We start from the raw sequence: 65956 nt of genomic DNA, 5'->3' as shown, positions 1-65956 counted from the left end.
TAAGATCATCGTGGAGGGAGGGTCTGGTTTTGAGCAGGTCATCATGGTGAGCGAAAACACAGTGTTCTTTCTAATATCCTCTTGTGTAAACAGTTGTGCTCCATCAGATAGAAGGCTGCGTTTTAAGTTGTAACCCTGACCATCTTTGTTCAAGCGAAGCTTTTATGAGTTAGTGAGTTACAGATTTTGGTGCCGGCAGTGGCGGCAGCTAAATTCTTCGCGACGAACCCGGCGCAGGGGAGTCGACAGAAATGCGGGAGTACACCAATTCAGCCCTCGAAGGTGCACGGGTCCCACGCGTACTTGTATGCTTCGTTTGCCAAAAACTCCCATGGTCCCTTCCGCATCCGCCTAAGATGACTCGAAGGCGAAAGCCATCTTCTGTTTTTTTTCCTCTCGGTCGATTGAATTGTACCCACCGTCCCTGAAAGCTTTCTGCGCCCGGCGCTGTATCATACTGCCTCCTGGGTCGGAGCCAGGGCAAAAACAGAAAGAGACACACCATCAGATGTGCAAATAAAGCCTTACTTTAATGAAACACTGTGCGCATAGTCTTTGCAAAACCAAACTAAACAATACGTTTCGTTCGGAATACCTCAGCTTACAAGAGTTAAGCCTCATCCACTTTTTTGTTTTACCTTATATTATTCCCCTCCTCAGCTTTCTCCTGTTACATATGCTATCAGATACGCTGGTGCCGTCAGGTTAGCTTGAGGTTTAGCGCAAAGAAGTTATGCAGGACGACAGAAGACACGAAGACGACTGGTAGCTAACTGCAATTGCAGACAGCGTACGATGCCATTATCGAATGAGGAGGAAAGAGCCAGTCATAGTCGCTGTCCAACAACGCTACCTCTACCAAAGATATTGCCTCTGTCACAGCACAAATGGGTGATATAGCCTCCATCAGAGCACAAATGGCTGATAACCCTGTGAGGCAATTCGGAATACGACGGTACCTTTAAAACCTAGGTCGAAAATCCTCATATGGCACATTGCCTCGTATCCAGTAATTTCGTATGCACACATAGTAATCGTATGTGTTCTCGTATGATCATACGATATTATTGGACATGTGTCATACGCGTCATATGGGATTTTTCGATAGGGCAGCTGTGCGCTCTTTTCCCTTTTGCGCAATGGTACATACGCTGATGCCACATGCCGCAAACTAGCCCTTGATAATCCCTCTTGGCCGTCGAGTGTCTGGGCCCCTGCCCCTGCATCATTCTTTTGCATTAAAGCTCAAGATGTGAAGCAGCAGCTAGCGAGCTAGTGTACCTTATTCCGACAATAATTATGTGGAAACTTCAGGCTCATTATTGCCTTCACCGTGATGCTCAGTATAAAGCTCAAGGACGATAACCGTGGTATGTTATTTGTGCGAGTGAAAGCGTGCAAGCTCGCGCTGCCGAACATCGCGGCAACAGCGGAGAGGAAACGAGCCAGTCATCATTCGTCGCGCGAAAGCCCGACGGGCTAATGCCGGAGAGCGGGATGTATGGCTACGGCAGAAACTGAGTACTTTGAGCAGCCGGGCGCTGTCACTCGCGCCTCATCTTGACAAAGATCAGCGCGTGGCTCATACCTTTGTATGTGTTGTGTTTTGCTTTTCGGTTTGCGTGGGAGCAATAGACAGCAGCCAAGCCACATCGCTCGTTTCTGCGGCCGCATTTCCTTACACCAGCGCTTTGTTGAGTTACGCCAGGTCGGATGCTAAATGAGTTAGCTGCTAGCCTTACTTTGCAAAAAGTTCCAATTTGTTGCTATACTATTCATCTCTTTGCCCTTGCGGCGAAACTGTGACTTTTTTGGTTGAACATTTTTCTGGGTAATCCTGACGTCTTCGCGTTCGCTCTTCCAACGCAGAAACCAACGACACCTTTGTTCAAAAAGGTCCAACGTCACGTGGTATATACCCGGGGATCCTACGCTCCTGGCGCCGTACAGGATGATATTTTTAACCGCGTAGAAGGTGGAGGCCACGTGTTCCTACACGAGCGCTTCTTCCTGGACGCCTCGCTGGCAGCCCGCTACGCGAAGCGTGGCCATTGCAGATTCAGGCGAGCTCGCGAAGCCTTGTACCTGCAGCCCGTGGTCATGTTGATGAGAAAGAGTCTGAAGCCAGAAATCAAGCACTCCATAAACACGAAGTAAGTAATCACCGTGGGGAATATTGAAAGTGCCAGAAGGTTAGACGCATATCAGCAATTCCTGAAACAAATTTTGCATTGGTCATTCAAATATAAGTTGTAAATATGCGAAATGGGTCATGGCACACTTTCTTGTAGTGTCAATGAGAAAAAGTTATGCGTGGCTTTAACTGACTTAACGTCATAAACACCAATGTACAAAGGAGATGAGGGGCCAGCTACACTGACTTCACGTCTAGAAGTTTGATGACATCATCACAGACGTCACATCATCTGCGCGCGGCTGCGCATCGCCTTCTCCGCGCCTGACTCCGCCCTACCACCGGCGTCACAGCTCCTCCTCTCCCCTTACCTCCTCCTCCTCTCCGCTTGGCCGCCTGCATGTCACCAACCTCCAACTCGCCTCCCTCCTCCTCTCGTCTCCGCTATACTATGCTATATCATACCTCTTCCTTTCCCTCCTCCTCATAACCACGTCACTCCTTCTCCCTCTCATTTCTCTTTCCCACCGCTTGCTATACTATAATGCACATGGCTACACTACACTTTACTGTCTACTCTCCTTCTTTCCCGGTCCTACTTTCCTTCCTCCTTACCCTAGCATTCATCCTTCTCACCATCGATTCACTTTTCCACATTTGCTATAGTATACTATACATGGCTATGCTATGCTTTACCCTTTCCCCTCATGCATTCCCTCCTCCTCAACCTCACTTCCCTTACAACCCCCTTACGCAACACTAGGCATGGGTACGATATGCTAGGAGCTGCTTGGGATACCCGCCTAACCGCGTATGGTACGGACGATGTTAGCGAGTGGTTAGCTCCACAAAACACCCTGCAGTTTTCCCCACTTCATCACTGCTAATGCGAAAGCATTTAAAAATAGCGGAGTTAACTCGCACGTCGCATTCTCCCTATTTACAACGAAGATGTATTCGTCTACCTCGTGCCGTCTTCGTCGTCTTGGTAGTAGCCGTAGTAGTAGCAGCAGTAGTAGACGTCACGCAGGCCACGTGACCAGAGGCGCAGTGAATAAAGAATTTAAAAAAACGTAATGATGGTGATGGTGCTCGAAATAATGATGATGATGACTATCGGCACAAAATACCGGGAAACCGATTCGCACTTTCATTATTTCCATTAATTAGAGATATTACATGAGATACACCAAGTCGATGCACTGGGGCGTGTGAGAGGGTCATGTAGATAACAGGGAGCGCACACTTGGCAGGTTTATGGCTGCGCAGGCCGCAAATCACGTGACGCGAGAAGCTCGCTGAAACGCCATTGCCTGAGCCGGCAGGTCACGTAGTCTAGCTTTGCCGAGTCATGTGCAAGCACGCGTACTAAAGACGAAACTGTTTAAGCTGAAAGTTGGGCCGTTCGGTGTGCGCAAAAAAACCTCGCCGAGCGATGACGTCACCGTGCGTCGCCTAGCAACAGGTTGCAGGAAGGAAAAGCGGAGGGGAAGAAATAAACTAAACGAAATACAATTTCTTGGTGAGGCGGGATTTGAACCCGGGTGCTCACGCTCCGAAGGCGCCTTCGTAACCACTCGGCTACCAGGCATAAGAGCACTTTTTGTTGGCCGAGTTGGCGAACGTTCATAATTGCTTTTAAGGCGCAAGAGAACCCAATCACAAGAAAGGACACGGGACAGAGCACCAGGCACGCTGGCAGATTAAGCTTTCATTGGAATTATGTGATTGCCTTGCCATGGGTGAGAGAACGAGAAAAGATCGAGAGAAAGAAGGAAAGAGAAGTAGAGAGAGAGAGAGAGAGAGAAACACAGAGAAAGAAAGAGAAAGAAATAAGCACAGAGAGAAAGAGAGAGAAATAAATAGAGAGAGCCTCAACTTGTTTCTTTTGTTTTTTTTTTGTAGGCTTAGTTGCCCCTCTATGCTCATGTGGCTATATCTAGGCATAACTGGCTATCTCTAGATTAGGCTTGGGGTGTGTGCTAAGGAAGGCCGTCTAACTCAGCTGCCCGTCGGGCTTGGCATCACCAGTGCGAATACGAACCGATGTTAAAGACGATAGTCTTTCTTGGGGAACATAAACGCAGAAATTTTGGTCTGTCTGTCTTTCTGTTCGTCTGTCTGTCCCCCGATTCAGCGACCCGGCCAAAGTTGAACCACTTGCTTACCGCCCACCCATCTTGAGCTGGTACGGCTGTTTATACTTGTGAACGTTGTCGATCAAAAAGTAAATATCACGCATATCTGAGGCACAACATCACTAGGTAAGTATTAGGTGGTGTGTTCCTTTAATGGAAAATACATAGATACGTAATTCTAAAGACCCTAGTTTCTTAAGCTGCGCTGAAAATGCGACTGCGCTGAAAGTGCCTATGCGCGCCAAGGAACGCCCTCTGCCACGGAGGGAGGAAACCCTCTGCACAAGGTCATGTTTCCCGATGTATTGCCAGATGGCGTCCATATCTCACGCAGCGTAGAGTTACTGTATATGCTACCTTTCTGAAGGTAGCATATACAGTAACTCTAACGCAGCGCCTCCTCTATCGTCTTCACACGGCATTTGCAGCGGAGCAAGCAGATACGTGGCCAATTTTTTTTTTTAATTTAGTGGCGGATTTACGACACCACGTCATCTCGCTAGCCAATTACATACACTCACGCTCTTACAGCTTCGTTTTCCGATGTTTTTCACGTCATGTATCTGGCTGAATTTTTTTTCCAGCCTTAGGAGAGCACTTGAAATGGGCCTCAGCGAAAGACCAATCCAGCCATACCTATTCAACGCGTCCAGATGCTACGCCGAAGAGCCCGAGGAAGCCGCCGCATATCGTCTTGAAGACATGCAGGGGGCGTTCTTTGCCCTGGCCTTAGGTCTAGCCCTTTCATTCGGAGTGTTCTTGGCTGAGCTCGCAATGAACCACACCCCACCTTTCGAGCTGAAACGCCGACCCCTCCGACAAGCTAGAGATGGACGAATCGAAAACTCTTAAGCACACTGACAATTTGTCCCCGCCTGTTGTCGACCTATTTCTTTTAGCGCTTTCGGTCTTATGGGACTGCAGACCACCAACTAGCTCCACCTTCCATTCTTCCAATTTACATGAAGCCTTTAGAGTCCAAGCGAGTTACACATGCAAGAAGCACTAAAATTATGTATTGGGATGAACTAGCTTTAGAAAGCTTTTATCTGAAGAATTATGTTTCCTTTGCATTTTAATACACGCAGGCGTAGGTGTATGCGAAACGCACTGGGGGTCTGCTTTGCAACTTTGTCTTGAAGATTGTTGGTGGATTTCTCATCTCTAAAGTAATCACAATAAAAACGCTACATTGTGTTAGACAGTGCACAAGTTAGTTTTTGCATCTACACAGTGAAAATATAGGAAACACTATGTGGATAGTGATAGTTCCAAGTCGAAATAAAACTGCACAATATTGCCAAATAAATCATGAAGTAGCAGGCGCTACTTCATGATTAGCGCTAAATACAAATAACAGCGCATGCAGTAGGTTACTGAAGCATTTTTTATTTGTAAATTTATTAACTCGTGTATATCGATCACGCTGAGATGGGACGAATAGGGAGGTACTTCTTAGTCTCATTTTCTTAATGCTTTTGTCCGACCCACACTTAGGTGTCTTTCTGGCTTTTCGTTTTGATGCCTTTGGCTCATGTTCTTCCCTCGATTTATATTAATTGATAGTCCATATTGACAAGGATGCAATTGAAAGGACAACGCTTGTGCCTTCTATAACTTTCAGTGTTTTCGCGTTTCTTGTTTCGTTGATACCATAGAAGCTTTTCAAAGAACTCTTGAGAGAGCAATACAATGCTGAATAGAAAACGTCTGAAGTGTTCCGCGCGAAGCCAGACAAGCTGCGCACTTACGTGTTCATTCATAAAAGAAGAAAAGCTATGAAGCGTGGAAACTTGGGAAAGTTGGTAGGTCATAATTGAATATACGAACAGTTGTGTGTTGTTACCTTCCTCTGTCCTTGTCTGTTGCGCTGTTCTTATATTCAAGAAAAGCTACCCGTGCCTCGAATATTATTCTCCGTAATGGCGTTTCCCTTATTTGCAATATTGTGCATGCAGCCTTCATTGGGCGCCAGTGACTGGCACGGCAGTTGCTCTCATGCTTACATAAAAGATGCGTCGGCCCCATGCACTTTGTTTTTTTGCTAGTGCGTCTGTCGTGACTCACAGCCAAATCTCATCGTTGCCCTCTTGCAAGCGCAAAGCGTGGATTGTTTCACTGTGACGGCTTCGGCCAGTCAGTGTATGTTGATGAGGTATGTACCAATCAGCAGAAGCCATCAATATAAATTGTTTAGTTAGTCTTGAAACACGAAAACGTGTCATCGCGACTTCGATGTGACTAGCATGCAATCACGAGCTTGTCATCAGATACAAAATAAAATCAACAGTCGATTGCTAGCTCTTGATGCTATGCGTCTGTGTACTCTTGTGTATAGTTTTCGAATACTTTACGCTTGCATATTTAAGGAAATATTTAAAAGAAGGTAAGGCACGCCTATGTAACAACTGACCATCATTTCAAAACGTATATGGACAGAGAAACCAGGAGCTAAATGGTGCTATAATGTGGAAAGCACTCCCTTACTGCGTAAACACTAGCCAAAACTTTGGACATTACTTAGAAAACTTTTTTCATGATTGTTGACACGTTCTTTCTATTTGTGTGCCCTGTTGTCATAATATAGCCTTTGTTTATCCGGTATTTTTTTCTGGAAAAAAAGTTTATTAACGTGTGTTTAGGTTGTTTCGCACAATGCCTGTTTTATTATTGCACCCCAAACTAGCAGCCAAGGCTATAGTTCCAAACAATATTCTGTATTATGTGTATGCAATAAATCAAATAAACCAATAGAAAAACACAGGACAGAAGAAAAGAGTACAAGACGACATGAACTTGTGTACGCGCTAGCACACCTTGCGTTATCTTACGATCAATCCTTACAGCAAACTCAGCTTTCTGTTGTTTTAAGCAATTGTGTTGCAGGAAAACAAACAACCAATAAATAAACAATAAAATACACGCGGCTTGAATTCCTTCAGTATAAGCAAATAGTCTCGGTCGAAATACAGGGTACTGGCATTGAACCCTGCCAGCTGCCCCATTGCAATCGCTAAGGTAAACATGGAAAGCTTCGAGTCCCGCTCGCTCCATGTTGGAAGTAAAAAGTAAGCCCTCTCCAACTCCTCTTTCCCGTCGAGAACAAGTATTTCATTTTCTTCGTTCTTGTCGTGGTCGTCCTGTTGTAGCCATGAACGTGAAGTCAGCGTCAAAAGTTTAGAGACCACTATGTCTTGCGAAGTTCTTGAATATCCCCGAAATTTGTGACTTTATTGGGTCGAACTGCAGAGTACGTGTCGTTAGCGTGTTTCAGAACAGCGATTGCATTGAGAAAGCAATTGACTTTGAACGTCAACAAAATTTGAATACGTCTCGAGTTGTTGTGGCTTGTTATGTCTTGCAAGAAGTCTGACACCCGATTGTATCATCATCATCATCATCAGCCTGATTACGCCCACTGCAGAGCAAAGGCCTCTCGCATGTTTCGCCAATCAACCCGGTCCTGTCCTTGCTGCGGTCACGTTATCGCCGCAAATTTCTTAATCTCATCTGTCGCCCTAACTTTCTGCCTCCCCCTGGCATGCTTGCCTTCTCTTGTAATCCACTTTGTTGCTCTCGATTACCAGTGGTTATCTTGCCTACGAGCTACATGCCCTGACCATTCCTATTTCTTCTTGATTTCGACTAAGATGTTCTTAACACCCGTTTGTTCCCTGACCCACTCTGCTCTCGTCTTGTCCCTTAAGGTTACACCTATCACTTTCCTTTCCATTGCTCGCTGCGTCATCGTCAACTTAAGTTAGACCCTCTTCGTAAGCCTCGAGGTTTCTGCTCCGTAGGTAAGTACCAGAAAGATGCAGCTGCAATTCTCCACCGGAATAGAAAAAAAGAAGTTCGTGTATTAGTGGAATTGCATAAAGAGGCTTTGGGGTGCAGCCTCACTGCCGGTGAGCAGTGCCGGTAATGCACTCCCTCACCAGATTTTATAACTGAAATGATTTACCAAGTGTGCACCAGGCTTCCGCCTTCAAGTGTTACAGGCAACGCGCTGCCAACTTTTTATCGCATGTCCACATCATCACCGTATCAAGATGCCACGGCGAGGCCTTTGAGAATGCCAGACCATGTAACAAGTCCATGTCTTTGAACGGGGGAGCAAGTTAAGGGACTTCCCTATCGTCGGCTGATGTCTCGTGTTGGGGTCATGCAGATACCACGTGTTATACACATAAGCCGAGAAGTTGCACGTTTGGAACGCCAGCAGCGCTTGCCCATAAACAACAGCGTTGCCGAAGGGCTCATTCGTCTCTCCCAGCCAGCGAAGCGACAGCGAAATGCCAGCGTCGGGAGTTTGACACAGATCTACGGAAGAGAGAAGAGGAGGCGGAACGCGAGCGCCGATAGTTAGAGGCACTGTGCTCGGAGCAGCAAACAGTTGAAATACAGTAAAAAGGAGACCATAAAAGAGAAGATAGATATTCGCGAATGAAATCTAATATTCACAAGAAAAGAACAAAAAATATGAAACATCATATAATCACATGAAGATAGCAGAACCTCAAAGTGCAGAAAAGCACAAGATAAACACAAGGAAAACACGCGCGAATCTATGCTTAGCAGTTCATACAGCTTGGGGCGAAAGTGGCTTTGATTTTTTGGAGGGTGGGAAAGATAGCCAGCTTGCGGTGGCCTGCGAAAACATAGGTCCTCGGGTCACGTAAAGGACTCGAAAATATATGCTCACTTTATTCACGCAGAACTTATGACTACAAAAAAGAGAGAAAACACGAAAGAAACAAAGCACAACACACTGGGTAACAGCATTGTTTCGGTTTCGGAACCCACTACCAGCATGGTTTTACAGCACGGAACAGTCGTGGATCACACATGGGGGATGGAGACGACACCAAGTGCTGGGAATTGGGATGGAGATACATCCGAGTATCACACAGTCAAGTCGGGAACATTTCATTGTGTCGTTTCGAAGCTGCATTCAAGCTTCTCGGACACTGTTGTGTTATTTGTAATCTCTTTTACGTTTTATCTGAGCGAGCCACATATGATTGCGGCCCAGGAAGCCCTATTGCATGAACAATCGACATCTGAAAAAAAAAGCACTCGTTACACTGTAAGCAAGAGTTGACCTGATTATCTCTTCATATCTCGAACATCTTTGCTTTCACATGCGCTAGTTGAACAGAGTGATAATCGTGAAGTAAGCGTGTTTGAGGAGACCATGTGCATACTGATAAGCGTGCAGGAAAAGGGATAAAACTGTACAAAAGGTAGGTCTCGGTGGATCACTACAGAATTTCCGAAACGAGATATTTTTCGTTCCTTAGCAGGAAATTGCATTGAGATTGCGGTGCCAGAAAGGGTTGCTTGGCGTCTCTCGCCACTTCAGTGAGGGCAAGTTTCAAGGAGAGAAACACACTCCGGTTTTTTAGTTTATAAGTGAATAGAATGACGTTTGGAATGTGTATGTCACAGTCAGGGAGTAGCAGGCATGCAGGAAAGGAAGGCAATTTAGAGGAAAAGTTGTGCATATTTTTACAGAGTGGTGCGAACATGTAGCGGGGCAAAGACAGGAATGTCGCTAAAACTGAAAGCTTTGTTCAGGTTGACGTCATCTTGATGTAAAGCTGTGGTTCAACAAAGTGACGTTCGTGGAGCTTTAGAGAAGTCATTAAGCAGTAACGTATCCAGCCAAGGTGTCTGAAAATTTTGAAAATTTTGGTATTTCTGGATTTTAGGTCGCTGTAATACTAGTACTAGAAAGGAAGCAGATACCCCCACAGGTGTGGCCTGCTTCGTGAATCTCACCTTCATTGATTCAAATAAGTACGGCTATCGTTTTCAAGGCGGCCACATTGCCTGTTATGCAGTCAAGAAAAACAGCAGGCAATTCGCACACTTTTCACGGGAATAGTGAACACGCTGAACGGATGCGAACAATTCACGCAAGAAGTGCCTTACAGCACCCTGTCTGGCTACGGTCACATAAACACAAGCGTAGCATTTTCTTCGCAAGAGGAACAACCGACGACATCGAGATCACAGTGAATCACTAACTCGCAACAACGTTGTTAGGTAGTAAAGCCAACAACACACCCTCGGTTGACACCTTTGAGTGACATTCATAGAATTTCATATACCTTTTCAAACAGATGCGAACACAATACTTACGACATAGATAACACATACATAAGGATTACGGCCTATCGCGCCATAACGACGATCATGAACAAATATAATATATCAGGCTTTATCCGTACACTCGGCCACTTTACAGCCCCAGTTCAAGTCTTACCATTCCGCAGTAAAACAAGGTTCAGAGTCTGAAGTAGACTACCTGTTCCTTGGCGTCGGTAATCTGTGTAAGCGACCACACTACAAACAGAAAAATGGGTGGTTTGTTAAGCAGAAGCAAGTTTCATAGCCACAAAGGTGAAATTAAAATAAATGATGTTATCTCCAGTGTCTCTGACAGAATCTCAAAGAGACCATCAAAAGCTCATTAGATCGCTAAACTGGGAAAACTAAGTGAACGCGTAAATTCCTTGGCGCTAGAATTCTGTGTTAGCGACCCTCCAACCACGCAGAACAATGTGTGTTTTCTAGTTTAAACGTCATTTGGTGGTAATCATAAGGAAATTAAAAATAAACGGAGATGTCAGCTTCGTTGCCTTTTGGATAAGTATAGAAAGCCATTTTAATTTCTTCTTTACGAGCTTTAAAAGCTCCCAGTTGAAAATAATAAGAGAACTTGCCGTTATTACAAGGTTCTGCTGTAATGACTACACTATTTTGTTAGGGCGACATACCATTCTACTGTGCTGTTGTGCAACAGACATTTTGTTGTCGTGACATCAGAAGCGAATTCTGTGGCGTGTTTGATGTCACAAAAGACAGCTGTTGTACTACAAGCACATACCTCAGAAAAGTGTGTTGTCATTACAGGCATCGATATGCCACAACAGAAGTGTCTCAAATAACGTAAGGTATCTGTTATAACACTACAGAAACCGGATCGCACAAAAGACCCTCACAGAGCGTACCAACATACCACGGAGTAATAACAGCATGTCCCAAAATACGACAAGATATTAGAATGTTCTATTCGTCCTATTCTGTTGCAGTTTTCAACTGGGCTAGAACAATAAACTGACGGAACGAAGCCAACACAAGGGGCACCAAACAAAGAGTACCCTTTTCAGTTAGTTTGTCCCGCTTTTAACTTCGTGTCTTTTGTTCGCCCGGTACACACTCTAGACTGCTAGTTTCACGCAACCAACAAAGTACAACAGCGAGCGCCATTTGTGGAGACAACACAAAGCTGACTTTTTTGACATCCACACCGGAGATAAACGAAAACGACGAGGTTGTTATTTTGCCGGGCCGACGTGGAGACCGCTGTTAGCCTGGCTGGCCTGCTCACTTCTTGCCCAGGGACTGAAAGAGGCCGGCCCTCTGGCAACGACAGTTGGTGCCCCAGAGGTTGCAGCGGCAAGCCGACTGGTTGCAGCAGTCGTTGGGTCGGCCGTCGCAGGTTGCACCCCGTCGAATGCAGCTGCGCCTGAGCAACAGAAGAAAACATTCTTGAGAATTAGTCTCGGCTATGGTGTTGTTTTAATTTTCACTTTTTTTTCCATTAAAGTCAACAACAACAGCTATTACGTAGGGTTGGGCACAAGCGTTGGGAAAGCTAGAAATGATGGAAAGGCAAGGAGGTTAACCGGAATCGAAACTTCAGGTTTGCTACCCCACACTAGAGGAAATGGAAGGATTTAGCGCCCGACCTCTCGCTTTCTCCTCTTCTATTTGAAATCTTTGTTTTTGTTCGCGCTATCATGAATCCCATAGAGGTCGTACAATTTGCCCAGAAATAAGTTCTACTCAAAAGTATCTATCTAAAGTTTTGTATGCAAACGAATGCAAAGGAATCCAGTAAAAATGCGGTTTCTTTAATATTTCATTGGTACTTTACATTCTAAATACACAGGCAAAAAACAGGTCATAGCCAATTTATCTCATATAAGTACTACTAATTTTCTTTGAAGGCAGTCACGCTTAGGTTACTGTGCTTACCGTAATGAAGCCTGCAACAGAACTCAGTACGTGAAACGCCTCTTGTCTGACATGCGACAAACACGAATAATTTCTATCAAAAACTCCACTTGCAACCACTAATATTAGAGCCTTATCCGTTCTTTCCTGCGCTTTGAAGTTTTCAGCACACGGCAACTGTGGCAAATGTTAGGTTTGCTCGCGTTCTAATTTTTGGTCATTGCATTCCATCTAACATTTGAACAAGTTGAAGATAAAGTATCATACTTCTTCTTCGAAGACCATGTAACCGAGATACCTTTCAACACAACGCTCATAACCAATAACTCTAAGTATCATCAAGGCACTGAACAAAGAGGGTTCGGCAATTCATTTTCAGTGAGCTCTACCTTAAATCTATGAGCAACGATGCATTGTGCTCTCTTTCGTGTTTTTGTTTATTTGGAAAGGCACACTGAGGATCAAAGTTGATTTCTCTTTTGTCGGACGTTCGTAAACCATCCATCAAAGGGTTTGAAAGAAGCAGCGCTGGTTAGTGAGCGCAGACAAACTTGAACATAAGGTTGGCGCTTCAATCTTTTTCTTACTTCTATCACACTGATCATATCGAAAACGTTAAAGTGCTGTTAACTATCTTGTTGTTTACAACGTCGCAGTTTTCAACCCCCCCAAAAATTTTTTTATCATTAAATTGCACGAGCTAGGTTCCTGCACATTTTCCCAATAGGACCCAAACGCAATAGATCATTCAGGATAAGTGGGCATGTTCTTCGATACACTGTACTGAGAATCTTCCGGAAATTTACTTTCAGTCCGACTTTAGGTGAAATTTTATGGTTTCCGGCGTCTTAATTTCCTACTTTTGCACGAAATATAAAAAACCGCTTCGCATATTCATTTACTGTGTCGTGGAAAAAAACGCCAGTATTTCAAAGAAATTCTAAATAAAAAACAGATGTAACGCAAGGTGTGCAGATAGTATGTTTACGAAAAGGTGGCAATTCTCACCTTTCGCGCTGCATAATGAAACCTTATATAATATAAGTTGTTACAAAATACATGAGTTGTACATTCGCAAGAACACAACCCGAAAGTACAACAGCTACGCTACCGTCTCAGGGGGCAGTTAACCGCAACAAAATTACTTACTTATCAGCAGACATCAAGTAGTTCTCGAGTCGCTGTTTGTACTCATCTAAGAGCTGGTCATCTGTAAACGAAAACACAAACACACGAAATACAGTATGAGTACACATAATCTATACATGGCTCAGCTGTATGCTTTTTTTGCACTTAAACTTTCACCCACTCCTGCGAGTACCGATTTATACAGATAGCACTGAACGTACTCTTTCACTTAGGAGGAATTGATATTATCGCTAAATCACCGGACATCACTCTGATATTATTTCCAGCAAAGCTGATGGCATTCGACATGGTGATGTGCGTGGTGAGCTTTGCTGCCGCCAAAGCGGCCACACTATTTATGCAAAACGCATTCTGTGCGCTAACGTTTGCGACACACTGAAGTCTTACTTCGCCGCCTAATTTGATAACTACAGAACATTTCCCTTGCATATAAAACTGGACCTCACCTGGGCTTTGTCGTCACCTCGGCTTTATTAGGAATTAGGAAATGGCCAGAAACCCTACCGAAATGTAATCGGAAAGAATAGATTCTGCATCACTGTTAGCATCTGAACGCTTTGCTTTAATTCCTTGTAAGCATTCATAGGTTACTGCACTACTACGCAAGAGACATAGGGCGCAGTTCACAAATGCATTTTATTGAGCATCCTGCTATCGGCCGGCTGCATTCCCTAATATGTTCAACGGCGGTATTTTTTTAGTTGCGCGAGCACCGGGTCATACTGATCTTCCTCTTCCAAGCACTTCCGGTCCGGCACTTACTTCCGGTTTTCCGAAAATTCAGAAACAGTCTTCAAAAAATCAAACTTGGTACAAAATTGGTGGTTTTGGTTGAATTTAAGAGTTACATTGGATACATATGATGTCGCAGCATACGTTTACTTCAGATAAGATCTACTGAACTGCCAAGATAACTAATGAAAATTAATTGAACGAGTTCAATCAAAGAGCAGACGCTTTTTGCGAGAGCAGCTGGAATTGTTGTGGCACCTGCCGGAGCAGATCTCAACGACGCTCTTTTCCTACTGGCCTCTGCGATACACTTCGGCCCCGCGACGAAACACTAATAATTATAATAATTGTTGGGGTTTGACGACCCGCAACCACGATATGAGTATGAGGGACGCCGTAGTGGAGGGCTCCAGAAATTTTGACCACCTGGTGTTCTTTAACGTGCACCTAAATCTAAGTACACGGGCCTGAAGCATTTTCGCCTCCACAGAAAATGCGGCCGCCGCGGCCGGGAATTCGATCCCGCGACCTTCGGATCAGCAGTCGAGGACCATAACCGCTGGACCACCGTGACGGGTGCGTGATAAAACACAAAGTAAACCCCAGGAATACAGCAGGGCACACAAACGCCGAGCTGCGAGTGCCGCTAGCAACCACCTAAATCAAGGATTAGGGTCACCTCCATTTTTTTAACTTTATCCGATGAGCATTTGCTTAACGTAAAAAAATTCTACAGATCCTACGCGTTGTGGAAACTGGTTTCATGCGAAGCAGTCAGCGAGTACTTCTATGCTGTACTTTATGGCTTTGAGCCAAAGGTTACGAGGTGGATCGACATGTTTCTGTAATTGTAGTAGCTGCGTGCACATCGTGGGCTTACCAGGCACGTCGACAACACTGGCGTTGAAGGTGTAACTTATGGCGCGATGTTGCGTCAGCCCTCACGTCAGAGTACATACGTATGTACTACCGAAACTAACTGAAATTTATGGCGCAATCATGTCAATATCATACGTAACCTTCGTTAATGTATTCCTTCGGGGTCGAGCACTGCTTCAATATAGCTTGCTCAATTATAGAAATACAAATATAACGTTTATTAGACTGCTATAAAAGCGGAGCCAACACTGGGACCACCGACGTTATTCCGATATGACGCCCGTAACGTAGGAATACATATGCAGCGTTTATTGCTTTCTTGTAAAATTAGATAGCCAGCACCACAACCACAGTTTTCGTTGCACCGACATTACGCCTGCAGAGTCTGTTTTTCCGAACCAGTTTACAGAGCTGGCGTGGTTCTGTGGTAGAATACATCACTGCCACGCAGAATGTTTGGGTTCGATTCCGGCTGGGATCCTAATTTTTATTCTTTCTATTTGTCCGGTCAACGCTGCCAATGTCGGTTTTTCTTGACGCTCTCGCATTTAAACTACGGATGTCTGATCTTGCCGTTCCTGGGTAGATATAAACTGTCAGTCACCTGTGGCGCATACTCGTGCCCCGCGGCCCGTGGTAAACGGGTATGTGCCACACGTGTCTGGAAGAATGGGTTTGACGACGTACGCGACATCATTTTCACGTTATTCATGTCATCTTCCGACAGTCACATTTGTCAAATCCTCTTACTCTCCCATGCCAACTTTGGTCTACACCAACGATCACGAGAGCACCCAGACGTAAGCAGATAGATAGATAGATAGATAGATAGATAGATAGATAGATAGATAGATAGATAGATAGATAGATAGATAGATAGATAGATAGATAGATAGATAGATAGATAGATAGATAGATAGATAGATAGATAGATAGATAGATAGATAGATAGAAACGCTCAAAGTGCCAGAGGTTCGCGAAGAAATGCTGCGCATTTAAACGTTTTTTGCGAACATGGTTCATGAAGTTCTTACCGTAGTTGTTGTAGGGCACAGCAAGCACTGTTCCCACAGAGGAACATGACTACTAAGGTGAGGGCGACCAGTTGCGACTGCATTCTGCTTTTGATCGGGTGTGAAGTGCGGAGATTTGACTGGGTGTCTGGTGGCTACCCTGCAAAGACACCAGCGAATGAAAAACATTAACACCACACTCACCAAGCAGACCGCTATTGATGGCACCCACGACAATGCAGATGTACATACACCGAGTTGTCAAACGAATAGTAATGTGCGGCCACCAGCATTCAGATGGAAAAGTTGTCTCTTCGTACAGATTCCTCTGCTGCACAGATGTCTGATTCAAAGTCCGAAAGCTCCGCTCGTGACAAACCGTTGCAGCGGCGCAAAAACTTATCGTCAAGGAGTTCACGTCTATAACAGTCTCTAATCCTTTCACAGCGTTGTAAATCATTGTTTCCTATCCTGATGGGTGACCATCCACGGGCATGGCCACAGTGTGCGGCGAGTCGTCACTATAACAAATTTACGCAGACGCCTTTAACGAATTATTACGTCTTCTCGTGTTGCAGTACACCAGTACGACCATACATAGTACGCCCATAGTACATAGTACATAGTCCATAGTACGCCCAGTACGCCCATAGATATTCGTACGATTTCTGCACATGCATATGGCTACTGTAAGCATTTTGAAGTGTGTAGCATCACAGTGACCGTGGTGGAGTTGGGAAAATCGTCCCATTGACTATCACTTCTTAGAAAAAAAAAGTCAGAATAATCATCTGTGAAGCATAATAAAACGCCTACTTTGAACATCACACGTAGGCCAGGGACTATGACTTTGTTTGCTCATGCATCATAGATGTTCCCCATTGTCAGCTCGGGCTTCATATTCCATTATTTCTTGCCCCTATTTTCATCCACTCATGAGAACCACGTCTGCGCAGAATGATTATAACAATGGGTTGAGGAAATTATAGTTCGAGGTAAAGGATGAACCCCTGCCCATAAAACCAAGCGAACTAATTGGGCTAAATATAGCGTGGGTAGTAGCGAAACGTGTTATTAATAGAATAGCCACGTTTCAACTTTTAATAATAAGTTTTAATAAAATGCTAGCAGATCATTAGAATATTCATTTGCTCGAAAGCGTTGGTTGAAAGTCTGAAGAGCGCAACGTACAAAACAGCGAAAAAAAATAATGACAACTACTAAGGCATAGTAATTACGCTTCTGTGATGGACTCAGAGTACTAAAATAATTGTACCACACTTCGGTTTACAACAATGCACTTTGTATTCTTAAAGGGCGATCGTTTGCATTGGCAATGTTTAGTTTCCATAAAGGGTCGGGCTTTCTGAGATTTAACCTAAATACATATTTTCTCAAACTACTTCTATTTGTTTTTGCAGCGATTACCTATGTGTTCACCGCAGGCAAGTGCGCTATTCGTGAATTGTCTCGCGAACCACTCACGGAGTTTACAGCCACGGGAACCTATTCAAGGAATTGCAAGTCATCTATTTAAGAGAATCTATTCAAGGAACTAAGCCTAAATGCGTCGAACGCGCACAAAGCACGTCACATACCTTGCCTCAACAGGACATCTCAAAAGGAAAACATTTTTACGAGCGGTTTACTGAAATTAAATAGAACAAAAGGTGCAGCTCTGCAGTACCAGTTTTTCATCAGTCAACAGATGCCTTCTAGAGGCCGAAATTTCCGTCTTATCACTTTGAAAGCGGCAAAGCTTTTTGTCGAGGTATTCAAACAACTTGCTTCAGCACGGCAGTGTGGTTAGATGAATGGAAGAGCCTTAGCAGTCGAGGTTTAATCTAAAGCTTTCTCGGTAGTTTTCGAAACTTTTAAGTACATCCGGCTACCGAACAATGGAAGATTTCGACAACTGATGGCACCAGTCTGCCTTCAGTTGTTTTAATACGCTACCCTCACCTTTTCTGCGTATGTTCAAATACTTATTCACATTCGCGATTATTAAGAGGACGCTGAAGTTAAACAATTGATTGGTTTAGATTGACAAATTGTACTCTGAGAGCTGTAATGTAATTAATTTCACCATCACAGCATCAATAATAGAGGGGTAAATGAAGGTCAGAGAGTATCATGTTCAAATTTTGCCCCGAAATCTCCACGCGTGTCTTTACGGATTTCAATGGATTTTTTTGCAATCTAGCGAAATTGGATGAACGAAATTTCCTGTAGCTTGGTATATAAAGTCTATGGCACCCTCAGAGGACAATGTGCTACACTGTTACTTATTAGGAACTACGTAGTACCTAGTAGATGTCAGTCAAAATATATGACACCATGGCGTTTGGTGCGGGTCTTTCAAAGTGGCGTCGACATCCGCATTTTCCTTTTGCGTGTTTTCTCGCTTACCAATCGTCTTCTCGCGGTAAGCGTGGTGATTTTGGACTTGAACGAGCGATTTACTAATATGAGAAAGATCGTTTTTCTCTATAGTGTCCCTTAAATTTCGGTCATACCCCGCAGTGAGAATCACTCGCAGAAATTACAGTGATCCCTAAAAAAATGTTCAGACACGCAGCTACTTTCCTCCTTCACAAGGCGCAGGGTGTGGAACTCCTGCACCAAACTACTTTCAAAAGTAAACTGGGTACTTGGGGAGAAACCGCCATAAAATCAGTTGTCCTGATGACGCTGATTATATACCTTATGAAACGGGACGCCCAGAAATAATTAGCAAGCCTGCTTGAACTACTCTGGTTAAACTAATCTTGAAGTTCTTTCAGAAGCCACGGAAGTGGCTTCTGAAAGGAAGGAAGGAAGGAAGGAAGGAAGACGGGAGAGAGGAAAGACAGGGTTGTTAACCAGTTTGGCATAACCGGTATGCTACCCTGTACAGGGGGAAGAGATGGGGGAGATTGAAAGAAGAGTAAAGAAGGAGAGAGGGGAACACACACACATAACTTCACAGCGCAGAGCGGCAGTCTTGTGCGCTATGCGGCATCATTAAAAAGTCGACAGCCGCTCGTGTAAGTCTGTTGTTCTTAGGAATTTGAGCAATGCCTTGGTTGAACTGGAAATCTGGTATTTTGCATATATAGGTCCACTTTGTATTTCTGTCTCTCTCGTCTCACCCGAAAGTCCCGGGTTATATCCAGGCAGCGGCGGTCGCTTTTTATGGAGGCAAAATTCTAGGAGCCCGTGTGCTGTGTGATGCCAGTGAATGTTAAAGAACACAAGATGGTCGAAATTTCCGGAGCCCTCCACTAGGACATGCCTCATAATCGTGTCGTGGTTTTGGCACGTATCATATCATCATTTCTTCTCTGGAATAAAAGTCTACTACCCCAGCACTTGTAGGGTCACTTATACGCATTTGACGGTCGAAGAAGTATCTTCTCCATGAATTTTTCGTTAGGTGTTTTAAAGGCCTCATACTCGTCCCGACTGCTTACGGAATTCATGGGTTCGCAAGTTGCATATGAGGGCGCAGAGACAGGGAACTGAACCTACGACCTCCCTGCTAACCGAAGAGCATCAAATGCGCTGAAATGCTTAGTATGGGGTGGTGGATGGTCAGGTGAATTTCTTCTCTAAGAGAGAGAGAGAGAGAAATAGATAGAGAAACGTAGGGGAGAGGCAGGGCAGTTAATGAAGCTTTGGCTCGGTTGTCTATCCTACACGTTGGGCGGGGGAAAGGGCAAGTAATAGATAGGATAGAGAAGAAAGGACATGCGTAAGAAAATGAAGAAATGAACACTTAGTGTGAACAGACACAATACGAACTTGCGCTGGTAGCTCACAGATGTTCGTGAAGTCCGCTCGTCTTCGAGCAGTACAATAGGGATTTCGAGGCCCTGTTCATGCACGAAAGCGTGAATGGAGGCTAGCGCCATCAGTTGTCGAAATCGTCCATTGTTAAGTAGCCGGATGCACTTAAAAGTTTCGAGAATTACCGAGAAAGCCTTAAATTAACCTCGACTACATGCTGCAGCGAAAATACTATTCGGTGTGATGCCCGGAAAGATTTCCCTAAAACGCCAGCAGTGCGTTTCTTTGATATGTTTCACTCCGAAGAAAAGTATATCTCGAAACGTACCGTTAACTCGACAACAATGCGTTATTTCCCGAAATTAGAATTTTGAAAGTTACGTAGTCCACACCCACGCGATATATCCAACAGTAAGCGGGCAAATGCGAAATTTTTTCCGTCTCGGTTCCTTTTCAACGCCGTAGATCTTTCTTGACAGTGGACCGAGGGGCGTTAACAAAGACGCGAAATGTGCCACTGTCACACGAAATACAAAAGCGCCATCAACGCGGCCCGCTCGGCAAGCTAGCTAGGGAATGCAAATTGCGCGCGTAATTAGGGGCTAGCCGCCCCGCCTTGGCGGCTTTTGTATTGTTCTGCGTCGTCTCACCAGCGATTCGTTTTAATTCCTCGCTGGCCCAGAACGAAACGGAACACTTATTGGATTCCCCGCTGAGTTCAGTCTTCCGGGTACAGCATTCGGAAGAGGTAGTACATCTCTGCGCTAACTTTTATTTATTTTGAGCGAAAGACGTTTGTGGCGTCTTCGAGTTAGCCACTTCCCAGTTCGTCATTCTGATTAGCCCGTCTCTTTCTTTCCTTCTCTCTCCCGTTCCTTCCATCTCCTTTCCTTTACTTCTTTTTGTATTACCCTTTCTTCATGTTTACAAGACGTAGTTTCTTGGCTGAGATCTCCCGGCGCGTTCCATGAAGACCATTAGGACCCAGCGAAATCTAGTTTGCAGGCGTTCGCACAATTTTGTTCAGCGTGGCGAAAAGACATTTCCGGGCCAAGAGAGAGAGATAGAGAATAAAGAAAGGGCGAGGGGCGATCCAGATACGCAATTGCAACGTAGCACTAAAGGAGAAATCAAAATGAAATTGCTTTGTTCTGCAACTTCAGGGAACGTGCTATATCGGCCTGAAAAACAATCTAGCGTTGGCTGCTGTTCGCATTTTCATTAGGATGAAAGATGCGAGTGAAAAAAAAAAAGAAGATTTCTTTAATACAGCGTCACGAAAGAGAAAAGGATAGAGGGGGAGGGGAGGAGGCACGGAATTTTTGTTGTCAGCGTGAATTTCTGTTGGCTGTGAGAACGAGATAAATATTCATCTTTGTTGAGTTTCATTAGTTGCCGAGTAGCAAATGTATGTAGTACTGCGTGCATTTAGCTTCTTTTGCGTGGTCTCATGTCATTTATGGTGAATGACAGGCTATGCATATCTGCATGACATGGAATAACTGAAAGAAAAGCAACAAGCGCACTCCATTTAAACAAAGTAAATACAAACGAAATATTTCCAGAGTCTTCTTTGGAGACAACATGAGCCTCAAATTGCATTAGAAACATTTTTATATTGTAGCACTCAATTCCTTCAGCACGTAGAATGCTTGAAGAGATATGCTTCCTCAAATTAACATCCATTTAAAATCGTAATGACGAAGACGAAGCGCTTTCAATGTATACGCTTAGACTCTTTCGACTGCCTGCTCGCCCTCTCCCAAAACACGAGGCTACTCACTCCTCCTTGCGTCACAAGAGGGTGCGTGACCCGGCTGTGCACGTCGGGTGCCATTCTTTTAATCGAAACTTTCACGCTACGACAGCGAGTCATGAAAAATGAATCGATGGTTTCTTGTTATTCTTTTTCTTTTCGCATGTAAACGAAGCACTAAATCAATACGTTTTTTCTCAAGCACTTCGAGGCTGCTACTCGAATGATAACTGCCATCTCTACCCCCTTGACTATCGCACTTTCGTGCCATTCAAAGCTCCTCCGAAGTGTATCGTTATGTAGAGTGGCGGTCAAAATTTTGGAGACTACGGGAAACGCGTGGCACACAGCCCCGCGGCGCCTTCTGGCGGTTGCCCGCGAAGCTCCAAAGTACGCACTGCGCACGCGCATCCTTGTTTACCTGTCAGCCTGCTCGTTCACTCCCTTCAAGTGCGCGCACACGGGAACACAAAAAAAAAGCACAAGGTGTCACTTCTGCAGTCAACGCGGAAGCACCGAGCAATGATATCCTGGCAAAAATATGTGATTTGTACTGGCAGTGCTCGGTGCGCGCCGCATTATACGCTTTGGTCCCTGACGTTCCGCGGCGCCGAACACACGCATATGACGTGTTTAGCTGATATAGAGCGCAAGAGACATCGCTTCTCAGTAGTAATATCAAATATGTCGATTTTCGAAAAACTGACACCATGTGTGTGTATTTTCGACGCCGCGGAACACCTGGGACCAAGGCGTAGAAGGCGGCGCGCACCAAGCACTGCCAGTAGAAATTACGTAAATTTTGTCACGGTGTCAACGCTCGGTACTTCAGCGGCTACTGCAGAAGTGACACCTTGCGCTTTTTCTGTCATTCCGGTGTGCGCGCACTTGAAGGGAGCGAACGAGCAGGCTGACAAGTAAGAAAGGACGCGCGTGCGCAGTGCGTACTTTGGAGCTTCGCGGGCAACCGTCAGAAGGCGCCTCGGGGCTGTATGCCACGCGCTCCCGTAGTCTCTAAAATTTGGACCGCCACTGTACTCCATTTGTAAATGTTGGCGCACTCTGGTTTCTCAGACCGATGTACTTATATTTCTTAGCTGTCGTTTCGTTGTTCTCAGAAGTCAACTTCAAGTAGCGCACAGCGTCTCCTATAGCGACGACAACAACTTTCGAAGAGACGCTGAGATAGAACACGCAAACCTGCGTGTTGGCGTGACACTTATATTGAAGCATAATGTGAAACTCACTCGTCGAGTCGACAAGCGAGGACAGCCTAAACGAACAAATGGCGTGCGCATTGCTGCACACTTGTAGTGAATAAGAAAATGCCAGAAAGCTTTCAAACAATAGCTTTTTATTTTCGTGTCATCACATTGTAAGGGTGTCAAGACCGGTACAACATGCCTGAAGACATTCATTTAAAACGAACACATCGAAGACACGTTGTCGTTGGTGCGAATACGTCATTGATTCTTGTGTTGTTCGGGTGTTTCGACTCGCCCGCATAGATAAAATCGGATGCATTCTGCTGTCATTGCTTCAAGTCCCGCGTCGTCGCATTTCGCGTGATTTGGTGAACAAATAACTGTCATTGCGCTCCAAGGTTGTTCGATTGTTTCACAGAACCCTGCGATTGAGTCGTGCCTAGAGAATCGCAGCAAACGCGTCGCTTTGTGTGTGTTCTGCGCCAGTCCTTGTCGAATGCGCTGTTCTTACGTTTGATAAAAAGGCTCCGTAACAAAACGTTCACTAAATTCGTCCAACTTTCCTGTCAAACAGACCGTGACTTGACACTCTCCTAGTGTTTACAGGCTCGTTTGTTTGTTTTTTTACGCATTGCTTGCTCGGCCGAAACTCAGTCCTCCCACAGGCTGCATTCGCTTCCGCGTAAGTAACTCGCCCCCAGGCGCTACAAACAGCGTTAGTGTAGGTACTCCGAACGACAGTATGTTTCCGAAAACACGGTATGCACAGGAGGAGGAGGAGGAGAGGTTGAGGAAAGGAAAAGGCGCAACAGCACGAAGCAGCGTCCGTTTATCTCTCTCTCTCTTTCTTTTTCTCCCATCTTCGAACGAGTCGAGATCAAGCAAACAAACTCCGCAAACAACACACGACAAACAAAAATTCATCGCCCCGTCGGTGCTACGCGTGAACCTTGCCGAATCGCTCGGAGAGATGAAAGTTGAGCGTATTTTTTTTAATAACATGCAAATGTCAGGCACGCAACGTTCTCTCTAGATGTTTCTCACTCGCCTCGATCTCTGAGCGAGACTCATTTCATAGAAACGAAATTATTAAGGTCGAAAAAACTTTTTTTTTGTTTATCAGGTTCTTCATTCTCTCATCGCTTCACTACGAGCGACGCTCGTTCTGAAGCGCGTCACTTCAACGTGCGTCGAAGCATTTAACGGCGCAAGCAGAAGCCGAAGCCGAAGTCTGAGACATCATTTCTTTTCGTCGGCTATCGTGTTTACTTTCAATTTCTGTGTTGCCCGGGAAACTAGGAGTCCTGAGCGAAACGCGATTTATAGACTTTTCGTCTCCTGTTACCCGGATGTTCTTTAATACTAAAGTACGACTGAAATGTTAGAAAACGGAGTGAAGGCGTTTCCATCTGCGCCAGATTCACGTCTGTGTAAGCAAAGTTCTGTTTTGGTCAATTTTTGGCTGTTTGCTAGTGCGAACCTCGAGCCATTGTTCTTCCGAAAAAGAGCGAAGCGCAACGCAGCTAGGAATGTGGAACGCAAGTTGAATTGTGCCCTTTCCAAAGGTTAGCCCAAAAGGCTTCAGTTATTTCGCGACTCGCAAATGAAGAACTTCGTATTCCTATGCAAACTTCGTATTTCTTTCTTTACGGCTTTCAAAAATTATAAGATTTACGCGTTCAGCTCACAAAATACTGTACACAAACTTCCGCTACCGACACCGCATTGAACTTCGCACGTCCAAACAACAGGTAAGCGAGTAACCACAAGTAGATATTTCTTCTTGTAGCGATTTCTTTACTGAACGATTATTACAACTTTTGGGTGCTGTAACATGGAGCACAGTAGGAGTTCGTGATGGGCTGGATAAAACTCACTTCCTACCTTGACGAAGACAATACCGCTTGTAGAAATGATGGCTCGAGCGACACCATGTGTTCCAAGAATGTTTGATCATGGAAATAAAAGCAACACATAACTTTGATCTTGCATGTAAGCTATTCTTCTAGTTCAGTGCAGTGAGATACCTCTTCCTTCGTAGATAAAAATATTAATAAATTGACAGGTGCTCATGATCATGTACGAAACCTTCTTCTGCGATCATCTATACATATATACGTGCTTTTCGAACTTTTGTGTATTTTTAAGTTGGACCAGTCACTAGCCACGTAGGCTACTGGTCCAAGTATTTCGTACGCATTTTTTTCTACTTGTATAAGTAAAACCCATTTCGATTTGATTTGATTTGAAGCCTCTATTCAAAGATCAAGGTTCTTACGGTAAAACTGGCAGTGAGAAAGATTTCTAGCGAATGCTTTCACGGACGTGTGTTCATACAGAAGACAACTGCCAGTAAACAAGAGCACTTACGGATGAAGCGATCTGTGTACCCGAGTATCTTAATCGTGACATCCTCACACGCAATATTTTAAGTCAGATTTTTCCATCTATATCATTAGGGGACCCGTTTCACTTGAGTAAACACAACGATAATGGTTATAAATCATCGCTACAACCAACAGTTTCGGCCAGCGGTCTTGTCTTCGTCAAGGCAGCTGTCATTTGCTGACTTGATGAAGACAAGTCTACACTTGTCTAAACGTTGGCTCTAGCCACACTTCCTGTCGACCGATTTCTCATCGCATCAAGCCTCCTTCACCTTCGCATGAACTTCGTTTTGAACGAACATAGTTGCGAGTCAGTGCTCTAAAAGCTAATTGGTATGAGAACCAAGATATGACTTCTATAGGCAACGATGACGGGCAACCAATATTACGCGCACGCCGTCAGAAGCACATCTTATCTTAAAAGACATGTCTACATTAGGTACAGGGGCGTTCTAGCTGCGCTGAATTCAAAGTCCAAGGCTAATCTTCTGCACAAACATTTAAGAGAGTGGACATGAGGTAGACCGTTACGGATGCCTAACTGTGAAAGAGCACAAGTGTAATGCGTATGACGCGGGTTCGATCCCACCGTGTGGCAAGTTGCTTTTTAGTTCTTTTTTTTTCCATTGCCTGATTATTTGAAAATTTTAGATTCAATGTAAAAGTACTGCACACCGTTCCTTCCCCAGCTTCATCGTCTGTCGCTTCCTACGGCAGCGAATGACACATAAAGAGAGCACCTTCAACTCCCTTCTTTTCCTCACATCAAATCGAGTAAGTGAATATTAAGCCCACGGCTTAGTATTACGGTGTTTACCACTTATCGCGTTTACGCGTACGTTCCTGTAAGAAAGTCAGCATAAAATAAACATGACGCCATTAGACAGGCTCAAGTTGAAGCGTTAGCTTGGTTACTTTTAGAGCATAGGCGGTCGATATTTTGTCGTTATAAAATTACGCTACTGCCTGTGGTGAATGTCTCTCAGTTTACAGATCGTTTTTAACCGCTTTGATCGTTCACGACGGGGTTTAATATCGTTTAAGAAAAGTGCTGTTTCCTTTATTCTTGGTCACTGTATCTAATGAAACCACAACGATCAAGTCTGAGACAGAATCCTAGAAATAATGCATCTACTGCACTTAAGCCTACGTGGTACTCACCAGAGGAAGAGAAAAATGCGAGTGAGAAAGAGAAAGCGACGCACCCACAACATCCAACAGAACTACCTAAAGCGGCCGCCTGATTTTTCTTTTTGTGAATATGCATTTCTTTTTTCCTTTCGGATGCGTGCCACGAAAACCACAAAGGAGGTAGGCGCGGCACATTAAGTAGGCGCCGGCTGGTATAGATGGTTGTGACGTCATCATGAGAAAGAAGAGGCAAAGGGGCGAGGAGGTTAGAAAGGGCCGGGGGGGGGGGGGGTGTAACACTCCAGTGCTTGGCAATAATGGTAGCCTGCGGCCAATTCCGGCATAATGTGCGTTCTCGCCACTTTCACGTCGTCTCCGTCAAAGACGCTGGGAGGTTCTTTGTCGCAGGCCGACGGGGCTCCCGCAACAATCCTTTTTTCTCTTGCGCCTCAGGGAAGACGAGCGACAATAGGGAGTTCTAGAATAGGGTACGCAGAGCTTCGCGTTAGCGCTTGTCGCCACTGCGCATGCGCCGTACGCTATCATCTAGCGGGCCCCCGTTAAGTGACGCAAATAGCGGGCGTAGGCAACGAGCGCTATCTCTGCGTAAGTTTTTCTAAAACCGCCTAATGCGACACCCGACATGAATGACGTAGCCATGGAGTGGTTTAGGGGAGGGGGCGAGGGGGCGTCACCCCCCCCCCCAACGAAATTTGAAAATTTTTCATGTGTATACATACACGCAGACATAAAAACACACACACGAACATACATAAAGGATGGTCGGACCCCACTCCTCCCCCTGAAAAAAAAAAATTTTTGGCTACGTCCATGCGCGCCATGGCAGCTTTGCGGCTCCAGTGTTGGACTGCGGTGCTCTAGGACGCGGGTTCGATTCCCTACCCCAACGGCTGAATTTCGAAGCGAAATGTAAAGACCCCGTGTACTTAGATTTAGGAGCCTGTTAAAAGCCCAGGTTTTCCTAAATGCTGTAAGAACTTATGGTGTCGGATTGGTCGTAATTCGGTTCACTTGCATAACACCGTCTGGCCACATTGGCTATATTCGACTGATATATATGTTAGCCAGTGGGGACATCCTCACGTTGTTGAATTTTTGTTCCCTTTCACGTTGCACGATATAAACTTTGTGCCGCACAATCAGAACTATTCTAGTTCTCTTGAGCAGCGCGACGCACATGAAATTCGCAACTTTCACTAAGGCTGTTTCAAGGTAGTCAAGCTGGACGACATTAGTTTAACCAGAAACATCCATTGAATTTTGTTGATTCGGTAATACGAAAACACATAATGCGCCTTTCGAAAACCACTATGAAATTACTATCAGGTTCTTTCGCGATCTTGTTTCTCTCTACTTAAAGGGGTCATGAACCACTTTTCCAAGTAATGACCTAATGACCTCAGTATCGGAGTTTACTGCCTCCCGAATCGATTGCCGCAAAAATTTCTCGAATCCGTCAAGAATGAGCGGAGTTACGGGGGTTTGGGCGCACGCTCTCAGCGCTTTCTCTCTTTTCTCGTGCCGACGAGCGCACTGGAAGCTAGACAGGGAGGGATGGCACGGGGGAAAGAACGCGATCGCTCCCGCTGTGATTCGCGTGCGCGAGTGCGGCTACCGTTACTGAGGAGTGCGGCGCCGGCAAGTAGCGGCACCCCGTGGCAGGAAGCGCATCTGATCCGAACGCCGCTCTCGATTTGCGTCGGCTATCGGCAAATAAGCATGCTATGTCTCTTGCGACGTAGACAGGCAGATCCGCGACGACGTCAACATGCAGACGCCCCGCCCACCGACGAGAGTGAGAACCGGCCTGTTTGAAAAGAGGGCGCCTGAGGAAACGGCAACTTCGCGCTCCGCTTGTGGTATTTACGCGGCGCGCACGACTGCAATATTTGGCAGAGCAGTTCATAGCCGCGTCAGCTTTCCACAGGATGTGTCTTTTCAACAAGCCCAAGGGGTGCTTCATGACCCTTTTAAGCGTTCTAATGCGTGTCTTTCCAATAAATAGGTTTCCATGCGATTCTTAGAAAATATGTGACAAACGTACAGAAAATGTATAGAACCTGTTAGCCTATCCACAAAGTTACATGTCAACCTATGCAATTATGGAATGGCATAAGGGACGTTTCATTATGGCTTAAAGTCCTATGACTTCAACAATCTCGAAATGATCGCAAAACAGGCCTATTCCGATTTCAACAACGCGATGTTAAATTTATATTGAACGTCCCTCAAAACCAAAATTAGGTTACGCTAAAAAAAAAGGGGGGGGGGGGGCACATGCTTCAATTTCAGCGAACGCGGCAAAAGAGCCTCTGGAAACCATGGTGTGTCGCGTACAGGCTCTTGAGAAATTGATTTTATTTCAGAATTTTTTTTCGCTGACGTTTTTAATTTAACCGCAATGTATTACACGTAAATCATGGTTTAACTACTTTCTTCTTGCACAATTTCATCACGAGGGTGTTATATAAAGCCCTGACACTGAAGAATCTAAAACATATCCTAGGCTCCTCCGCAGGAACAAAAGAAAATAGATGCCACCTTAACGTTTCTCTAGACGCGTCTTCATTATAATAAAAGAAATAATTTAATAAGACCCTTCAGAGACGAATTCTGCTCGGTAATCAGATTGCTCAAGTGGCAGCTAGAGACGACTTTCTGGCTTTCTTATTTTTATTTTTCAATTTTTCGGTCGAAGTTGCAAGCAGGAATAGTAATACCCTGCCCGCATACGTGGCAGGTTGCGACAAATTAATTCTGGCTCTTCGCTCGCGTGACAATACCGCAGACGACGAGTTTTGACATCCGACCCACGAAATTGGTTTCGAAGGTCACAGACTGAGAAATCTGTGCAGTGCAGGAAAGGTTAGGGCTCGAACCAGCCGGTGCGTATCGGTAGCCTTGCCGAGTGTCCCAAAATAACACAGGCGGGACTGCGTAGAATGTAAACTGTGTGTAGAATGTACCACGTTTGCACATGCACGTGGCATGTGCAAGCATGCTACACTCCTATACGCGATCCATGTGCAATGCACTGAGTATGTAAATTTAATTTTCTTTTTTTGGCAACCACCGCTGTGCTGACGTGTGTGGCCAGGACACTCTCAAGCTGTCTTAAAAATTTCTTCTTTCGCTGGTCTCCCGCAACACTGCTTATACTGTTTCGAATACAGTCAATTCAATTCAACACAGGCGGGAGGGTTCGCCCGTTGTGTACTACACCACACGCGAAACTGATTAATCGGTCTGAATTGCAAATATGCATTCAGTGTAACGCCCAGAAGATCCGTAGCATTCTCTGTGTGACTGCAGGCGATACGCATCAGAGAGGCAGTCACCGAAGGCGGGATTACACCTGCAAAGGGACTCGAGCTTGGAGCCGCGGCACGTTCTCGACTCATGGCAAAGCACCGCCTGTGCATTACGCGCCACGAAATCGCTGTTGACATTCTTGAAGGACGAGCGTCAACGAAACTTCGTAAACAGTCTAATCTATGTGCGTGCGTGTATGTGGCTGTTGTATCTTTATGACTGTATATATCGTAATCGTCACCAGCACCTGGAGTAGCACGTCAGGTGTATAACCCATCTACGGCATTTCATTAAAGCATTTCACTCCCACTCTCTGACCTGTGCAGATGGTGCTGCTTGGCGTCATGTCCAAAATAACGCGTTCCCCAGTCTTGCACTCCGCCGCACTTTATACCCTACACAATATATTCTGACCGATGTCCTTTATCTGGGGAGCACCTAAGCTTGCACCATTCGTAGGAATACCCACAAACCCACCCCGCTTACCTAGAAATCCCAATCCCTCCTCTCCCTGTAGAAAGCCGCTCTTTCCAGAACAGCCAACCAGTGAGACTGATTGGCCGGGCCAGCCGGATCGGAGCAGCGATTGGGGCCCTAGACTGAGGGCTCCACCCTCTGGGACTTCACAAACAAAAAGAAGAAAAAGAAAGCTTTTTACAACTACAACCAACACTTTCTGTGCCGTTTTAGTTCAGCGGAGGTTGCGCGAAGGATGATCACTGGTAGGCACTGGAACCGTTCTTGGGATTCTCTTTTCTGATTGGCGGAATGCAAAAGGTAGCTTACACTGTACTGCATAGAAAAAAAGGTGCTTCGATAATACTTTACATTCGTTGTCAGAGCCGAGACGTCTTTCGAAAGAATAGCTTTCTTGCGTGTTGCCTTACGCGTCCTCGGAGATTCACGAAATCGATTTTAAGCGCTTTCCGGGCGCACCCATTCCTTCGAGTGTAGTGGATTCTTCGTGATGTTCAACCGACACCGAAGGGTTATGCCTGCTCAAAACCGATAACGACCATACAAATGACTGTCACACCTGCCGACACGCCCGCATAGACGTGCACACAAGTGAACTGTGCTTCGTTTTGATACGCCTTAAGTTTTATACCGTAACGCGAGGTGGCGTGCCACTATGAGCATTGAGAGGGGTGCATTAAAGAAGCAATTCCATGGACCGGACATGCAACGCGCCACGCGTGTTCGTACGCATTGAGTTAATCGATTTGCGCGGTAAACACCGAACTCTCAAGGATAAATGGATGCACGCGGTATGCAGAGACCATCAGGACGAGGGATGACACCGTTATGGCGACGCATGCAGCGCACGCTATTACACTGGTGTCCAGACGGGCAGCGATCTCATTTTTCACCCCCACCATCACGCCTGATGACGCGCGCTCGAAGTTAGGAAACGGCGGGACTCCGAAAATAGAGTCACGATGGCGCACTAACCTTCTAGTATTGCCAGAATCATGAAGATACGCACCAGGCGCAGCGTGTCGAAAGGGCCGCCGCTTGCCGTTTTCAAAACGCAAACGAGCAGCCAACAGTAAGAGTGAAGCGAGAAGAAAACACACACACAGCGGGAGAGAGAGAGAGATAGCGTGCAAAACTGGGCTGGTTGGTTGGTCATTATGGAAAAAGCAGCGCAAAAGGACGGCGACACAAGAAAAACGACACAGGACAGACACTGAACTAACAGCTGAATTGTTATCTTTAACAAAAGTTGTTGCGGAGAGATAGCAATGGTTTTTCTTGCACGCCGTCGTCTCTGCTCTCCTATCGCAGCTCGGTTATTTACCGACTGCTTGCGTTCTGGATAGGACACGTCAGAGCGGGGACGGACACCCTGTCTGCGCTTTATCAGGAAACTAATAACGCTTCACAAACCACAGAGGAAAGAAAAAAACAGCGGCGTGGCCGTACTGTCACGTAATCTTTATGGGCAGGAAGCGAGAACAGAAGCAAATTGAAAGGTGAAGCTTCAACATAAAGAGCATGGAGCTATGCCCCGTAGAGCAGGCCGGCCTGCCGAAGGCTGATAACACCTTTCTCAACCACCCAACTCACGAAGCAGGAGGAAAAATATGATAACAGGTGGCTCTTATAGCCGGACTTGAGTTTCAGCGTGGTCGCTAGCGAGCGCACAGCAAAGCGCATACAAGAACAAAAATGAACGTACTCCTACACACAAAAACACACACGTGTGCACACACATACTAAATTGGGCAGAAAGAGTGTGCCATTTACGGGATAAAAGGAAAAGATGAAAAGGAAAGGAGAACGCTATCTCGGGAACTCAACGAGGGATTCAGGACGCGACAACGGCGCCCCCTATCTCGGTTTCGACGGGAAACCGGGGCCGCGTTTTCGTGACGGCGAAGTGCTGGGCGCGTAGGCGGCGCTTCCGGAGCCATGAAAGCGGGCCGTGCCCTGCGAATGACAGGAGTGCAGATGCACCGTGCCTAACACCGGCGCTCCCAACAGCGCTTTTCCGTACCGTTACGGCCTATTCAGTCCCAACGATGTATTATATTCGTTTGTTCATCTTCCGATTCGTGTGTATGTGTGGGAGGACGTATCCCGATTCAAAGCACCGACAACCATTCCCCTTGGGTGCCATTTCCTATTCGTTCACCTGATGTAGGCTGGGGACGTTTTGTGCAAAACCCTTATCTCTCGTCCAGTTTGCACCGAAAATGCCACGACGACATTCGCGCGGTGAAAGGCTCGCTTTGTTCGGCTGGGCTTCGCTCCCAAACAGGCCGGAAGCGAATATCCGGAAACCCCGTAGTTCGAAAAGGTGGAATGGTCTTTAAAAAGCCTCCAGGGAGAAATCACCCGATTTTCATTTCGTATCCCGGCAAAGGTTGTTAGGACGACGTTAGATATAGGTAGGTACAATATAGCAGGGTTGGCTGGTGTTAAAACGATAACACTCAGGATAGGTTTCGCGATGTAATGTTTCCGTCGTGATTACCTGGTAGAACTGGTTTTCTGGTGCTGAACGGTTGGTTACTGTGTGCACGGAGTTCAGACAGCCGCAGACAAAAAGAATACAAAAACAAGTTCGACTGAAATACAAAAACAAGTTCAACTGCACTCATGGTCTTGTGCAAGACGGGTTCCAGAAAGTTAATAGAACAAAATTGCAAAATGTTCTTCCTTGTTAAGCTGCATATATGCGAAACAAATCTCCATGAAATCAGCTACTTCTTCGGCGAAGCTTCTAGCCCTTCTAATACACATTGTTTTTTTTTCTTCAAGTACATTTTGAAATGTACAGAACTTACTTGATTCATGTAAGTAATATTTCGTTACCTGCCAATAGAGACATCATGCGCTAGGAAAATGAAAGTGATCCGCTCACTGTCTAAACCAATAAGATTGTTAACTTCTTAACTACAGTCTTTAAACTACACGTTAATAATTGAAGTTTGAAGGGCATGACGCTGAAATTCTACTTACGTGGTTATACCTTGCTCAATCACCATACAGGCCTAAACAGCTCACCTCAAAGTATTCGTTCAACTTATTTCATTACGCACGTGCATCAGCCCAGAGAAACTTCCCGTCCGACAACCCTGTAACGTAACATGGTGGCTTAAAGCGAAGCACATACGCGGCTAAGATTAAAAAAAAATGAATATGGACCGTAAGGACCATTCACATCACAATGTACATACTCGTAAGCAATGTTTTTCACAACATTGTAAGTTATACAAACAAGTGACTCCTTGCCGGCCTATGTCAAAACCCAAACGTCAGAGCCAGCTTCTGACGTGGGATACACGTGATGTGCATGCACGGGGACAGCAGCCTTGCGGCAAAACCAATGATAATGCTCTGTCTATTTTTATACGGGACGCATAGACACGTGGCGAATATATAGGACTCCGTTCAACTCTCATAGCTATACACACACACAAAATTCTCTCCCCATTGCTGGCCAACCTATTACCACGACCTCTGCAGTGCGAAGGAATAACCCAGATCTTCGAACGTACAGCATGTCTGACGCTAACGCGACGCAAGTCACGTGCGGCATAAAAGCGGACTTGAACCCATCTCGGATGTCTTCCTTTCCGCGTGGCCTCTTCTACCGATTCGCTTTTGGAACGGAAGAGAAAGAAAAACAAGGAGGCAGACGTGAATAGGTGTCCGGATTCCATTTGCGACCCGTGTCGACAATCGGGTCACACACGCTAGGCACGCACTAGGCACGTGTACGCTTTCCTGCAACAACAAATAATACAGATTTACTGTCTCTCAGTGAGACGTTCTTGAGCTAGAGAGTTCCGCAGACGCCAAAAGTAACGGTCTGAAATTCGTGTTGGCCAGAAATCGTCAAAGAGTACGACCACGAGTAACATCTGCACGTAACAATCGAGTGCTCAGCCTCGGGCTGTCCTTTACGCCGGCCTCTTCTTCCTTGTTGTTAACGTCCACTCGAAAACATCCTGCGCAAGGAAACCACATCAACGCGGTAAAATGAGACCCGGATTTTGTGGGAAAAGAAAGCCGTTGCCATCTATGGAGCTCTGTGTACTGGGACGGCTCCTAGAGGGAACACGTGTATGGAACTAACAGAACAGAGCATACGGGCCTGACGGAGGGACTCAACAATAAGCTCCGTGTTGCGAAGAGAGCCAGGGTCTGGGTCCGTGCCGGTTCGTAATGTGACCCATTGAAAACCGTAAGCGCGTCAAAGTATGGACAGCAGTGTTGGCGGTAACGCGTTACAAGTAACGGCGTTACCGGTAACGCGTTACTTTTTTCGGTAACTTAGTAACGTACTCGTTACAATTTAGAAACTGTAACGGGTAACGTACTTACGTTAACATTTTTCGGTAACGTGTGGTGTCACGTTACTCGTTACTTTTTCATCCTGGGGGTGCAGTCTTCTCAGAGCTCGCCCCGACAAATTATTCGTCGGACTATTAGCGTCGACAAATTATTCGTCGGACTATTATTCGTCGACAAATTAGCGTCGGACTGCTGTCGGCCTGCCAGGCATTGACCAAGAAAGCGCGGGCGGAATCGCTTTTCTTTTTTGTGGAAATTGTTGGGACCAATTTCTTAAGACGCGCCGACTCCTTGTGTGGAGGTTTTGGCCATCGCCACACAAAGCTTGATGAAAGCCGCATAATTCGCCATGAGAACTGTACGCACATGCTTCTCGTGGAAGTGGATGTAGCAGGTGAATTGCTGGCACCTGCGCCTTTTCGTGCCCAAATGACAGGCCGGCCGAAGAGAAAGCGCCGGGGCTGGTTTACTCCATACCACGTGCTGGTCGTGAAATTTTGTACGTGGGGCAAACAAAGAACTCCCCCGAAAGGCTTCAACAACATAAAAACGATGCCCGCAAGTTCGCGTGACAAAGGAGTACACTCGCTGAGCATAGCATGGTAAACGACCACCGCATCGAATTCGACAACTCCCACGTCGTCGACTTAAGCGTCTTTCTGTGGAATTCTGGCCGATCCAGGCGACAGCCGGTAACGTCAACCGGTCTACAGGTGCGCTGCCGATCAGGAGTCTGCCTTAAAGTCCCTACAGGGAAAAATCTAGGGACTTTAGTCTCCCTTATTGTGGAGAATTGGCGTGACCCCCTGCTGGAAGAAAACCCTGAAAAAGAGTGCGAGCGGGACGCGAAACGTAGAACTTTTTCTTGTAACGCAAAAAAAATCTTTTTTTTTACTCACTACCTTAACACCGCTGTCACACGAACAGCCTTAAACGCTGGACACATGGTGCGAATTCGGATGCGATTCGTCGTACGGCTGTTCGTGCCAACAGCCGCATCCGACAGACGCCCAACAGGTTCCATCAGCGTGCGGAGACGATTCGCACGCCGCACGGGCATCCAACTTGCTGAATGTAGCCGCGCGGCTGCCGCGTCGGTCTGACGGCCGCAGCCAATGGCAGCGCGGGAGACGCCTGACGTCACGCCTCTGGTGGCGCGTTTGTTGCTTGTTTGTTTGTTTGCGCGTTTGTTGAACTACGTTCGGACGGCTCCGATCATGAAAAACGTTGGTTAAACTTTCTTTCTGACATCAAATAACTCATGACGTTTGAAGTGTGTCATTTGTGCAAGGCGACGCCCGTTTCCGAACCACTAGCGAGATATCGAGCCGCGATGGAAGGTCACTTCGCAGCTAACAGCCGCACCGGCCGTCTTTGCTTCCACCGTTGCTCGTCAAATCGAGGTCTACGAGAAAACCAATTGCGCATGTAAACGCGTGTCATCAGCGTAAAAGTTTTAATCGTGTTGATAAAAAAAAGTGCTCGACGATCAGCTCGCGTTTGATCGCGAACGGCGCTAGCGACAGCGTCCGCCTTGCTAGGCCTACGCTCGGTGTCGTGACAAGCCTACTCTCGGAGTCGCGAGTGAATGCGGGCTGTTGAGATGTTTGTCGCTTGCGAAGGCGTAGCTTTATTGGCAATGTTCTTACAGAACGAAGCGTGGCTGCGTAAGGTTGTTTGTTTTGCAGTCAACGAAGAGGATGCGATGTCTTCCGAGCGTGCAAGCCGGGGTGCCGTGTGTGGGCGGAGCCTGCGCGCTGATTGCTCGTTCGCCCCCATGTGTCCCGAATCGCCGTATACCGCGTGCGGCGTCGCACGTCGGATCGGATGCCGAATCGCACCATGTGTCTAGCGCTTTAACCGCGGTTAAGCTAACTACGGTTACGGCTAACCACGGTTACAGGTAGCTACACGGCAGACATTACCGCAGTTAGTGTACTAATCGTGGTTATTGCAAACGGGTGATTCCACGAGAGATCGACACGGATCCGAAAACAAATATTTTAAGTTTAATTGAGTATTTTATATTTTATGCATGGTCCCATGCCAGTAGCCCGAAAAGGAACTTAATTTCCTTATTAACTGCATAATTTACGAGGGAAAAATATCAAACACATTCAATCCGGAGGGACCAATTTCATTAGCTGTCGTTCTCGAAAGTTCACGACGTTGTAAACAGAAATATTATCGTTACAAAGAAGATATTTTGTGTATGAAATGTATGCGCAACAAAGAGTAAAGTAACATTGTTTGAAACTTGTAGAGCTAAGGAAACTGTTTTTTTGAAAAATGTCTAAATATGCGACGTTTTATAGTAGCTACAAATTTGATAAGGCCTATCAACTTTGTTTTAAAAAATAAATTTTGCTTTTTCTATCTGCAACTGCAGCGAAGTTTCTGGTTATTGAACTCCTGAGCGAGTGAGGCTGATCTTGAACACCCTCACATAAACGCTCGCAATTTTTGCGGTAAATATACAGGTTAAAGTGAACAAAAGATGCTTATGCACAGATATTTTTTTACGTAACTAGCCCGTTTAAGCATTTCTTTATTACTACAAAATTCGCGCATTTATTGTGCTAGCAAAAGCACACCATCAGAATTATTGTAAATTTCTTGAGATTTCATTGATGCTTTCTTGGCGAATAGCGTTGATGATTGACTCATACTCTCATATTCTGTATAATGTCACATTGACAAAAACGGCTTCACCATGTGTCAGACAAAGAAGAACATTACGCAAAGCAGCTCACGGGATCAGAAGCCATCACACGTAACTCTAAAGACAACTTTAAGCCCCTATACCATTGCTGAGGTCCGGTACATTTGTGCAAGTAATACTCATTAGATCAGAATTTTGGGTATATTCGTTGTTTGGGTTAGAAGTTTTATGTGAAACAAATTTCAGATTTAAGTTATTGCTATTGTGGGTTCGTGCAGCAAAGACACATCGATTATAATTTATGATTGCGGAGTAACGGCAGAGGTAACATCCGTTACTTTTTTTCGGTAACGGTAACGGTAACGCGTTACATTTTTTTGTAGGTAACGTACGTATGGCGGTAACGCTTTCCTTTTTTTATAGTGTAACTGGTAACGTATTTAGTTACTTTTTTTCAGTAACGCCTACAACACTGCAACAATGAACACAGAGAGCGCTACAAACTGAGCGATGTGGACATACAGAGCGCCGTGACAGAGGACTGCTGGTAGACACGCAGGTGACACCTCCCCCCACCCACCTTTTCGGGCTTAGTAGAGTGTGCGATAGAAAATAACGTTCGCAATGGATGCATAAAGGAAAATAAGCGATGGAGTGCTTCTTATAATGGCCTGATTTTGTGCTGCGGCTTTCCGGGGGCAACAGATGGAAGTTAACAGCTCCTGGAACGCAGCATCGAGAGTCCTCGGCCACAGTTATTGTCACAAACCTGCGTCGCCACAACCCTGTGCTCTAAACAGGGATGGTACAGGCCCGACTGATTAAAGGCGTGGGTAGACTCGGCGTTCCCCTTAGATCAAAAGGAGGGGGGGTGAGCACCCCCCGATATACCCCCTCCTTTAGTACAAATGATACAAAGCAACTCACTGAATTTTTACTCGACCTTGTTAGGATACCAGTTCATATATGTTTGTTTTGCAATGCACTAATTTGACTTCTGATATCGCTTTTAGTTATTACAGTGCAGAATCGACATTCAACGCAATGTTCATGACCTCTGTTGTGTTGTCGTAGCTGGTCGGAACATTCGAAATAACCTTGCTGTCTGACGTGGAAACACTGTAGCACACATGCACAGCATCCCACACAGTAAGGTGAAGATTACACGGCACGTCAATTTATTCAACATCAGGCTCCAAATTTATTTCACGAACGAGCATCTTTCAGGCAGCGTGAACTCACACGCCCTTCCTTGCAACATTCTTTCGTTGCGAAAAATAGCTGCTTGTTTTACACGATTTGAGCGTCCATCCATCTAGGTTATAAACTGTCCCTAGAACTTCCTTTCTACATACATCTACCACCTCTTTGTCATCCAGCATCTCCGCACGAAAATCTCTTTGAAGTATTGTTACTTCGCCTAACTGCATTCCGGAGCTTGGGACGTCCTATCACCGCAGGGGAATGCCTCGTATTCTTACCCTCAGAAACAAAGCAGGCGGCGCCTTTTCTCTCTAAGAATGTCTTAAAGGGACAAAAGAACAGAACAAGCGAATCAGGAACAGCCGAGAACTCAATGTCCTCCTACTTTTTCCTTCTTCACATATGGTGTGCTTTGTCTCCGAGAATTCGTTGTCTGCCCGCTCGTTTTCCACGAAAGGTGTCTATTCTTTCCAAAAGCGAAACCTCCAAAATACCTGGCATTCTTGCTCAAACCAGTCCCCGCGTAAGGCTTAGGGAACATGGAAGATTGAGCGAAGCGGACCGGGCGACACTTGTGTGGGTGACGTTGGAATGCAAAGGAACTCCACGGTAGAGTAGGTACGGGTCTTGCAAAACACAGGCGCTCCTCTAAGGTTTTTCTCCCTGTACACTAGTTCGCGCCTGCGCTGTTGGTGTTGTTGGAGACATGTTGGTGCCGCGGAATGCTAGAGTGATGGACGATGGCGCGACGGCGCGAGCGTATAAGCGTGTGCAGCTGTGCGCGTATGCGGAAAGAATGATACGAACCAGGTAATCCTCTGGAGGACCGTAATAATCTACCGGCTACGAAAACGTCGCGACAGTAGATGATCGCGTGTTTTCAATGAGCGATATTATAATGGTAGAGCAGTACTGCTGATGACATAGTCGTCTGCGAAACATCATGTACGCGAGAGTTATGAATGGGGATGCCGGCTTGCGGCTCAGCGGCTCGGTGAATAATGAGAGGCCCAGACTTGCACCTAGCCCGCCGCACACGTTATATCCTAGCTTTTCGCTTTGGTGTATGTGTGTGCTGCCGTCGTAAAGCTGAGTTCTGCGCAAGATATGAGGAACACGTAGCATGCCCAACTGCGGCTGCGCGCGTGGCGGTTATTCGTTCTTCGCCGGCTTGGGAAATGAACCACCGCCTTGCCACATCCTAATTGTTACAAATGAAGCAAGAAAAAGAGACCATCTCACAACGAAGTACGCGGTCTAACTAGCCTCATTACTAAGATGGCTGCGATATTTAGTGCTGTCGCGCGGAAAAAAAGTAGAACTCTATACTCTGAGACCGTGAAATTAGACATGATGAGTACGATATGCTGCAAGGTAGAAGCGCTCATGGGAACCGGAATATGTGATGATTCGCGGGATAACGGCGCATTCTCTTGGGGACGACAATCCGAGAAGACTGATGGAACCATGCCCGACGTGGCACTTACGGAACACAGGAAGTTTGTTTCAACCGGTTTTTGCGAACAACTGCATTACTGTTGCCTTAGGATCCTCCTAGCGAAAAAAGTATAGCGTATATCGCGTAATGAACTGTACGCATGCTTTGTAATATACCTCATGAACGTACACAGATATATTTACAAATCAACTTCAACCCGTTCTACTTTTGTCGGCCTGTTGCGATGTAACGTCTAGAAATACTGTTTCTTACATACACCACAACTACGTAGTAGATAGACTCAACTCCAAATGTGGTAAATTACTAACAATACGCATTACGAAAATGAAAAGCAGGTAGCAGCGCAAATAATTGTTGAATGGCTTTTTTAGGCGCACTATAGGTACACTGTGACTAGGCTGTTTTTTAATCAAATATACATGCCAAATTATATGGTTTCGCCGCTCGGTTCAACCACTTCGCGAAGTGGACATAGTCTGGGATTTCGGCGCCGATGCAGGAAATTTTTCAACATTAGCGTGACGCCATCAACTTGAGTCCGATGTCACCATGACCTACGTTGATAAGTAAGAAATATGTGCGAACGAGGTATAGTAAGGAGAGCGCTGCTATGACGCCAGAAGGACTAAATGAGTGACGTCATTTCAGCTTATCGTTAGTGTGACAGCTGCAAGGTTTGTGGCTGTAAGGAAGAATTGCATTGATAAGCAGTAACGAATGCCGGGAAATTGGATGAAGGGCTCGTTTCTTTGTCAGACAAAACCTAATAAAACGAACGGACAGTGAACCCAAGGAAATTACTAGGGACGTTATCTGTATTCTTTAAGTGTAGTGTAGTAAATATTAAATAAATGGAAATGTATTAAAGTGGACAAAAAGCAACTTTGCTGCCCGTAAGGACGGAACCTACGACATTCAGATAACGCGTCCGATGCTCTACCAGTAGAGCTACGGCAGCGGTTGGTCTCCCTGTCCTTATTACTGGCTGCGCATGTAAAAGTGGGAGTGTTGTTCAGCGCCACTCGCAGCCACGACAGCGAGTGTTGAACACTGCTTTTTTTTTGGCTGACATCACGTAGCAAGTGATCTATGTTACCAGCTGGCAGCTGAAGAATAGACCCTCTCATACTACCTAAAGGCATCAAGTCTGCCGGAACGAGACCCTCGATATGAATGAACGATAGAAGGCGAATGGAAAAGGGACCCGTTTATTAGTTAGACAAAACCTTTGCTAGTCATAAGCAAGAGATATAGCAAGTAATACAAATCAAGGTAACAGTTTAAAAACAGACGAAGAGATCAGGGGGCCGTTAAAAATCCAGCCAGTTCCACTGTGTGGAAACTGCGCAAACTGCACAGCCGAGCCGAGGATCTGCCTGTCTCTGTTGACACTTGGCTTGTGATTTGTCTGAGCCGAAGCTGCGTGTTCGCCTGTCTTTGTTGGCGCTCGGCTTGCGTCTGAGTCTTCCTAAGCTCAGGCCGGGTTACCGCGCACTGACTGGCGTTTCTCCTGCGCTTCTCCTTTCCGTAGATGTGCGGCTAACTCCAGGCGCTGGCGCTTCTCTATCGCTTCGCTGGCGCGGACGGACGAATTAGCCCTTCGGCGACGCTGGCGCTCACGGGCAAGCAAGCGCTGGCGTTCCAAACGTGCAGCCTCCTCGTCCTCCGTGGCAGGAACGGAAAACCTTCATTCGTGATACAGTGGCTCCCTCTCTTGACCTATTTTGGTATTGATTTGACCTGTAGCGCCCTCTTTCGACCTATTTTGGCAGTCACTCGATCTGTAGCGTCCCCTTTTCATATATTTTGGTACTTTGAATGTGCCGCCAAACGACCACGTGAAACGACATGAGACGACAGCACGAGCACTTAAAAGAACGAGTGATGATATGACGTAACGATGAAGGAAATACGTCGAGTCATTCTGACGAGGCGAGCAGAACCTGGGTTCCGGAAAGAAAGCTCTCGCACGAGAGGACATGGCTTAGCGCTGCAGAGCGTGGCCATTCTTTTTTCAATGAATACACATCGGCGAGGCACGGAATGAAATAGAAACACTGCCCCAAACCGCAGACAGCTCCGGCCACGAAAGAGATTACGAGCTAGAAGCCGACGCGTGTAAACAAAGGCTGCGGCGCTTCTGACTGACAGCCTGCCAGCCATAGAGGGCGAGCCGGAAGGCCATTACTCCTGCTTCAAACCCTCATAGCTGTCATTTGTAGCAGGCCTAACAGAACGAAAAGAAAGAAACATTGAAAACAGAAGGAAGTCCGGAAGATCTTTACGGGCCTGGGCGGTATAGTGGTCCGCGGCGATATACGAGCCATTTGGAGGCTGCAGTTTGGAGGTCGACCGAAAAAAAAAGGGTCGTTTCTCCTGGTTTAGCAACTTCTCCCTGGAGGGTTACCGGAGGTGCCGGAGGGAGGCAATCCGGCAATGGTTCGGCATTGCAGACGCAATGCTTTACTTCGACTGGCCGTGGTTCGATACTTTTTTGCCGGCGATTTCGTACTAGCCATCACAATTCCCACGCGGGCCGCGGGACGGCTCGCCCGTTTCTTCACGTTGTTCTTGCGAGGCGCAGTGAGGGAGAGCTTGCGGCTACCGCCGCTCGTGCTACTCTTCATTTCGTTCTGTTCTCCCTCGGGATTTCGCTAATGCCGAGAGTTTAGAGCGGCGCGTGGCTAGTTCCTTGTTGTTGCTGCTAAAAGCGTCCGTTCGTTCACTCGTTGACTCTAGCGCTTCACGGATGAGGGTGGATGTCGATTCTAGCTGGTGTTCACACTCCTTGCAATATCTCTACACAATTTGGTGAGTGTCTTTTCTTTATTTACCTCTTGGTCATTCGGACAGAAAACGCCCGCTGTACATAGTGAGTTGGCCTCCTATCTGTGATATGAAAATTTGCACAACAACACTCTCTCCCCTCGCCCTGAGAGTGAGCTTCCGCAGCCTTCCCCTGCTTTGCTTCTTTCCGAAACTTTTCACACAGTACTGAAGTTTGTGGCGGCACCAAGGGGTCGACTGACATCCACAGTTTATGAGGAGTCTAACACCAGCGTGCCATAGCAGGAGCCTGATAGAAGGAGTCTACTTGCGGCAGTCCAATAGCAAGAATCCAATAGCAGGAGTCTAACAGCAGCGATGAAAACAGCAGGAAAACGGGATGGAGTTTAAGAAGCCCTCCATCCCGTTTTCCCACTGTTTTCATCGCCGTGACAAGTACCAACTGCCCCTTCAAGATGCCCTTTCTAATATCAGGATTTTAAATGCAAAGGTTTTATAGTAGGACTCTCATAGCTGCTGTCTTCAATAACTGCTCTCCAAAAGCGGGAGTCCAATATCGGGTGTTTCACAGTAAGCGTCTAAAAGCAAATGTATACTAGCAAGATTATAATAGCAGGACTCATAGCTGCTAACAGCTGCTCTCTAATAGCGGGAGTCCAGCAGCGGGTACCTATCAGCATCAGTTAAATAGAAGTATTTTCTTGCAAAGGAAAAAGAATGCAAAGCGAAAAGTATTCTCCGTATTTAACCCTCCTTTTTCCCCCCAAACTTCGCCAACAAACACGGTTGGCTTACGCAGGTGGTCGAGCTTTGTAATATTCATTTCAGCTGAAAGTGCATTTTTTTGATGAAAATATTGTTACTGCACTGAGATATCAGCCAACCACATTCGCTATCACGCATGTGCGGCCTATCTTTAGTGTTCACTCACAAGGGATGACGCGGTAATCAGTGACGCACAACAGCAAATGTAAATCACGAAATTTTTGCAGTGATTTATGTGTCTGAGTACTAATTTACGCCTAATAATAATAACAACTTGTCGAGTTTTACGGGCCAGAACCACTTTGTGATTATGAAGTAGGCGGGAAATGAAGGGATTCGGAAATTTTGACCATCTGATGTTCTTCAACGTGCAATGACATCGCCCAGTACAAGAATATCTAGCATTTCGCCTCCATCGAAATGCGACCGCCGCGGCCGGTATCGAACCGGCGACCTTCGGGTCAGCAGCCGAGCACCACACCCACTGCACCATCGCGGCAGACAACTAATTTTTTGTTGTGTGTTATCCTACATATTATCTTACCGTACAGCGAGTTCACAGTGATCATTCCGAATCAATTTGTGAGGTCTCAATGTCGTTGAGCTAATTTTCGAACTATGAAGAAATGAAATTCTTTAGAATAGTTTCTACTTGCGTATATGCAAATAAGTTACGCAATACGTCTAAAAATGTTCTATGTTCTATTTTTATATATAAATCAGTTTTAGATGAAATAATCAGTTTCAGATCAAAGTGCGAGTAATGTGCATCTATTTTACGATAACGGCGGTATCCAAACTGAAAAGATGTTGAAGTTTTATTAAAGAAAAGCGCAACCAAGAATACGCACACGTATTGGCCATGTCGTCAAGCCAGCCATGTTTTCTGCGAAACTGTTTGTAACTGCCTTCCACACGATGCGTGACCATAACTCACCTACATTCATACAGATGCACCCTTACTGCAGGAGTCGTATTTCGCGTTCCACATGCATCTGTTATGCCCCGCGATTGCTACGCCGATATACAAGTAAAAACTATGCGAAAAAATAAACGGCTAAAATGTCGAGGCATCGGTACCAGCTTTTGCAGCCTGAAGTTCATGCCGACATTGATATATACGATTCGAGTGGGGTGTGCGGGCTCGGCGTTATTGGATTGCAAGATTTATGGGTTGCGAGCCGTACATAGCGAGTTAAGTTGTTGACGTTTACTTCTGGACGGAGGCAAACAGCCACCGAGTTGGTCAACCTCGGACAACTAATAGACAAACTCGACCAGAAAAGTAGCGTGTCTAGTTACCACCCCATTCCCCTCTCCTTGTTTTGCCGGATCGTTCAATAAAGTTGTTCACTCACTCACTCCCCAAGCATGCTACTAGCTGCGCTTTTTTTTTCATTTTTCTTTTTTTAGGGGGAGGAGGTGGGGTAAGAAAAGCATGCACAAAAGTCTGGCAACATAACTGTGTAGTGGTTGGGGATACGTAGGTTTAGCTTCACTACAATACTTCACTGTGAGCCATTGTAGAGTACGTCGAGACAAAGAAATTGAAAACACAATTACGTTGTGTGTTTGTGAACGTTAGGCTGTGTTTGATACAATACTGCTTGACATTCATTTCCTTAATTTTGATTTTTGCCACGGATGCAAGCTTCAGTCTAGGTGGTAATGAATACTTACGCCCTGAAAACAAAAGCAAGATATGGATACGAATCTTGTCAAGCAGGATACGAATCTTGTGAATTGAAAAACAAAACCCTGCAAATGAATAAAAATCTGTGTATAACTCTTGATATGCCGATGCAAGCATATGCCGAAAGTACTGAATATTCGTTCGCAGTTGATCCTTTTCCTATAAGAAGTTCCCGAAAAAAAAATATACAGGCATAAAAGCGGATAAATTTTTTACACTCTGCGCATCTGCAGTAAAGCTCATGTCCTTGAACGGACAGCAGAGTTTGTTTGTTTGTCTGTTTCTTAGTGTGCGTGTGTTTTCTTTTTTTTTTTGCAGAAGCTGGTTCGTATCAAGGCTGGTACAGTGGTAGAGGTTATGCCACCAAAACTACATAGCAATGAGGATGATCCTTGAAAGAATGCGAAGAGACAAGGAAGCAATATGGCGGAGCACTACGAACAGCTAACACCAGGGGAAAATTCACCATGGTGCACAGAATCCACAACAGCAGATGCGAATGACTCCACCAAACGCTCTTACCTAATTCCCAACAATATTACTTAACAACGATGAAGCATTACAAAGCGCGATACCTGGGTATTATTCAAAATTTCCTAACATAGCAGCCTGCTAACTGGCCTACGAAGCAATAATTTTTTCCGAGGCAAGAAATTTGTCAGTCTAAACCGAGAAATAAATACGCTATTAGTGAACAATAAAGTAAGTCGAGTACATATACTGGAACAGTGTTGCTTATTTCGAGTTTGCCCTTGTTTTTATTGCTGTTCTTTGTATGTTCTACAGAGTGGAGCATTTCTGAAAAGCCGGGTGCAGCAGCCTGCCTGTTTCTCCCTTATCTGACGTAGTGCAAAGTGAGGCGTTCGCGATGCTTGGCTGAATATGTGTCGAAAAAGTGACGACTCCATTGGCGAAGCCTTTGTAACGAAATTAGGCTGTGGCTCTTACGTTGTGTAAATTGAGGGCAAGAAAATCACAGACACATACAGTTGCAATTTTTAATAAACCCTACAATACGAAGAATCAATGTGCCAGAGGAATCGTCTTCTTCTTTATTTATTTATTTATTTATTTATTTATTTATTTATTTATTTATTTATTTATTTATTTATTTATTTATTTATTTATTTATTTATTTCTGTACTGACGCACGTGAGAATGTCCCACGTTCTCGTCTGCTGTGAGCTCAACACGAGCAAGAATATTTTATATTAACGAAATTAAACGAGCGTGCAGCGCTGACTGCATGAAACACAAGAAAAAATTTGTAAGTTGTCACAGAGAGTAAAAGAAATAGAATAGCCAAGGATAACAAGACGCTTAACATAAAAGTGTTAGACGTGACCCCGGTGTGAATAGTCCCAATATCTCTAAGTAATCCCCAAAGCTCGCATCACACTAATTAAGCGAAGATTGTAAATCCTCCAAGCGATATACATTCATTAGAGAAAGTGCATGCGAAGCTCCTTCGTGCCTCCAGCAGGGTCTGCTGGAAGTGCAAAGTAGGCTTTCGTGATCCATGAAAGCCAAGTCGAATTTGTGTAGGCGAAAGCTTGAAAAAAGAAAAAAAAAAGCTAAATAATGGATGCTTTTGCTCTAAGCTATACTTTGTTGTCTAGTGCAGTACGGCCTGTCTTAGCTTTGCGCAATAACTGTTAAGCTTTTTTCAGAAACAGCATTATATTAGGGTATTAAGCGCCATGATAGCATTAAAAGCCGCATTTCCCATCGTACTGCTACGCTCAGTTCTCTTTCCTATCGCGAACGTGTCGAGAATAGCGTAACTTTTAGAACTTTGTGTCATGCGCACATTGAATCGCGAAGCTTATGCGCATCTATCTATCTATCTATCTATCTATCTATCTATCTATCTATCTATCTATCTATCTATCTATCTATCTATCTATCTATCTATCTATCTATCTATCTATCTATCTATCTATCTATCTATCTATCTATCTATCTGTTTATATAGATAGATAGATAGATAGATAGATAGATAGATAGATAGATAGATAGATAGATAGATAGATAGATAGATAGATAGATAGATAGATAAGCGACAACAGTATGTAGTGCAATGTGTACGTGGCACGTATGTTTATCTTTCATGCTTTCCCCCCGGCGTTCAAGCGAAGACGGCTCGAGCATATTCCAGAACGTCTCTGCGTAGGAGGAAACTCAACACGCCTCTTATGCACACTGCAGTTCATCTCTGCCGGAAAGAAAAAGAAAAGCGCGCGGCTTGAAGTGACAGGCACGAAAATACGTGGCAAAAAAAAAACAATACAAAGAAAGCCGAGCTAAAGCACTGTATATAGTGCCTTATCTCAAGAGGTAAACGGCATTCCAGTGCTTTCTCAAGCTTATATTATATATATATATTATATATGTAATATATATATATATATATATATATATATATATATATATATATATATATATATATATATATATATATATATATATATATATATATATATATATATACATATATATATATATATATATATATATATATATATCCTTCAAAGTCATGGGGAAAAACAAAGAGTGAGGCCAGTGTGGAAAATTTACTCCTTGTCTTTTGTATTGTATTGAATGTTTGGTAGAAGCGCGTACTGTGTTGGGAATAGAGAACTAGAAGTAAACAAAATTGTAACGGAAGGGAACGGCGGATGGAGGCTGCGTGGACAAGCTTGCATCTGGCCTCCTGCTCCTTTGAAAGACCTTCATTCAGCTTAACGCATGGCTTTCCCTATAAAACCTTTTTGGCGGTGCAGTCAAGTCTGAGACGGTGATAGCGAAGGCCTGCGAACGACCAGGCTACATAAGGGGCGCTCCTTTAGCTTCGTCACTCTATATATATGTACATATAAAAGCGAAACGGTTTCGCAGACACGTTCAGTAATGGCGTGAACACTATTTGGTCAGTTTAGAGGGGGGAAATGACTAAATGCCAAGCACACCAAGTTTACGACAACAATTACTGAGTCAAAAAACATGTTTTAAAAAGGGACGGCTTCTGGGAGTCATGTTGGGGTGTGGAAGCTTTAGATCAAAATGCTTAAGCTTTACAGAAGAGTAAGCAGCTTCAGGAATACCACTTCTAACTTGTATTTGCCGGCTAGTCCCAACTTGTCAGCTGAGGAACCTAAGCTATTTATTTATTTATTTATTTATTTATTTATTTATTTATTTATTTATTAAAGCGATAGCCTTAAATGTGAGGGATGCAAAAAATCATCATCACGTGATGACGTCACAGATCGTCACAATTTGTGACGTCATTTTGGCATCATCGTGCCGTCACTGTGACGTGACGTAAAGTCACGTGAGGATGTCATCACATGACATCGTAGATTGGTCAAAGGTGGTCCGATCACGGAGGCAATGCAAAACCAAGTGAGGTGCCTCCGTTCTCGGAGGAAGTGCAAAACCACGTTAGGTGCAGAAAGCTTTCGAAGGGTGGCGGCGCAGGATCTACACATCGACTGAAAAGAGAAAGACGATTGCTTTCGCCTTCGAGTCGTCTTAAGGAAAGACATAAGAGACCCTGCGAGTTTTAATTAATTTATTTATGTATTTATCTATTCATCTAATTTTAAAAATCTACTATTTATTCAGGGGTTATAGCAGGGAAGACGCATGAAAAATTATTTGGTTACACAAAATCGCACGCGGTTAACCTTATACATTACTATTAGATGAATAACCTAATAAAATAAATATTTACTTAGAAATATTAGCGTATTTGTAGCTACATTTAACCGGGTGCCGCTTCGCTTCTCCTTTTTGATGCGAAGAACCATAACTTCCAGTGTACCTGAGCTTCAATGATTTTCTGCGCTGTACGGCTGCTTCCAGTAGCCACCTCAATGGACATTCACGATGACTTCTACAGCGGTGCGTAGATATACGCGCTACGTGTGCCTCTTATTACAAAACTTTAACGCCGTAGGCTTCATCGCGCTCACTGCAAATCGTTGTGTCCCCCACAGCTGCCTACTGTATTAAGAACTAATTTGCCGGTGAGATTTGCCGCGCATTACGCTTCATTTTACCTGCTAAGACAGCGATCCTTAACGAACCGTTCACGTTTTATGCACCAGACGATAACGCTCTACCTGGGCGAAAAAGGCAGGGACCTGTTTTCAACGCCGCCTCACCTTGGCGGGGCCACGGTCCTATCGCAGATGCTAAGTACAGACTTTGTTGAAATAGGTCAGGCGTGATTTAGGATAAACCGCCATGCTCTGTCTCCCGAAATAGCGCCAATTCTTTTATGAGGGACGCGGCATATCGAAACTTCCGAATACTTTTGACCTATACCCGGGTTCATTAATATGCATCTAAACTTAAAGTTTACAGCCGGCTTTTGCATACTGACAGCGACAGACTACGGCCCCCAAAGCCGCATTTAGACCTGCGTCCTCATGTTTACTTACGCAACTACATGAGTTTTCACCTGTAGCACCAAAGCGGCTCAAGCAAGTCATAGCCGAAATCTGGATTAAAATAACATTGTTTCTGCATAGACAAAACGTCTTTATAATCGTGTGTACGAGTCATTCAAAAAAACTTCATTACACAGTCTACTTAGTCTCAAAAGTCGCGTACCGTAACGCTCGCAATGCATCTCGGAGGTAATGCATTCTTCGTTACGAAAGCTCAGTTCACTGCAAGTGTGTTCTTTCTGCATCAGAGAGCAGGCTGGTCAGGCTTACTATGGCGCAAAAAAAAAAAAAAAGGTCCAAGCAAACTCTACAACACGACTTTCGAAATCCCCGGCTTGAGCGTGTTCGGCGTAGGCCGTCAGTTTAAAAGTCCGTTCATTATTTCTCCCCGGCTTATACGAGAACTACGTTTTGTTCTTCGGATGACGTAACGCGTTGAAGGTGCATGCCATTAGGGACTGTCTCGATTTACCCTGCAGCGTATTAATAAACCCGAGCACATGCGACGCTTGATTGGCTCTTACTGTGGGGATATCCGACCCCGCAGCGACAAAATGGCGTTGTTTCAGCACACTGGAAACGCCTTTATAATCGTGTATACTAGGCATTCAAAATAGTTTATCATATAGTCCACTTCGTTGCAAAAGTCACGCACCACAACGCTCCAAATGCAGCCCAAATATAATGTATTCTTCGAGGCAAAAGTTCAGTTTGCTATAAATGCGTTCTGTCTGCATAAAGATCAGGTTTATCAGACTTGGCACGGCTTCAGAGTCAAGGTCCAAGAGAACTGTGCAACAGGAATTTTGAAATCCAGCAAACTGTATAACAGGAATTTAGAGAATGTTCGGTGTAGATCTTCATTTAAAAGCCGCTCATTATTAAAGAAGTACGTTTTTTTTCTCTCTTGGGTAAGGTAACGCGTCGCAGGAGCGTGTCATTAAAACACTCTCGATTTTTCCCGCAGCATATTCACGATACCGAGCACTTGCGACGCTTGATTGGCTCTTAGGATGGGGCTATCTGACTCCGACGCGACGCGCTACGCGCTCCTTGCCTGCGTCCGGCCGCCGTCAAGCCTGAAGGCTTATTAGATGTGCATGTCATTAGCAGAAGGTCGCACTTCTTCGCCCGAGGGCTACGTGCGTACAGTTTTTCTTTTTTTTTTCCTTTTGCACACAGCGCTGCCGTGTGTCGTTCAACAGACCTGTTCAAGGTTGAAAGGTCACTAGCGAATATCCCACGCCCGGTCCTAATTGCTGTGTCAGATTCACAGCTGTGCGTAGGTGCCAGTGCATGAGCGCTGCGCGCGCACTAGTCCAATTTTAAGCGCGGAGCACTTCAGGGGCCCAGGCTATAGTCTCATGTCGTCTCATGTAGTTGCGTGGCGTTCTCGCTTAAAGTACCAAAATAGGTCGAAAGAGGGCGCTACAGGTCACGTCAATGCCAAAATAGGTCGAAAGAGGGCGCTACAGCTCAAGTCATTACCAAAATAGGTCAAGTGAGCGCGCCACAGCATTACAAACGAAGGTTTCCTCTCCCGCCATGGACGCTGAGCAGGCTTCATATTTGGAACGCCAACGCGCGCTTGGCCGTGAACGCCAGCGTCTCCGAAAGGCTAATTCTTGCGAGCCAGTGAAGCGATAGCGAAGCGCCAGCGACCGGAGTAAGACGCAGATCTACCGAACGGAAAAGCGGAGGCGCAATTCCAACGAATTCGAGGTAATTAACCCTCAGCTTCCGAAGACTCAGACGCAATCCGAGGGCCAACAAAGACAGGCGAATCGTCAGCTCTGTTTCGGAGTTTGTAGAGCTTTTACGTTGTGGAACTGGATGTTTTTTTTTTCTTTTTTTAGGAAAGAAAGATATCACAAATGTACTAGATATGATAAAAATTCTTTTAGCGTTATTCTCAACTAGTATTCTTGGCTACATGGTTCTTTTAATTGCGTGTTCGTACCGAATTATTTTGTATAAACATAACCATTGGAGTTAGAACATGGCACTTAAGAAACAATTTGCAAGTGACTTATACGATCGGCTGGGCGAACATCCTAGCAAACTTTGACGTTATATGTGGACATTTAATTTGTGCGGATATTTATATTTTGTATAATTTTGTGTTGAGCGCACACTTTATTGCTTTGAATTACTGGTACTAAGGGCGTGAGTGTTCATTCATATGCCTTAGTAGAAGTTTTGTGCTGGTTCGTTACTTTGCGACGGCAACTATGATGCAAGAGAAGAGGTATAGCCGGCGCCACACAGTGGCACAGACCTCTCCTTGTATACATTTAATAATAAAAAAAAAACGTTCGCGTGGCACGTTCGAGCCTTAGTGAAGGAACAGCATTCACACATGAACATTTCGTCGATCGCGTACTCTCTGTTGCTTTATAAATCTGTACGAGAATATGTTTAGGGAGGAGTACGTAAGGGAGTTACCACTTTGCTCACTCTATTGTAGAAATACTCTTTCTTAGCGTGCCAGACAAATTATTAGATAGAACTCTGAAGCCGTTATCACTGAGCCACCATGGGGAATATGGGGTAGTAGTGATTCCTTAACCTAGTAGTAATTCGATTAACGTTCGTCACAGTTTCAAACATTCCTGTATCGCTCTTTTTATCACAATTTATCGTTCTTGTTTTCGAAGCAATCATGTTTTTTTGTCGCTGGACGCACGAAGGCATTTAGGTCCTGCGAAAATGCAAATTAACTGCAAGTTTGTATGCATTTAACAAACTGTTTTGCATTCATGAATGTAAACGCATGTGAACATGTGAAGTAAAAATACTATCTGATGCGCGAAAGAGTAAGCTTAGGCAAATTCCCGAGCGCGCTTCATGTGATTCTAGTGCAGGCTCTGCGAAAACATTTGCAGCTGCCGCAGAATATGCAGCACAAGCTATTATCGCTGGAGTAACGTTTTGTTGGGACACGCTGCAACAGGCCTGACCATTTCGTGGTACACAATTTCACTCGAGCATGAATTTATTGTGCACGTCCCAAAGTCCCATCTTGAACGAAATTAAACTTATGCGTATTCATAAAGGCTATGTAAACTGCTCACGGTCTACTGCAGAGGGGCGGCGCGAGGGAAGATCACGGGGTGTGGGGGTGGGGGACACCTCTCTGAAATATTCACCTGTCATCCCCCTGCCCCCCCCTCACCCCCTTTCGAAGGAGCTCAGTTGTCGCGAGTGCTCACAAGTACAAAAATTATGGCTCCGCCCCTGCTGCTGAATGCAACAACAATGTGCGCTGAGTGGCGGACTCATGAGCAACGTTTGTCGACTTCCGCCGACAGGCGCTCATTTGCATACAGCGAATTCCGCGCGGATGCATGATGAAGTTGTCAGAACAACAGGAATACCTTCTTCAAAATGCACACTGAGGTGTATGTGACAGGTAATTACTGATCTAATTAACATTGCTCCATAAAAAAACGCATGACGTGTTTATAGTGCTCAGTTCTGTAATGAGACACCTAGACCATTGTTAATAAGGCTGGAAGTAACGAACTGTGCAGGAGGAGGAGGAGGAGGAGGAGGAGGAAGGAATGGCAGGGAGGCCAACCAGACGCTCGTACGGTTTGCTATCCTAGGCTGGGAGAAGGGGATTGTGGGGTCTGAGCGATAAACGCCGCCGCCCTCGGAACACACGGAGACAGTTCACGCCGTCCGGGCAACAAAAATGGACGTTTATTAAACACCTCTTTACATATATGGCGAGCTCGCCGGCCGAACTTGTAACACGTAACGCGCTAAACTTATACGCTGACAATGAATACTGGGAAAACATAACGCACACTCAAGACAATGTAAGGCATACAATACAATATAACATAAGACATACAATAAGACATAAAATAAGACAACATAATACAATACAAATGCGAAGGCGGCGCCGCCGATGCACGACTCACCACGAGGGCCCGAGGGAAGCGAGCCGCGGTACCAGGGGCGTAGCCAGAAATTTTTTTCGGGGGGGGGGGGGGGTTCAACCATACTTTATGTATGTTCGTGCGTGCGTTTTATGTGTGCGTGCCTATACGCAAGCAAAACTGAAAAATTTCGGGGGGGTTTGAACCCCCCAACCCCCCCCATTGGCTACGCCCCTGCGCGGTACCCGTCCCCGCCCCCCCCCCCCCCCCACCGGACCCACCGTGGCCGTCGTCCATCCGCGCGCGCCGCCACACCCCAAAAGAGAGTCACTCCTGTTTCTATGCGCCGGCGTAAATTCTCCGCGGCGGCGATGCCGGCGCCACCGCGCTGAACTCGGGTTACAGCCAGCGCATCCCTGACCTTGGACGAACGTCTCCGCTTACGGGCAAAGCACGTGCGTTGCAAACACAGCGGCCGCGCCCAAGCTACGGCAGTCGCCTTTACAGGGGTGATATAGGACCCCCCACAGGATCAAGGGGTGAAAAGAGAGAGTGAAAGAAAGTGAGCACACAAAATATCCGCGTGAGGTTAAGCGACACTGCTGCGTTCCACGCACGTCCAGAGGAGATTCGTTCGTTCGTACCTTGTCAACATGATAGAACTGATGAGGGAACTCAAGCCAATCACATTCCATTGTAGGTATTGGCGCTTGTCTGCCCTCATTACTAATGACAGTACTAGTCGGGTCATGGTGCCCACTGAAGGCTTGCAAGATCTGGACATACAATCCAGTACCTGTTGTACAGACTAAACCTTACGGTGATTTGAGCTTTTCCGATGATTACACGAAGTGTGTCTAACAACAACTGAATCATTATGGTCATTAGTTCGTATCCTTCAGACCCCTTGTCACTCGGAGGTTCAAGTTGAATGTTCAGAAATTAACTTAAGCAAAGCCGGAAGGGTCAACTTTCCATTCGCAGGACGCATTGCGCTCTTTGCGCATGAATTCATAGCCCAGATAGTATGAATATGGCTTTCATGAAAAAGAACATTTTGAACTGTTTTGAGTAGTTCAGTAGTAAAAAGCTCCACTTCGAATCTTTCCGTGCATTCCGAAGTGTATATTATGGTTTTTCAAGATGCTGGTGCACCGGGGACGTTCATCGTCACAACGGCTCAAGGAGCGGTGCGTATTGATGCGTTGCTCAGTGATACTTTTACGTTACACGCAGCCCTGTTCAGTAGCAATGCAAGGAAAAATAATTTTGTTTATTGCCGCAGATATTTGTGCATGATATTTGGGAAGCAATAAAGTCTTTCAGATGGCAATGCCTATTCTCTCGCGCAGGAAATCCTGAATAATGAAAGTCGAAGCGCGAGAAAAAAAAATTAAAAGTGCACTTATAGTCAAGGCATTGTCGTATCAATAATTAGTCAAACATTGACTCTTAATATGATTAGAAAAAAACAACAACGCAGAAGCAAGAAGTGCAATAATATAAGAAAAATATTATTATACAGTTTCGCGTAGAACTATTCTTTTCAAAAAAATAACATAATTACCTGGCACGTCGTGGTGAGGGATTCAGAATTAATTTTCACTATATGCATTTCTTTAACGTGCGCCTAAATCTAAACACAGGAACGTTCTTGTATTTCAATTCTATTGAAATGGGGCCGCCGTGGCCTGGAATCAAGCCCGCACCGTCGAGCTTGGCAGCGCGAAGTCACGTAGCAAAATTAAAGTCTGCGAAACGTCCACATACATAGGCACGAATTGTGTTCACCAAAAGACACGTGAAGCGGCAAACATAATGTAGGATAACCTGAACACATACGGTGGGCTTAGATAAGATACAGATACTGTGGTCAATTATTTCCGGGTATAATAATAATGTTTATTTGCCATAACTACAAAAAAAAATGATGTATGGGGGCGGGAGTAAAACGTACTATCCGCTTGACGAAGTTATCACTGACTATGTCACCGACTGCCAGAAAATTTGTAGAATGGCGTTAATACCTGACTTTCATAGGCATGGGCAGAGTTCTCCATAAGGGGGGGGGGGGGAGCAAGTTTCACTACAGCGCCTCCCCCCAGCCCCCCTTTGGTCGAATTCGGGATGGATGCGAAAATGAAAATGAAGTGATGACGTGCTTCTGACAGCGCCCTGTCATTTGTCCTCGGATTTCAGGGGGGGGGGGGGGGGGGGTGGAGGAGATGGGAAGTAAACAGTTCTTTTAATGCAACAGATATTCTTGGCAGTCATTATCGTCAAAAAACACATGTAGCCGTCACCCTGTGCATTAAAAAAATGACGTGAAAAATCCGACTGTGTAAAGGTATGGAGAAATCGGCACGCTCCTTTATATAACTCGGCCACGCCTCCCCCACTGTGCACGCCTATGCTGACCGAAGGCCCTGCGGTGCACTGCTGTTCAGTTACTAAAATCCACTGTCCTTGTGTGTTGAGCCATAAAAATGGTAATAGAAAGTTGCTGCACGTACACATCTACGTGGACGCAAGTGCGTTGCTGACTATCAGCTCGTGAAAGTTTGTATAGGATGTGTTTTGCGTACGCGGTGCCAAGCCGCAGGCGATGAATAGGTAATGAGGTTTCCTCAGCAAAAGAGATTCTGGTGTTAACATCAACAAGGGAGTTTGTAGAATAATATGTGAGTCGTTATACCTTTACTAAAATGAGGCTGCGGTAACACAGATATTTTTCTTCCCTGCTTAATCAGCGCTATTTGAAAGTGTATGACATGCCCTCACGTTAAGCTATGCACCTACCTTCGCTGTTCCAAACTCAACACGTGTCTTGGAAATCGCTGCTTTTACTGCGCCCGTGCTTGTTGTCATGGTAACAAGCAGCCTCCACCAATCCACACCAGGAAGTTTTCTACGACACGTGCTTTTGCATATCGATAATAGAGTTTGCTTAAGTTGTATTAGTTGTAATCAAGCGAGACTTTCAGCATTATCAAGGGTGAACTACTAAATACATATTTTTAAGGCGCAAAGTTATTTTCAAAGCATGAATATGGATCACACCGGAGGGCACACCGTTCGTTAGCCGATCTATTGTGCGAAAATAAAAGTAAGCCTACATTGCATCGCTTTAGGCACTTGCGGAAATAATGAATGCCTGGAATCTTTTCATCGGTCTAACCAGGTTCGCAGGTGCTTCTATATTTCTAGCGCTTTGACTGTGTTCCATTTCGTACTTTCTTTTTTTTATTTTAGTGACGTGCTTCCTTAAGCCTTTCTTATCGCCATTTCTCCAATATAAGTCTAAGCACAAATCAGGTTTGAAAAAGGGCAGACCGGAAATCCGATAGGGAGTCTAAGGAAGTCAAGCAGTTCCCAATTTCGGGATTCGGCGAAATAAATCAGGTTTCCCAAGAACAAAGAAAAAAAAACGCGAGTCACTGTTCATAATTCAAAGAACGCGATTTCGCTAAGGCGTCATAAATTAGCTTATCCTGTCTTTGCCGGAGAAGTTCCAGAATGAGAGAGTTGTTATGCGGGGAAAAAGAAAATACTCTTTGACGATGAGAGAAGAGCCCCACTACTTTTGTTTTTATTGTATTGTCTTTTTTTTTTCCGAGTGTTGCGTAAAAACACCCTTCCTACGGTCCTACTGCTCACCATGCCAGACCAAAAAAAAAAAAAGACGGATCCTTTCAAGTCATAATTTATTCTTCCAGCGGCGGAAGTCAAAACGAAGTCAGAGAAGACAGCTAATACGAGACGGAGAATGAGGGAAATATGAAACCCTGAGGCTGACATTAAGACGAGCACGCGTCTTCCATATTAAATAGCTATTCAAAATGGCCTGGAATGCGAGCAGCGATTCTCAATTTTCTAGAATATATTCGAGATGGAAGAAGAGGATTTGACTAAGACAGCTTCATCTTTTTATTCTCAAACTGTTAACTTTTAAAAAGTATGATCATAAAGCCGGCTTTTCCGGATATTTTTCTGAAGCAGGCATACACGATGACAAAGAACGGGCCACTGTTATATTTATTTATGCGCACTTGTTAGATCGACCATGTAGATTGTAATGTACTCTTAAGTGCTTAGCAGGCTTCAGTAGCATGCGAAAAATCTACGTTCAATTGATATCTCTGCTGAAACATGCACTATGCCATTCTAATAATTCCGTGTGTTTCAATAGGATTCTCACGGAAATATATGGAAAATATCTGAAGAATAGACGGACGTCGTAAGGAAACATATGGGATCATTGGAATGGCGTACAGAAAGTTTCAATAGTAAAGCCCAAAGTCTCCTCACAATCTCTTGTCCACTTCAGTCTCGCGTAAAAGTTTGTTTGAGAGCTTTGACAATATTGCGCTGATGACGAACCAGAAGTTTAGAACAGGTACACGTCACTTCCGGTAAAAATTGGGTCGAAACTGCGATTGCGTTACTGCCAAGTCTGTACAAAATGAACGTACACTCCGACAAAATCAATATCATCCTTCGGCTCTATCACAAATATGGCCTTGCGTGAAACTTGAGTGAGGCGCGGGTCAAACTCCTTCCGGCGTGCCATGAATCATAAACACGTCACTCGCAGAATTCTGGAGTTCGAGCCCGAGTGAGACATCGCAGACATGAATAGTAAGGCTCTTTTAACGGTTCTCTGTGAATTTAAAGTGGAAGAACTCGAAAACTTTGATCGCCAAGTTCTGAGGAGCCGTTTCGTCGTCGCGGCTCTAACTACTCAAGCACGCGCTCATAATGTGTTCATGAATTTCCGGGATTACTTGCGAAGAAGCTTCTTTTTGAAGGTTCTTTTGTATGCAGAACTTTTTTTTTGTGTATGTACTAAGAAATAAGCATGTTTTTAATCTGCAGATCATTTTGAATGCATATATGTATAAGAAAATATATGCATGTGATAGTATGTAAAACGAGCCAAGTATTTCGTGCCTAATGAAATCTATAATATGATATGTCAACTGATGCAGGCTGTGTTAGTCATCAAGTGGTCAAGGCATCGTCCAGGCTTTTAGCATTAATTGCTTGCCTGCCGCCGATAAATTGAGTATTTTTTTTCTGCAAACGAACGCTGTTCAATGCTCCATGTATTAGTGAGAGGATTTTGAACTGCAAAGCACTTAAAAAAATTCATGTCGTGTTGTTGCTTCAGGCTGTGTTGATTCAGCTCTTGACATTCTGGTCAAAAGCTACCATCGAGGACAAAGCTTTAGTTTTCTTGGCTGTATAAAAAATAATTGTTCCGGCACGTTGTAGCAGAAATTTTGCGGGGATCTTCTGTTGTTTCAACCAGCGTCATCACGCCACCACGTTCAATATCTTCGATGATTTGCACAGAAGTGAAAAGAACAACATTTCGCAAGAAGAACTATATCTTGCCTTCTGACCAGCATTCACATATTGGCCTTCAGTGGCAAAGGGGCAGTTTCATGCTAGTAAATAATAATTTCAAAGATACTACAAAGTGGAAAACAGCACGCTTTCAAGAAACGGTAATTAAGTTCCGAATTAATACATTTCAAAGATTCGATGAAACAATTAATATGTTCCTGGAAGCTTTTTTCGAAGCATTCGAAAATCCAGGAGTGCATAAATACTGTGCCATGCAGAAAAAAAAGCTCGTAGAAAGATATCATGCTTTTGATGCCAGCTGGTAAAAAAGGCAATATTAATGAGAACTAACAGACAATAATGCCAAGGAATGTACAGGGGATTGTATTTGTAGTAATTATAATGTGAATGTGAAGAAACTAAAGTGGACGAAAAGATAACTTGCCGACGGCAGTTATCTTTTCGTCCACTTTACTTTCTTCAGTTTCTTCACATTTACATTCTAATTACTACAAATATCATCCTCTGTACTTTCCTTGGCATTATTGTCTGTTAGTTCTCATTAATATTGTGTCTAACGAAGAAAAACGAGCCCTTAAAAGTCTATCTTTCCTTCTGGCAAAAAAGAGTGTTGCAAACTCGCCGTTCTCTCTACGTGCGGCGCTGACTGACACTCCCAGGTGTACAGGCACATAAATACCCAATAGAGTGGACGGCAGGACGGCCGCCGGCGTAGCTCAATTGGTAGAGCATCGGATGCGTTATGCGAAGGCTTCAGATTCGGTCCCTACCGGCTGCAAGTTATCTTTTCGTCATCTTTAATTTCTTTACATTTATATCGTAATTACGACACTGCATGTAAGAGAATGCAAAAAAATTGTAGTGGCTTAGCTCGGCTATGTCAGGATATGCGTAGTGTGAGCTAAGGTTCAGCTGATTATTCTTAGCTCTCCTGGTTGTCTACGATTAGCTTGATTATCATGCTTACTGCTGCTTCACTGACCCAAACATGGTGTACGCATTATGTGACACATGTATATTCATTTCTTGCTAAACGCCATTTCTCTATTGCCACAAATACGGCAGTGTTGTAACACGCTGCCGTCTCTATGGCTCCAACGGCCGGAGCAGCGTCAGACTGCCACTGCACAACGGAGGCACCCAGTTGGGCGCTCGCCAGCGCCAGTATGTCTGCCGCGGCTATGGCATCACTCCTCTGCAATGTACATATCGGCGAGGCGCGTGCGGCGGCGACGGCTCCGGTGCGCCAGCTGTGCGCCATGTGACGTCACGGCGCCTCGCGAATGCGCAGCACTGCTCTCGGACTACCACGCGAAACTGCTCCAGCTCGGCCAGTGTAGCTAACGCTACAATAACGTCCTCTATGGCTTCCTTGGCTTCACTGTCCGTTTCATTGGGTTGCAATGCGCATGAGTGCTGTGCATTGTGTGCACTTAGGCTTTCTTTCTGTCTATTTTTACTTTTTATTCCCCTCCCCGTGTGGGATTACAGACAGGACATAATCCAGTTAACCTCCTAGGCTTTCCAGTATTTTTCTCGATTTGCGGATTTGGACATGCGGCTGTGACTGATGTCGCGAACCACGCAAAAGTGACGGCCTGTGATTGACATTGTGTGCGCTGTGTTGTGCGCAGTCTTTCTCTCTATTTCCTCCTCTCCATCTTTCAATCTCCCTCACCATGTTCCCATGTGTAGGTTAGCAAACCGGTTGTCCTAAACTGGTCAATCTACCTCCCTGCCTTTCCTGCTCCACTATTTCTTCTTCATCGAACTGCCTCGGAGAGACAAGCACTTTTCATGCACAGCGACGACTGGGCGATCGGCCACTTTCCGGGCAGTTGCCACTATAACACCGTCCCCATCTCTCGTCAGGCCACAAGGCAGTGCTCTTGCGCTTTTTCAGGAGGACGGGCTTGTACGAACGCTCTGAATTGTGGTGCAGTACCGTACGCTTCAGTGCATTCACTGCTTTCCTTTTTTTTATTGTTCTCTTCCTTGCTCTCTCTCTCTCTCTCATCTTTCTATTCCCCTTCCCGAGTCCCCCAGTGTTGGGTAGTCCCACGGACGCTGTTCTGGTTAACCTCCTTGCCTTCTCCTTTTCTGTTTCCTTCCTTCCTCCTCTACCACTCTCATCCATCTTTTCATCCTCCTTTTCTTTTGCGCTAAGTGGCCATAGTATAAATAGTCTGTATTGATCACCGCAGCAAAGGCACCAGCGCATACAAAGAGGAGACGCTGGCAACCTTCCTCTTCACGTCCTTCGGCTGCCCACCCACTGCTACACAGCCACCCGCTTCAGTAGACTTGCTCCACCCATCGCCTTCTAACCCCTTTCAAAACACTTCGCAAGCGTACACGATCACTGGGGTCGCTTAAGCGATCCTTCCATCCCCACTGCCTCCGTGCATTCATTAACCTTCTGAACCAAACTACCAACTCCGAAGTAAACTGCGTCCTTTCTATCGAGCCCAGACGACGATGTTGAGAATGAGCTCGCTCGAGCACGCTGCCGCTGTCATGCGTCCGAGCGGGTCTTCTATCCGCCGAGGTAAAGATACCAGAAGCGAATACCGTGTTTTTTCCTGTCCAGTTCGTGGGCCCAACATGAGAAGCTTCCAGGAGAAGTTCCAGAAGAACAGAGTTCCAGTTGTTATGCAGGGAAGAAAAAGACTTTTGACGACGAAAGAAGAGCCCCACTACACCTGTATTTTTTTGTTTTCTTTTTTTTAATAATATCCGAGTGTTTTGTAAAAGCACCGCTGCTGTACCCTTTGCTGTTACTGCTCAGCATGCTACGCAAAAACAGACCCGACATTCATCATTCGGAAGCGAATACCGTGTTTTTCGCAGTGCATTTCTCGGGCCCGACAGAAATATCAGTCAAAATATCGTGCGGAGCAAGGTCGTTACAATCTAGGGAATGGATACGATTTCTTTTCGTTTTGTTGTAGCTTACGAAGCAATAAAAATACTTCCACCCTAAATATTAGTGGAATATCCTCGACCAATAATCTTACGTCTAAGAAGTGCGCTCGATAATTTAATAAGTAGAAAATGCTTTTTTCTTGCTTACATTTTCTGAGGTGGACAGAAATGACAACCTAGTACAAGCCGCAACGAAAGAAGTGAAAACAAACAACATTTCTGTTGCTATTAAGAGTATGTTTAATATACCGGGGCGATTGTTGCCGCAGTTTTTTAGCTATGGTTTAACACTTTACAGTTGCAGTTCCAAGATCCAGGAATCACCTGCTATAGTCTGGTACCGGCTGTATATTATCTGTAGACGATTATAAAGAAAAACTTTTTTTCAACCGAAATCCACACCTCATGGTGGTAGAGTTGCAACTCGCGTTGACTACAGTTAAGGAGGAATTTCATTTATATCTTTAACAAGTTTGAACATACTGTAGTATTATAGTAAATATTTCGTCCTACACGTCAATTATTCATGCTCTCTGAGATTCGTACATGTACATCAGGATACCTCCGAAGGAAACTGATAAATCAATATATTGTAGTAATCTGTTTCGTGAACTGCCCACCACTGTTAAATCGGTGTTAACATGCATAAAAAGTAGTTAGTATGGGTGTTTCGTCATTTTGTAGCGCTTAACTCAGAATCTTGAAGTATTAGAAGTGACGTGCCAAACACGTAACCTCGCGATCTGGTGCTGTTGATTCGCCCCCTGCTTACCATATGAGGACTATAGTCCGAACACTTCGGTACGCAGCCAAACAAGGCCAAGCCACGCGGATCACGCGTGCCTCAGGCATCCTCGCTTGCGCAAAAACAAACACGGCAAAAGGCGCGTTGTCCGCCCTATAAAGGATCGAACTTGAAGGCAATGTAGTCTGAGCCCGCGTACCCGGCGCTTGGTTTTCTCTGATGAAGCGGGACGCGTTGCTTAACTCAATTGCCGCTTAGAGTCGCGCTCGGATGAGCGAATGAGGTGACCCCCCGCGGGCGCACGCAGTCTCTATTTTTTGTTTGCATTTGCTTCTGGCCTTTCGAGACGCACGCGTTTCGCTAATAGATTGTCATCTCCTGTAAAGGCCGTTCTATCCTTACAAAGATCCTCTGGTGCGTGTGTGTGGAGAGGCAGGGAAGGGAGGGTAGATGGGTGGAATCATTTGCCTGTGCGAAAGTATTAGGATGCAGCGAATGAGTTTATCTTCAAACTTCACGCTTCGGCGAGTGTCCTTCGTGATGTTCGTGGGAGCGTTTTCTTCGCTGCTTCAATTGTGTCAGGAAATGAGGTTGCTCACTTCATCTGCTGTGCTTGAATCTTCAATTTAATCTGTTCGTCTAACGTGCCTATTCGAAGTTTCGCAGAAAAGTCCTTCATTGTACGAAAGATGAGTTTAGGAAAGTAACGTTCGCGAGGCCTTCGCTCGCTGGAGCGCGCGCGAAGCTTTTTATAATGCGTTGTTCGGGAGAAATCTATCAACGCAGGAACGTAAAGGTGAGATTCAATTTAATATTCAATTTTCTGCACTGAAGCGACGTCCATAGAGATTCCGTGTGATTACATTTTAACTTGTTTGCCTCACTGTGCCAGCTAGGATACTCATGCATGCGATCCTGAAATTACAAAAAGAAACTTTTTTTAATAATAAACTATAACAAGGCAAGCGATTCACAGAAACATAAGAACTGCAACTCTTACGGTGATGAGCTTCCGAGGACAAGTTCTTCGGTTCTCGCATCATTCGCCAACATCAAATTTTCGAGGTTGTAAGGGAAGTGCAAAGCTAAAATGGTTCGTCTAACGTGTTTTCGTTGGTCGATAAATAAATCGAGGTAGTCAAAGTTAATCAGAATGCTACTAAGGCCCCCGTCGCCGGCCACTGTGCATTATTTATACATATGTAAAGGCCGTTGTCACTGATCCCGTTAATGGGGATAGCAATCGCCGGGCGGATTCCAAGGGCTGGCGTCTCGGTCCTCAGAAAACGCACCACGAAAGCGCGGACAATTTAGAGTTGGTCCATTTAGTGCGCCAGCGAACGCCGATTGTGGTCCAAAGACCGAGTCAGAGCAGACATTCAATAACACCAACGAAATATATTCTCAGTTATGGCAGTACAAACATCACAAGCACATGCACACTCGGCTGGTACCAGTTACAACTTCACAGTATAACTCAGATGGTGTTAAAACAACGGGAACTAAACGAACAGATCACGCGATACAAATGCCACCTCATGCATTACAACTATTCAAGAACAGCTAAAGTCTTGAATATACAACGGCGTATCCAGTCCACAAATCTTGGAAGGTACTTGAATGCTTCTCTTCTAGGAAACACTCACGCCAACTCCAGCGCTCTCTGTCGTTGTTCGTTCCATCGACGTAACTTGTAGCGGCTCACACGGCGTCGTCATCCGATTCTTCCATATCGACGATCTACTGACCGCACAACACCATAAACACGTCTTCTTTGGCTGGCGGAGCCACACTCAGCATAACTTCACCACCTCCGGGCCGACTACTCACTCGCTGACTGCTCGCTGGTCGTCGTTGCACGCTTTTATCTCCTCTCCCCAGGGTTCTAGAAGCGTCGGGAAGGTTCCTCGACGTGCAGTACAGCCAAGGCTACGGAATGTTCGAGGTTTCTTTCGCCGGTTCTACTCGCGGTGGCGTCGCTAGGCGATGCGTCAACCTTTCCCTCTAGAAAGATCCAGGCTTTGCCGGGCGTTTGATTTGAGACAGCTAGTGGCCGAGGGGGATGCGGCGCGTCGGCGTCTTTTGATACTTGTTTTTTCGTCGTTCACGCTTCTTGGGCGAACGTCGGGCGCCGTACTAGCCCGCTACCGTTCGAAAGCGGCCGCGTGCGCGCTTTATTGACGCGCTCGTTTGTGACAGCCGTCAATTTTTAGATGCGAAGTATTCCTTGCTCGGGGATATGTAACGCGGCGTGGTCATCCGCACGCAGCGTGGTAGTCCGCACTCACACTACGCATGCGCGACTCTCCTCCTTCCCTCTTTCCAACAGCTACGCGTTACTCTCTCCACTTCTCTACCAGCACCTGCTTGCGCTTCTCCTGCGTTCTCGCTTCTGCTCTCACGGCGCATACGTTACTCTACTCCTCTAGAGTACTCTCCTTCAAGTAGTAGAGCGCTGCGCGCGTTCAGTCCAGCGCTTGCCTCGGTTGGCTCCTCTGAAATGTGGGCTCGACATGCCGAAATTCTCTCCTGCGCAGCGCCGCGATGAGGGCCAGTGCATGCGCGTCTCCTCCCCCTCTCTCTCCTCTCGTACGCTGCCTCTCTCTCGCGCGCCTGTCGACCGCGTTCCCCGCACGCCCTGTGAGAATTAACGGCCAGGCTAGAGGGAAGACACGACGCGCGTAGTGTTTCTCTTCGCGATCCACGACGCGAGGTAGGTAGCATGCCCAGAGAACACCAACGGAACGCGATCGTGCAAGTGCTCCGGCTTCGCATCGCCTCATGGTCCCCTTTAGCGGGAGATGGTGTAATTTTTTTTGTATAATGAAGATCTGGCGCGATTCCTTACAGATATGGCAAGGCGTGTCTTTGGAGCCAACAGGCGGATAAACGAGTTTCTCTTCGTCAGAGCTGTCAAGGAGATGATAACGTCAGTGCAGAGCAAAAGGCCTATCCCATCTTTCGCCATTTGACCCGCTTCTGTGCTTGGTGTGGCCACGTTATCGCCGCAGACTTCTCTATCTCATCTTCCCACCTAACCTTCTGCTTCCCCGTGTACTTGCCTTCACGTGAAACCCGGTCTGTTGCTCTTGATGACCAGCGGTTATCTTGGCTGCACGCTACATGCCCTGGTCAGGCACAGTTCTTCCAGATTTCGTCTAAGATATCCTTAACACCAGTGTGTTCCCGGACTTACTCTGCTCTATTTTTGTCCCTTAATTGTCTCTTGTATCCTGATAAAGAATAGTCTTGATGTTCTGGAGAAGAAAATTCAGAAAACGTTTTGATGCAGTTTTCGTCAAAGCCCCGACGTCTTGTCTTCTAAGTCCTGAAGAGTACAAGCCGTCAGGCCCTGAAGAAGACAAGACGGAAGGGCCGTGATGCAATCTTCGGAGTCGTTGCGCTTGTTCTTCTGGTTCTTGCAGAGGGCGTCGGAGCTCTGAAGAGGACAATACGTTATGGCCCTGACGTAGTTTCCGTGATAACATCGATGTGTGCTACCTCGGACTCTTGACGTCTTCTCTTCTAGACCCCAAGGAACTCA

General features: G+C 45.4%; 1 protein-coding gene across 1 annotated transcript; it reads right to left on the bottom strand.

Moving 5' to 3' along the window:
- Positions 1 to 6926: 6926 nt before the first annotated feature.
- Positions 6927 to 16228, bottom strand: LOC119401545 (U8-agatoxin-Ao1a-like). Its single transcript, XM_037668436.2, is given in 4 exon segments — positions 6927 to 11809; positions 13450 to 13510; positions 16095 to 16131; positions 16133 to 16228. Coding segments are annotated over 4 exon segments (285 nt in total). The 5' UTR covers positions 16178 to 16228; the 3' UTR covers positions 6927 to 11667.
- Between the last annotated feature and the right edge of the window lie 49728 nt (positions 16229 to 65956).

This window comes from Rhipicephalus sanguineus, chromosome 8, assembly GCF_013339695.2.
Source record: "Rhipicephalus sanguineus isolate Rsan-2018 chromosome 8, BIME_Rsan_1.4, whole genome shotgun sequence".
NCBI lineage: Eukaryota > Metazoa > Arthropoda > Arachnida > Ixodida > Ixodidae > Rhipicephalus > Rhipicephalus sanguineus.
The sequence above is the reverse complement of the archived record's forward strand: the minus strand, read 5'-3'. Positions and strand labels throughout refer to the sequence as shown.